The 70,922-nt window shown below is 32.2% G+C and overlaps 7 protein-coding genes across 17 annotated transcripts in view; 6 read left to right on the top strand and 1 right to left on the bottom strand.

Moving 5' to 3' along the window:
* Nucleotides 1–3,328, top strand: part of LOC110641248 (60S ribosomal protein L7-1) — a 3,558-nt gene extending 230 nt beyond the window's left edge. The window contains exons 2-6 of one of the 2 annotated variants that reach the window (XM_021792903.2): nucleotides 127–354; nucleotides 1,957–2,054; nucleotides 2,151–2,288; nucleotides 2,796–2,898; nucleotides 2,980–3,328. In XM_021792903.2, the coding sequence (XP_021648595.2) occupies nucleotides 127–354; nucleotides 1,957–2,054; nucleotides 2,151–2,288; nucleotides 2,796–2,898; nucleotides 2,980–3,195 (783 nt within the window). In that variant the 3' untranslated portion in view covers nucleotides 3,196–3,328. The remainder of the gene's footprint in view (nucleotides 1–126; nucleotides 355–1,956; nucleotides 2,055–2,150; nucleotides 2,289–2,795; nucleotides 2,899–2,979) is intronic. The other variant, XM_021792902.2, reaches the window with a different exon arrangement.
* A 1,027-nt stretch (nucleotides 3,329–4,355) lies between these two features.
* LOC110641234 (nuclear pore complex protein NUP93A) lies at nucleotides 4,356–14,188 on the top strand. Its single transcript, XM_021792879.2, has 15 exons — nucleotides 4,356–4,616; nucleotides 5,181–5,272; nucleotides 5,551–5,617; nucleotides 6,051–6,110; nucleotides 7,471–7,560; nucleotides 7,955–8,224; nucleotides 9,231–9,326; nucleotides 9,441–9,575; nucleotides 9,797–9,850; nucleotides 9,953–10,036; nucleotides 10,820–10,906; nucleotides 10,982–11,884; nucleotides 12,298–12,479; nucleotides 12,972–13,263; nucleotides 13,928–14,188. Exons 1-15 carry the CDS (start codon nucleotides 4,515–4,517, stop codon nucleotides 14,003–14,005), a joined length of 2,592 nt encoding a protein of 863 aa, XP_021648571.2. The 5' UTR covers nucleotides 4,356–4,514; the 3' UTR covers nucleotides 14,006–14,188.
* Nucleotides 14,189–15,468: 1,280 nt separating this feature from the next.
* LOC110641249 (uncharacterized) lies at nucleotides 15,469–18,677 on the top strand. Of its 8 annotated transcripts, none has more exons than XM_058148747.1 (3): nucleotides 15,469–16,109; nucleotides 17,042–17,110; nucleotides 18,089–18,677. In XM_058148747.1, exon 1 carries the CDS (start codon nucleotides 15,570–15,572, stop codon nucleotides 15,912–15,914), a length of 345 nt encoding a protein of 114 aa, XP_058004730.1. In that variant the 5' UTR covers nucleotides 15,469–15,569; the 3' UTR covers nucleotides 15,915–16,109; nucleotides 17,042–17,110; nucleotides 18,089–18,677. The 8 variants fall into 8 exon arrangements, with proteins under 8 accessions (XP_058004730.1, XP_058004731.1, XP_021648601.1 ...); XM_058148748.1 differs by having other exon boundaries at nucleotides 18,044–18,677; XM_021792909.2 differs by having other exon boundaries at nucleotides 17,037–17,110.
* Nucleotides 18,678–22,905: 4,228 nt separating this feature from the next.
* On the top strand, nucleotides 22,906–29,413 carry LOC110641232 (factor of DNA methylation 1). 3 transcript variants are annotated; one of them, XM_058148742.1, is made up of 9 exons: nucleotides 22,972–23,022; nucleotides 23,612–23,700; nucleotides 23,986–24,874; nucleotides 25,451–25,632; nucleotides 26,082–26,171; nucleotides 26,267–26,554; nucleotides 27,639–27,860; nucleotides 27,937–28,182; nucleotides 29,200–29,413. In XM_058148742.1, exons 3-8 carry the CDS (start codon nucleotides 23,986–23,988, stop codon nucleotides 28,162–28,164), a joined length of 1,899 nt encoding a protein of 632 aa, XP_058004725.1. In that variant the 5' UTR covers nucleotides 22,972–23,022; nucleotides 23,612–23,700; the 3' UTR covers nucleotides 28,165–28,182; nucleotides 29,200–29,413. The 3 variants fall into 3 exon arrangements, with proteins under 3 accessions (XP_021648568.2, XP_058004725.1, XP_058004726.1); XM_021792876.2 differs by lacking the exon at nucleotides 23,612–23,700 and having other exon boundaries at nucleotides 22,906–23,022; XM_058148743.1 differs by lacking the exon at nucleotides 22,972–23,022 and having other exon boundaries at nucleotides 23,599–23,700.
* Nucleotides 29,414–31,579: 2,166 nt separating this feature from the next.
* Nucleotides 31,580–33,322, top strand: LOC110641231 (probable CCR4-associated factor 1 homolog 7). The gene is made up of 2 exons (XM_021792874.2): nucleotides 31,580–31,967; nucleotides 32,227–33,322. The coding sequence occupies exon 2, from the start codon at nucleotides 32,358–32,360 to the stop codon at nucleotides 33,180–33,182; it is 825 nt and encodes a 274-aa protein (XP_021648566.2). The 5' UTR covers nucleotides 31,580–31,967; nucleotides 32,227–32,357; the 3' UTR covers nucleotides 33,183–33,322.
* A 524-nt stretch (nucleotides 33,323–33,846) lies between these two features.
* On the top strand, nucleotides 33,847–35,970 carry LOC110641230 (40S ribosomal protein S12). Its single transcript, XM_021792873.2, has 4 exons — nucleotides 33,847–34,004; nucleotides 34,095–34,383; nucleotides 35,520–35,585; nucleotides 35,692–35,970. Exons 1-4 carry the CDS (start codon nucleotides 33,997–33,999, stop codon nucleotides 35,749–35,751), a joined length of 423 nt encoding a protein of 140 aa, XP_021648565.1. The 5' UTR covers nucleotides 33,847–33,996; the 3' UTR covers nucleotides 35,752–35,970.
* Nucleotides 35,971–37,513: 1,543 nt separating this feature from the next.
* LOC110641229 (uncharacterized) lies at nucleotides 37,514–56,842 on the bottom strand. The gene is made up of 14 exons (XM_021792872.2): nucleotides 56,609–56,842; nucleotides 55,790–56,193; nucleotides 54,736–54,813; nucleotides 53,944–54,101; nucleotides 52,552–52,615; nucleotides 51,310–51,377; nucleotides 50,876–51,131; nucleotides 49,216–49,350; nucleotides 48,970–49,076; nucleotides 48,814–48,867; nucleotides 46,339–46,422; nucleotides 44,823–44,986; nucleotides 39,159–39,308; nucleotides 37,514–38,009 (listed from the first exon to the last, which is right to left on the bottom strand). The coding sequence occupies exons 2-13, from the start codon at nucleotides 56,088–56,090 to the stop codon at nucleotides 39,161–39,163; spliced, it is 1,617 nt and encodes a 538-aa protein (XP_021648564.2). The 5' UTR covers nucleotides 56,091–56,193; nucleotides 56,609–56,842; the 3' UTR covers nucleotides 37,514–38,009; nucleotides 39,159–39,160.
* Nucleotides 56,843–70,922: the final 14,080 nt, after the last annotated feature.

Here is a 70,922-nt window from a genome sequence, read left to right as displayed (position 1 = left end):
GGCGGCGACCAAATAGAGCTTTATTCCATAATTTAATGAATGATTTTTCTGCGTTTTCTTGGTAACCGAACTAGAATCAATGTTCTGTTGGTTTCAATTTTTTCACTGGGAAACGCTGAAGTGCAGATTTTCATTCTGGGTGGCCAGGGAGAGAAGAGAATAGTAATGGCGGAAGGGGAGACAAAGGCGATGGCTTATATACCGGAGGTTATTTTGAAGAAAAGAAAACACAAGGAAGAATCACTAGCACTTACAAGGAAAACCCAGTTGGAGTTTGGCAAATATGGAGGGAAGAAGAGGAAGGTGGAGGATATCAAAAGGCCTGAGCAGTTTATCAAGGAGTTCAGAGACAAGGTAAATTCTCAATTGGGTATAGTGTTTTTTTGCTGGTATTTTGTGCTCATTCCCTGTGTTTTTTATGAACTTTTTGTTTGATGCATATTGAAAGTGAAGATTGAAATACTCTCACATTTCAGCAATTTGTTTATTGTTTTAGAAAACAATACACATGGAGAGAACAGAAATAAAGCTGATTCCTCATCCCATTTAGGTCATTTATTGGTTGTCCTATTTACTTTTGAAATGAAATTTGGCTCATATCTAGGATTCTTCTTATATCTCTATTGACTTTAGTGTGATGATAAACTTTACTGTGCATGCACTCTTTTTGTTCTTGGAGTTGGAAACCAGACTTGTTGCAATCCTGTTACATTAATTTATGTTATAACAAGCACGCAAATCTAAGAAGCATATACAAATTGCACAATCAAGAGAATAGAATAAGAATAACACACAAGATTTAATGTGGTTCAACCGTAAGTAAGGTCTGCCTAAACGGGCAAAATAAAATAAGAGAAAAATGTTCACTGTGATGGAAAGAGTAGGATACAATCCCTTAGAACTCACGTACCCTAACCTATACTCAGTGTGTTTTTCGAATATCTCACGGCTCTACCGCAAAGGACAACTCTACCGCAAAGGGTAGAATATTCGCCACCACTACAAATTTCACTTTTTATGCCAGTCGTTTCGCAACGCGAAACTTTCGGATCGGGTCCATGAAAAATATATTCAAAATTCAAACCACAAAAAATAACAATTTACCATATGATTAGGGGAATTTAGGGTTGCATGCATGTATCCTCCCTTGTTTAACACAACTATTTTGGGGTTTCTACCATTTAGCCCCAAATCATCACTATGCATTCATGATCCTGTATGGAATGTTCTAAAGCCTCGAGGGAGCATCTAATATTTACTTAAATCCGTTAGACCCATCCTATCCTAGAGTTGCATCCATAATGATTGAAAGCCCTTTGGAACTTATATAATCTCAGTAATGCTCATCAATCTAATCATAAATTTTTAACATGTGATGCTAAATATTCCACGAGTGAGTGCATTTTCTAGTCTGCATTGCATATAATATTCTCTTGTCTCTGTAACAACTCTACTACAAAGGGTAGAATATTCGCCACCACTACAAATTTCAATTTTATGAACTTCGGATCGGGTCCATGAAAAATATATTCAAAATTCAAACCATAAAAAATAACAATTTACCATATGATTAGGGGAATTTAGGGTTGCATGCATTTATCCTCCCTTGTTTAACACAACTATTTTGGGGTTTCTACCATGTAGCCCCAAATCATCACTATGCATTCATGATCCTGTATGGAATGTTCTAAAGCCTCGAGGGAGCATCTAATATTTACTTAAATCCGTTAGACCCATCCTATCCTAGAGTTGCATCCATAATGATTGAAAGCCCTTTGGAACTTATATAATCTCAGTAATGCTCATCAATCTAATCATAAATTTTTAACATGTGATGCTAAATATTCCATGAGTGAGTGCATTTTCTAGTCTGCATTGCATATAATATTCTCTTGTCTCTGTAAAAATTGGTTAGTCTATTTTTCTAATAGTTATTAACCTTCTGTTTTCACATAGGAATTGGACCTAATCCGAATGAAACAGAGGACAAAGAGGCCAAAATCAGCATCACTCACGCCAAAGTCAAAGCTTCTATTCATCATTCGCATACAAGGGTAGCATACTGTTTTTCTTTTTATTGCAACAATCCACTTCAATTTCTTCTTGTGGCTATTCTTCCGGTTCTGAATTCTTATACATCCATCTTTCAGCAAAAATGATATGCACCCAAAAACAAGGAAGATTTTGTACAACCTGAAACTAAGGAGGATTTTTCATGGTGTTTTCATGAAGGCAACTGCTGGCGTATTGGAAATGCTACAAAGGGTGGAGCCCTATGTTACCTTTGGGTAGGATGCTCAAACCCGTGTTCTTATATTATTTGCCAAATATAGTATCCACGTACAAGGTTTTTTTTTTTTTTTTTTTGGGGGGGTGGGGGGTGGGGGGGTGTTGGTGATATGGAAATTTAGCTGGAAGTTTTATATAAGTTCATGATCTTCCGAAGCGTACCATTTGTTACTCAAATTCAAGTTGGCTTGGACTAATCTTGCATTTCTATGGGACCAGAGATTGACATTTATCAAGTTCCACTTGTGCTCAGATGCAAAAGTGTTTTAGAGGGTTAAAATGTGAGCTCTTTTAAGTCATAAGCTCAACATGATATTAACAATTTTTACCATGGGCATGGGCTTATTATGTTGAAATTGGGAGTCTCCCTTAGCATTATCCCATTGATATTTGAAGTTTGTGAAAACCATGCCATCGTTCAGCATGAGATCCACTTGTTTGTCTGTATATCATTATAATTGTCACCAATTAATTAATTGTCCTTGTATTTTTGTTGTTTTTTCAAGATATCCAAATCCTAAGAATGTTAGTGAGCTAATTTACAAGAAGGGTTATGGAATGCTAAACAAGCAGAGAGTTCCTCTTATTGATAACACCATTATTGAACAGGTATCTAATATTCCTGCTAAGCCTTATGCTGCTTGAAGTTTTATAATGCTTATAACATTTCTTATATTTTTCGTTTGGCAGGCATTAGGGAAACATGGCATCCTGTGTTTAGAAGATATCGTACATGAAATTGCTAATGTTGGTCCACATTTTAAGGAGATAACAAATTTTTTGGGGCCTTTTGCACTCAGCAAGCCGAAGGGAGGATTGCAGGGCAAGAGGGCATCTTACAAGGACGGAGGAGACACTGGAAATCGTGAAGATGAAATAAATGATTTAATTGATAAAATGAATTGACATGGAGCAATTGTACTTCACCTGAGATTTCCTAGAGGCATGTATCACAGTTTAAAGTTATTGTGTGTTGGATTTTGCTACTACTAGTACTACTTACGTAGTTCATTGGTTTAGTTCAATTTTTGTTTTTCAATCCCTTGGGTTAGATTCATTTTCTATGATAAATTACGCTGATATAAAATAAATTATATTATAAAATTCATATCTCATAGTCTTTAAAAGTGATTTTACTCAGTTTTTTTTTTTTTACAAAAAAAGAGTTTAATGTAAAAAATACAAATCCATGAACTTTTAAAATAAAATAGGAAAAGTTTAAGGGTCCCAAAGTGGTTTATTTCTAAAAATTTAATAATCTAAGCATTATTAATTGCAAGGATGAGCAGTATTCCATATACTTAAGTTTATTAATTCAATTTTAAATTTTAAATAATTTAATTAAATTATTTAAGATATATTTTTATTTAAAATTAAAAATTCAAACTAGGGGTCCACTTGTTTATAATTTCCGATAAAATATTTTTAGTATTATTAAGAAAAAAAATAACTTAATAAAAAATATTTTGTTAATTAAAAAATTAAATCATTTTCAAAAATAATAATTTAAACTTAAAAAAAGTGATTTTAAAATTTTAATAAATTTATTAAAATATACAAATTTATAAATTCATAATATAACCATATACTTGCTAATCATTTTTAATCACCAACCGTTATCAAATTCCACCAATTGTGATTATTTTATAATAGTTGTCATCGTATAGTAATTTTATGTATTTTTTAAATTTAATAATAAAAAATAAAAAATTAACTTTTTGTTTTAAATTTTTAACATTACAATTCAATATCAAAAACGATATTATTTTTTTTTAAGAGAGAATGGACAAAGAAAAATTAAATTATTTTTAAGAAAATTATTTTAAATTTTGATAATATTTTTAAAATATAAAAATATTTATAAATATATAATATAATTATATATTATTAATTTAATAGTATAATTAAATAATAAAAAATATTTTAAAAAATAAATTCCATAAAAAATATGTACAAATCATTTTTTGCAAAACTAAAAGTCTTTTCCTCAAAAAGAAAAAAAGCTTGAACAAAATTACCATAACATTTGGGCATAGATAATTCAGTTTATATGGTAAAAATGCTTGCCTGTTTCAGCGTTGGTCTATCACATATTTATGCAAAACGAATATCCAGTGTTCGCTGCACTGAAATCTAAAACCCTAACACCTTTCCCTCTCTCACAACGGGAAACAAGAGACAGACAGAGATTATAGAGCCATTTCGCAGCTTAGAGCAAAACGCTAATGGCTAATGAACAAGATATGAGTAGCTGGACCGATCTCCTCCACTCCTCCTCGAAGCTTCTCGAACAAGCTGCTCCTTCTGCTCAGTTCCCTCCTCTCCAGGTCCACCACTGTCCTCATTTTCTTTTTCACTTTCCGCTTTCCGTTTGTTTTCCGAGAAAATCTCCGAGACTGCGAACTATTATTAAGATAGAATTAAGGTGCTAATGCTCACTTACATTGCGACTGAAAATGTAAAGATATGCTTTTCTATATATTTTTTTTGTTAATTAGCATTTTTCCTCTGGCAAATTGGGAAAGCAAAAGAAAATTAGAAAGGCTAAGTGCTATATTTTTCATTATGTGATAAGAGAAAATGACAAATATTTTCACTCTGGATTTGCTTTACCATTTGCTGTTTAAGTTTCTGAGACAAGTCAACAGCAACATATAGAAGTTAAAATGTTATGTTAATAATTGTTATTGCTTGGGAGTTGGGATTGGGGAATACATTTTTTTGACTGATGCTTGTTTAACCATGATTTTCTGAAAATTGTGGGAAAGAGAAGAAACAATAGCATTTTTGTTTGGATTTACAAACTTTCTTGAAGTCTGGTGGCTATTTGTCTTTTCCAATAATCAAATTGATTGTTCTTTGCATTGAGTTTATATCTGTGAATGTTTCAGAGGAACTTAGATCAGTTAGAAGCATTATCAAAGAAGCTCAAGGCAAAAACTTTAAGAACTGAAGCCCCTTCTCAATCCATTGCTGCAACAAGGTGCCTTAGTGATCTTGCTTCTCATTCTTGTGGTGACTCATTACTGCTTAATTTACCGTTAACTTCATTTTGCTTCTCATTTGCGAAGGAATTGTAGCAAAATTAGTAAAAAAAAAAAGGGAATCTCATGGTAATTTTGAAATTAAAGTAGCTATTGAAAAGATACGAATTTTATTTTATATGTTTCTTGTTTACTAACATATCATGAATAAAATTTTGGGAGTTATAATAATTGGTGTTTAACTTTCAACTTGTTATTTGTCTTGGTGCATTCATAGGCTTCTTGCACGTGAAGGAATAAATGCTGAGCAGCTTGCAAGGGATCTTAAATCTTTTGAATTGAAGGTAAAACTTCTTTTGCATGTAACCTAGCCTCATTAGCTGTAGGCTTGTAAACTGTACCAAACATTCATGACATGATTCCCCTTTAATGTGTTTCCCTTAATCTTAACTGACCATGATAGACAGTGAATGTTTTGATTGGATGTTAGAATCTCCATAAGCACAATATTTTCCTAATCTCTTTTTATTTTGTTGAATGAATAAAGTTTACTGTATTAATTACGCCATACCCTCTCTCTTCATTTTTAACGTGCTGTGATTACCATTTTGATTCATTCATAAGTCTTGGGTAGCAGAGTAATTTGTTGCATTCAGGCTTCCATTTCTTTTGCTTTGATGGTTTTTTTGGTTTCTTCTCTTCATATTTATGTTCAAACATTAAATGTTAATCACATCTATTACTATTACTCACTTTTTTCTCCCATTTCTTTTGAAGACAACATTTGAAGATGTATTCCCTGCTGAGGCTACAAGCGTTGAAGAATACTTGCAACAGGTAGTTTCCTGCCTTTACGTTGTGAACTAAACTATGGATTAGATGTATCATCATCGCTACTACAACAAAAACTTTTTCTCATTATTTCTCTAGTTCTTTAATCATTTAAATCTCGGATTACTTTTCATCATTGCAGAGAATATTTCCACATTGTTATTCTGTTCAATTTGTTTTACAAAGGAACTAGTAACTACAACAATACAAGGTTTAAGATTGTTATGTTCTTCATTGCTTGAGACAGAATGCTCTACATTGAAACTAAAAGGATCTTGAATATAAACTTTAGGTGAAGGAACATATCAAAAGAAATTATTGGTTGTGAAGTCAAGTTTGATCAAATCCATTGGGGCACTGTGGATTGGGTGAAGAAAAATATGCAAATTTGCTAGCCATGAAACCCAAGAAGAAAAAATGGAGGCTGAGAGTGAGGTAGAGAAGCATGAGAAAGGGATTGATAGAATAGCAAGGGGGTGAGAGAGAGAGAGAGAGAGAGAGAGAGAGAGAGAGCATGTATGAGAGAAACAAAAATGAAAGTGGGAAAGCAGTGTGAAGTGTGAATCAAAACCAGAAGAAAGAAAGTGTTGTTAAAGAAATTGTTGTTATGTGGTTTTCATGGTACTTTTTTTTGAAAACTTAGGACAAGATAAGTTATAAATACACAAAAATACTCCTGCAAGCAAACATGTTTTTGGTTTCTTTTATGTGGGAAAAAATGGGAAACTTCAACATTCTCAATTGGGCACGTCACTCAACTTTATGTATCTGTAGTTAATAAATACCAAAAACATGCTCCTGCAACCAAACATGTTTTTGGTTTCTCTATGTGGAAAAAAAATGGGAAACTTTGACGTTCTCAATTGGGCACTTCACTCAACTTTATGTATCTGTAGTTACCTACTCCAATCTCATCTGAAATTCTGACAATGCTTGGTTTTGTTCTCCATATCTATTTGTTTTACTTTCAACTCTTCTTATGAAACTTCAATAACAACAGGTAATGTTTTACCTTCTTTCTTGAATTGCTCATTTTAATGCATAGATGGACGGTCATTATATATGTAATTGTTCGTGCTGTTATGTATATGTTCCTAAATTAGTTAGGATTGTGTTGCTATTTAGGGCATAATTATAGAAGTTAGATTCCTAGTTAGAATGCGCAATTGTAGTATATGTATTGTGTTGATCTAATTATGCAATATACATAGATTTTACCATTCAAACTTTACAATTTCTGATCTGATTGTGCAACTCTGTTATGTTTTATGTAGGTTATCTCTAATGACTAAGATACATTCGCTTTTTAATTTTTATTTTTATTGCCAGTATCTGATGTTTACATTCATGCAATTTTTTGGTTTAGGTTCATGAAATGGCAATGGTTTCGGCCATACAGGAAGCTCAGAAGGATAACCTAAGAAGCTTTAATGATTACATGATGAAAGTTTTGGAGGTTAGAGAAATACAGAATGTACATGGAATTTAGTATTTTTTTTTCAACATTTTTTGAATATAAACAGTTTAGTAATCCTAGTTCAGCACTCTAATTTTTAGACTTTCTTTCTCTATGTTTAGCAAGAAATTCTGTAGTTAAATCTTGGAAAAGCAAGTGAGCATCCTAGGCAAGATTTTTTGAGTTTAATGGTCCTTGATGATGAATTTATGTTCATTATCTTCCTTTCCTTTTTTTTTACAAGACTCTAGTGTGTGCATTACATATGACAAATGTGTGTGTTGTTTGTGTGTGTTAAGTATATTTTTTTATCATTCTTTTTATTTGTTTCTTGTCTTTTCTAGAAGAGTTTAGGATTTATTTTATTTGGTTGATAGAACTTAATATACTGCAGGAAGATTGGCAAAAAGAGAAACGTGACTTTCTTCAGAGCTTGAGCCGGATTTCAGCATTGCCCAGGACTAATGCAGTTAATACAAGTACTGGTGCTATTCGTTCAGGTCAAATAGCATCTGTGGCTTCCAGCCCTCAGGTTTCGTCTGGTCCGTCTGGCATGGAGCTTGCAACTACAGCTAACAAGCCTATCCTGGAGAGAAAAGCTTCAGCCTATGCCGAAGTAGTGAAAAGTCTGAACAATGCGAGAGAACGTGGCTTGCAATTTAAAGTAAGTCTGGTATTCTTGGTTTCTAATAAAATAATTTTTCTGTCATGTTGATGAGACACTTTACTCTTTTGAGTGGTCATGTAAATATTACTAACAATTTTCACTAATTAACTAGTTCTGTTTGAATGGCACGTATGCTGTCATCTTGAAATGCCTAATTGTCAAGCTGGCAGCTATATTGACTGGACCTGAGGTGCATGCTGGTGCTGAAAATGTTTTTCCATCTCCTCTCATAATAGTTACCTATTTATTTGCAATAATGCCCTCTTATGTTCTGATCTGAGGTAGCATAATATTAACCCAGATACCAAAAATTGTTGCAGCAGATTTTGGTTTTGTTCAAAACTTAAGAAACAGATAGGTAGCTCAACAGGTAATTTGGGAGTGGAGAATAAGAGTAGCGAGTTGTATTTTGAAGATAGCTATCTGAAACATGAGAATAAAAGAATATGCTTGCCAAAGATAGATAAGTAACCCAGCATCCCATATTCCTGTTGGGCTTGCTAAGAATAGAAAACTAGGATGCTTAGGTGTTTTACCTTACTGGGGATGTATTATGTATATCACATTTAATGGACATGAATCTGACCACATTCACACTGGACTTTCTTCCTTCCTTCAAATCGCTCTTCAGAATAAACATTATAGCCCTCTACCTATTGGCGTCTTAAGTTCATTACTTGCCAATGAAGTACTTCATAGCTAAGTTGTTGAAGATAGTGACTGGCAAGCACCTAGCTCACAGGCACACAGCTCATATTCAGCTAAGTTTCTTCAGGGAAAATTTTCAACGATCAAAAAGACTACTGTGTAAGAAGCTGTATTTCTAACAGAATTCAAACTGTGAATTTGTACCTAATAGTTAATTGGTTGTTTCTTAAGCTGTTATCTGAATCCTGCATCCAAATCAAATGAAGCCATTCATTCATTTTTAAAAGGTTTTCATGTCTATTTAAGCTTATTGCTTCTTCTTCTTCTTCTTTTTTTTTTTTGGTTTTTTTGGTAGCCTGCAACAGCCTTCAAGAGTGCTTATGAAAGTTTGGGTATTGAAGCTTCCAGTGGAAAATCAGTTAACATGCAGAAGATATGGCATCTTGTTCAGGTGTGATTCTTAATTGCTTGCCTAGTTTGTCCTTAAATAGTATCTTTGAATTGCATTTCTTATGTTTCTTTCTGTCATATAACTGTTGAATTGACAAGTTCAGTAATTTTACAGACATTGATGGGTGAGAATTCTACCATTCATCAGAATCTTTCTAGAAAAATGTCATTAGTGATTGGTGCAAGGCGCCATCTAGAATGGGGACATGAAAAGTATATTATGGATACAATACAAAGTCATCCAGCACAGGTAAAGAATTCTTTTGAGTATTAGTATTACATCCTTTTATGGTAAGAGATTTTTTTTTTTTTTTTTAAGAACTGAATTCATTAACATATTTTAATATTTTTTTTGGTTGCTGTTGCTACTTGTTTCTTGTGCTCTAAATGATTGCTTGGTCCATTTTTTATTATATGAAACCCTGATATGAAGTTTTAATTTTGTTATTATTTTTTTCCATCTCATTTTAGGCTGCCCTTGGTGGAGCTGTTGGGAATTTACAAAGAATTCGTGCGTTTCTTCGGGTTTGTCTGAATAGTGCCAGTTGAATTAGCGTTGCACTCTATGACTTGTTTCATAATGCTTGGATTTTGAAATATATTTCTACTTTTCATTCTTCTGTGCAGATTCGTTTAAGGGATTATGGAGTTCTAGATTTTGATGCAGGAGATACACGTAGGCAACCTCCAGTTGATACTACTTGGCAGCAGGTCATGGATAAATTCATATATATATATATATATATATATATATATATATATATTTTACATGCAACAAAAGTTCATTGGCTTTATGTTTTTCTTTTTTTGTTTGTGATTTGTTACTGTATTTTGAATGTTGGATGCTACTCCCATGTTCTGAGCTATGCATTTTCAATTGATAACTAAAAATGCTTTCCTGTTCAGATTACTAAATACTCACTTAGTGTAAAGGATTATGAGGAGTAAAGGGGCCCTTGTAATTTGCATCATACAGCTTAGATAGCTAACAGCCTAAAACCAAATTTGTCCTTGAGTATTTTTATTTTCCTGCCTCCCATGTTTGCAAATAAACATTTTTAGCTGCTTTTCTTTTCCCTGTGAAAGTTTCAGTTGAATTTATGAGACATCTCTTTTTGAAATTATTAAGACTAATCCTTGAGACTGTCTAATATTGCATGAGTTGAGGGATTAATTGAGTTACATGGAGTAGGCTTTTTGGTTGTTGAGTTCCATTATATAATCAGGTTTTCTTTAGTCTTTTGCTACTACTTCTGTGGAGCCTTGTTACCTAAAGCTTTAATATGTTTGTAGTCTCTCATTGCTTGTAAAGTTGTAGAACAGAGTAGCATTATTTGAGAAAGACTATGGAGTATGAACCACAATTTGTCACTATCTTGTGTGTTTATTTTGCTGTTCTGGAGAATATTAAATTTATTTCATCATGTCAAACTTATCATATGCTTTAATAAATAACTGTGTTTCATAATAAATCCTATTTTCTGTAACTGCCAGATTTATTTTTGCTTGAGAACTGGGTATTATGATGAAGCAAGAAACGTTGCCCTCACGTCCCGTGCTTCACAGCAATTTGCTTCTCTGGTATTGCTAAATCTCTGCTTAAGTTACACAACACTTTTATAATAATCCTAGTCATTAGCTTTTTCCTTTTAACAGCTTACAGAGTGGATTAACGCTGGAGGAATGGTGCCTGCGGAAATTGCTGCTGTTGCTTCAGAAGAATGTGAAAAAATGTTAAGAATGGTTGATCGGGTGGGTCGAGCTGCATATGACAAGAAAAAGTTGTTACTCTATGCTATAGTATCTGGTTCTAGGAGGCAAATTGACCGCCTGCTGAGAGATCTACCAACACTTTTCAATACTATAGAGGATTTTTTGTGGTTCAAGTTATCAGCTGTACGAGACTTCCATGGCGAAACCTCATCTGTGGTCCTGAATGAAGGTTCAGTACCATACAGTTTGGATGATTTACAGGCTTATCTAAATAAATTTGAGCCATCATATTATACCAAAAATGGGAAGGACCCTCTGGTTTACCCATATGTGTTGCTTTTAAGCATCCAGTTGTTAAAAGCTGTCTTACATTTGTCTAAGGAAGTTGCAAATGAAGGATATGATATTGATGCTGTCCACATATCAATTGTGCTAGCAGACCATGGGGTTCTTTCTGAAGTTGCTGGGGCTGGACAAAAACTAGGGGTCATGGATGCTTATGCTGAAATCTCTAGCATTATTAGGCAGTATGGTTCTGCATATTTGCGTCATGGCAATCTGCCGGTGACATTGGAATATTATGCGCAAGCTGCTGCTGCAGTAGGGGGTGGAGAGTTGTCATGGACTGGGAGAGGCAATGTGGATCAGCGGAGACAGAGAAGTTTGATGCTGAAGCAACTCCTTACTGAGCTATTGTTACGAGATGGTGGTATTTATCTTTTACTTGGTCCACGTGGTATTGGAGAAGAAGGTGAATTGGTGCGGTTTTTGAATGATATCAATGTAAGACAACAATTTCTGCTTGAAGCTGCTCGCCAGTGTCAGGAAACTGGACTCTATGATAAAGTAAATTTTCTTTCCTTGGCTTGCAAATTCTTGGTTTTGGTGGGAGCCTTTTATATTAGCTTTTAATTCCATTGCGCATGTAGCTATCTGTTCTCTTCAAATTCATCTCTTTGGCGATGGATAATATAATGTTCCTGCCGCAAAAGTTGACATTATTATTTTGGGGATGGGGCCATTACTTATTGCTTGAGGAAACTTTTGGACTCCTTTTGTTTTATTTTATTCTACTCTGTCTCTTTCTCCCTCTATATATAAACACACACACAGTTATGTTTATCTTTCTGGCTTGAGATGTTCATCTTCTTTTTGCAGTTATTTTGCTTCAGCTTTTATTTTGTTTTCTATTATACTGATTTTGTTACATTATAATTTTTTTTTCCTTTTGTTGCTTTGCTTTTGTTATCAAAACCCAGTCCATAGAAATTCAGAAGAGGATTGGAGCATTCTCTGTGGCTCTAGATACAATTAATAAGTGCCTGTCTGAGGCAATCTGTGCCCTGTCACGCAGTAAATTGGATGGTGAGAGTCGGACTACTGGTCTCATTCATTCTGGCAATGAGATTTTGGAGACTTACAAGTACTATCCTGAAGTCAGGTAGTTCATTTCTTCATGCCTTGAATTTCCTTAATTCCTTAAGTAAGGTAGTATTAAATTAAATTATCTTTGAGATTTCTTAATTTTTTGAAAGTGATGATAAATGTTTCTTTGACCCTTATTTTTGCACAGCTTGCACATAATTTCAAACTTTATTTATTAATCATGCAGCATTATTGGTGAATTATCTCAGTGGTGGTGGCTCTGACAACATCTTGATTCTTAGCCATCAATCCAAATTTGAAAATTTTCCATGGGATTAATAAAGTTGGATATATTGGGATTGTTAAACTTTTACAAGTTTATTAAAAAATTTGCAGAATATGAATTTCAGAGATATTTTGTTTTGTTGATTGATTCCTAGGTCTGTTCTTTCGAATTTTTAACTAATTTCCTTTCTTTATATCTTCAACAACTTATTAGGTATCTTTTTCTTTTTTTAATGTGTACGTTTTTTCTGACCATAAAAGATTACTTTGCTGTGATGTCCAGTCTTCAAGAGAGAGAGCATGTTTTAGAGCAAGAAACTGTGTTGAGACAACTTGAAGCGATTTTGTCTGTTCACAAACTGGCAAGACTGGGTCATTATCTTGATGCTTTAAGGGAGGTTGCTAAAATTCCCTTTCTTCCATTAGATCCACGAGTGCCAGATGTCACTCTAGATGCATTTCAGAATTTGTCTCCTCATGTCCAAGCTTGTGTACCTGACTTTCTGAAGGTTGCTCTTACATGTCTTGACAATGTGACGGATTCTGATGGATCACTTCGTGCCATGAGAGCAAAGGTAAGTCAGAAACACTGCCATATTGTTTCATGTTTCTGCTGTTTGATATTGTTGCTCCTTTGCAAATGCTCTTTTGCTTATAGTCCTTTACAATGCTGCCCAAAAATTGAAAGTTAATTTGTGTCCTTTATCATTCCATGAATTGTAAAAACAGATGCATGCCCATAAATATCCAAACACATAATCCATGCAAATTTTCCTCTCATCAAGAAGCCTATATCAAATTAAAGCTGATGGAAACTCCATCACATTTCTGCTTTTTCCTCTTTTTATATACTGGGTATTAGTTGAACTCTGAACATGATATTATATTTCATCACTTCTTCATTCATGCGTTGTGCATTACTCAAACATACGTCCAAGGTTAACCTGAAGTTTGCAGAATCACATGTTTTGCCTTCATAGTACTTGTTACTTGATGGCTATGTTCCACATTTCTTTTTTGTCAATGGGCATTTTGTAGTTATAGTTACAAATAATTTTTGGTGTAATATCCGTGGCTATCAAACTGATTTATTTTATTTCTGTGATTTATTGTTGGGTCAGGATTTCTTAGGATTTGGGCTAGTAATAGTGGTTGATACCTTCCGCTGGTGTAATTGATGTTGTGACTGGTTTTATCAACTGTTTTGCTTCTTGATGGATGTTCTGTTGACCTTTGCAGATTGCGCAGTTTCTTGCTAACAATATGAATAGAAATTGGCCTCGCGATTTGTATGAAAAGGTTGCCCGAAGTCTGTGAAGGAGTTTCGGATGCCCCTCTCTGGTGGCCAAGCAAATTTTCTAGATGTTTAGTTGAGATTATCATACCTCTGATTTTATAAAGAAACAAATCCAAATTATTCAACTGAAACGTGATGACTGACTCCTTGTTAAGCAAGCATCTTTGGTTTTGGAATGAATTTTTGGTAACTTTGTCCTCCAACTTTCAAGGTGCTGTCAGTAGTAAAGCCTCTCGTTCTCTCTCTATCTCTCTCCTGTAATGTTAGTTTGCAATTCTTATTTTCATCCTCCTGGGGTGGCTATCCAGGGTGTGGATTATGGCTCAAGGTCAAAATTGCGATCGTAATTTGTTGCCTGATGACAGCTTTGTAATCCCATAGTTGCTCCCCTTGTTACCATTTTTCTACCAAGACCTTGTGTTATGCTGAAAGAATTAACCCTGTCCCTGTAGATTCCTTCTGTTCTTTCATCTCTACGGCTGCAACAAATCAATAACTCTGTTCCCAAACATGCTTCATCCCTTTCACAACCCATCAATGTTTAGTTTGGTAGCGTCAATCCATCCATCTCTGTAAACCTTGCTATGAAATGGATCTTATTTAAGAATACAAATATTAGAAGTGACTGTTAATTTTTAGGCCACAACAATTGTTGCTCTACAATTTACAACGCCATTGATATTAGAATACCGTCAAGGATTTCACATTTAAAAATTACAAAAAATTTAAGAGGGGAGTGAAGGATTAATTATTTAATTAATTAGTTTTTCGAGTAATAGTGTCATTTTGTAATGATGATTATAATGGGTATCAAAAAATTTTGAGGTTGTGTTTAACATTTATTTTAAAAGAAAAAACATATGCCATTAAAATAATAATTTGATAAAATTTATTTTATTATTTTAATTTTCTTTCAACGCCATATTTAAAGTAATGTGAAATCGATAACATGTTTATTTGTGAAAAGCATTTTTTGTTATTTATTTTCTAATTTTTAAAAAAATTCTACTTTTCATCAAAATGAGAAAAAAATAATAAACATATTTATTTATTAATAATAGGATTTTTCTGGTTAAAAAATTGAAATAAATATATTCTTAAATAATTATTTAATTTTAAAAATATTATATAATTTGATTATTTTTATTTAAAAATAAAATTTTTGTTATGAAGTAAAATAATAGTATATTCAAATTTTAATTAATTTTAAAAACTTGAAAAATTAGTATTTATAAATTCAAAATTTTATTTTTTATTTTTTATATAAATTTTTTTAAAAAAGTTACTCAATTAATCATCATACTTTTTAATACTCTATAATATTCTATATTTAATTTAACTTAATTTAATGACTAAAATAATGCCACTCAATTTTTTTTTTAATTTCCTTATTAGAAAAAAAAAAACATGTGAATACTAAACTTAATTTCAATTAAAAAAAAAACTGAATTTTCTAATTTTTTTTTCAAAAACTTTTCATACAAGGTGACGCGCAAAATTGCTCATCTCTGCTTATCAAACGAGCACTGAGCCGCTCAATTACAGTCTTACAGAAGCAAACGAAGACCTGACCTCCTGCCCACAATGTTCAGCATCGATGGGGACCCATGGCTGGCCCCGGATAAGCTCTACCACGTCCTCTTTTGTCTCTTCCTAACCGTCTTCTTCTCCAAACTAGCATCCCTCGCACGTTACTCCTTTCTCCGTCGCCATTCGGTTCCTGTAGGTTCTATCCTCTCCCTTGCCGCCGGCGCTGCGAAGGAAGCGGCTGATCAATTTGGCTTTTTCCCTTCTGCCGGTGCATCGGCCAAGGATGCGGCCGCTGATCTTCTGGGTGTCTTGATAGCTGCATTCGCACTATCCATAAGTAAAACCCCGGATGGATCTGACTCAGGCCAGGGTCAAACCCGACGGGTTTTGCCAGTTTGAGTGGACTATTAAGGCTGAATTCTTTTTCAGATCTGATGTTTTGGAAGCGGAATTTGTATTAGAGGAGTTAATTTGAGGCTTTGGAGGAAAAGTTTGGTGTTTGGTTGCTGAGAAAGTAAAGGAAAAGAATGTGAAGTTTGGGGATTCGGATATAGTGTTGTTTGTGTCGTGGAGAAAGCAAAAGAATTAGACGAGGTTAGTTCTTTACTCCTGACAACTGAATTGTATTATTACATCCCAAATATTTATATAAATGTACTATGGAAATTTGCATTGAATAGTACTGGAAATTTTGTTTTTATTGTTGTGCATTGTATTTTATGGTGTTCCTGGCAAGATATGAGAAGCAAAAGAGGCTTTTTTTGTTTTTTTTTGAACAAACCTTAATGTCAAACTTTCAATAGAGTGATGCTTCATGCGTGCCTTGCTAGATTGTTTTGCAAATATTAGTATTATCTCTGGAAATTCTTGTTCCTTTTTATTGAAAAAGGGCCTAAATCTGAACTGATAATAGAGTGTTAGATAGTTGCCTGAAAATAAAAACATATATATTTTCACAAATGGAAGAACAAGGACTAAGCAATGAAGAAAATTAATTGCATAAAGGATGGGGTAAAAGTATAATAATAGTTTCCAATAAGGTGTAAATCTTGGAGTTTAGAGGTTAATTTTGTTCTGCATCTGGTAGTTCTGAATATGCATCTTCTGGTTTTAGTTGATCAGAAAGGAAATTTTTTTTTAATCAAAAGAATGGGAAATGGAGATCTGTCTCATGTGAAATTTGAAGTGTGAGCAGACTAGGTGCTCATCTCAAGTCGCTGGGCCAAGAGACTGGATGCTGGTCTCAACTAGTGTGCTTATCGTTTAATTTTAGCTATCCAGAAAACAGGTTTCCTCTTGAATTTGATTTTCACTCTTGGTCCTGTTAGTCCTCAAGGTTTTCCCTTCTCAAATGTAATTCGGATGGATGTAGAACATGGTTTTGTTAATTTCTTCATTGTTAAATCCCATGCTTCACAATTTGTGAGGCTTTTGATGGATGTTGATTACAGACATTTTCACAAAAACCAAAGCTGTTGAAAAAAATGGCCATCTCAAATCCTTTTTCCTATCTCTGTTTAGTGCAGGAGAAAGTTGTGGGACAAATGAATGTCTCAATAATTTGAGAGTCCTGGAAGCTAAAAGAAGAAATTTGTGTAAGTCTGAATGATGGGGTGGTTTCTTGAAGCAACTTGTCCAAAATGCAAACTAACTTGAGGTCCACACAGTTGAATGATTACGATCTTGTCCATTATGAGCAATCAAGACAATTTGAGATTAGTTCATTTAACAATGTTAGCACTTATAAATGAAAATAACACTCAAAAGCTGTTAAAAGTACAACTTATAATCTTTGTTGTTTCTGTTTTTGCTTACAGCATTGCTTACCACTATTTGCTCTCTTGTTCCTTTTTAACTTTACGAAAATCCTCAGCTTGATGGGTTGTAAACTCAAACATTTATATCTGTATCCATTTATCAATTTGAAAGGATGCAGATATTAATGGAGAAAAGGCTTATGGCTTTTTGCAAGCCTTAATGGTTGTCATCAACTTGGGGGCAAAAGTTCTGTTGAGAGAAAATCTTGAATCTGAAAATGAAAACGTGCATTTTATAGGACAGTCATGGCAAAGTGGTAGCTCTTGTAACATACATTTAAGAGGCATATATCCCTTGTTGTGTGTCTCGCTAAAACTAATATTTGCTTGAGGCACCTGCTTACATGCTGTGAATCATGTCAACTGTTTTCACAATGGGTTATGCTGCATAATGCTAACAGATAATATTGAAGGGGTTTAGATTGCAATATTGTACCCTGTTATTATGGTACTGGAAGAAACTAGAAAGTAGAAAGGGAAAGACAAGAATAGGAGGAAGAAGTAATCGACAATTGTTCTGGGGCACTGAAACTGCCTTTCTTGGACCACCTTGTTATAGAAGTTCATTATACACACCACATAATGATAAAAGTACTGTTCATATGTGATAGAATCACATAGTCAATCTATACATGTTCTCTCTCATGCATGTATATATAACTACAGAACTCAATGTGCAGTAGTTTGATATATTTTTTTTTCCTGATGTAGAATCATATGCACTTTTATCTGACAGTTTCCGGATTACTTATATAGATTTGTTGGTATTCACCTTCTGAAGCTCCTTGTTGCCAAAGTCTTTTCGAAAGTGTCACCTTATTCCTCCGGCGGTTTGACAGCAGATAAGTTCCTGCTCCACATAGTGCCCCAAGGATTGGAGCAGTGATGTAGATCCATATGCCCTTATAGTTGTTTGCAGCTATGGCCGGCCCTAACATTCTCATAGGTTATGTCATATCCTCAAGTTCAGGAGGCATGTGTAACCATTAATTACTCTGAAGACTCGTATTTTTTCTGGTACAAGGAGTTGTAAATTGCATCACTTTTCCAACTCATAAAATCCCCATTTCATTATCGGAAGGAGGATTTGTATATAAAAAGAAGAAAAGAAGGGCAACGACTCATCCGCAACAGAAGTATGTTAAGCATGAAAGTGTCTTTCGCTGCGATTTCCACCAACTCCCCACTTGCTTCTGTTCATAAATTTAGTCATAGCTGCCAGGTTTTACGATTTTTGTACCTTTATTGAAATTATTCTTATGTATATGACAGTTGCATGCACTGATTGTACTTGGTTATCTCTTCATTTGGAATAAATAGTTTGTAAAAAAATAATTCAATTAAATTTTTACAAAATTATATTTATTTTTATTTTTTGGAAAATAATAAATTTTTTAAATTAAAAAAAATACCAAATGTTTTTATTTTAAATGTAAAAATTAACAACAAAATTAATTAAATTAAATTCTTGTGAAAAAAGGTTATAAAATTATCTTACACTTTTTATCTTGTAAGATACCTACTCTACAATTTCCCATAGAAAATTACCATTGAATCCGCTTAATTTAATAAAATTTAAAAAATTACATTAATTGAAACAAATTTATCAATTTCAATCTCATTACTTTAAGAAAATAATAATATAATTTCTTTTTTATAAAATAAATTAGGGAATTGTTCATAGCAATGCACATTGCCATTAGTAATTTTAATTTATATATTTTATTTTAATTTTAATATATAAAAGCAATGTAATGTTTATATTTTTTATTAGTTATTTTAAATTTTATTTTTATTTACTTTTTATTCATTAAACTTTTTAATAAAAGTTCACAATAAAAATAATTAAAAGCTATCTATATATAATATAAATATAAATATATTTAATTAATATATGTTAATCTATTTCAAATTATTTTATAATAATAGCTACTTGTTATAATATTAATAGGGTAACTATTAAATAATTTATAACTTATATATAATAGAGAATATTACATGATAATGCTAATGCCGCACATTAATCATATGACAATACTATAAAAAAAAATGCTACGTGTTAGACAGAAATTATCCGTGCTTTAGCATGTAGCTATTAATAATTTTAATTTATATATTTTATTTTATTTTTAGTATATAAAAATAAAAATAATGTAACGTTTTAAATTTTTTATTTATTATTTCAAATTTTACTTTTATTACTTTAATCTCTCAAATCTTTTAATAAAAATTTCATAATATAAATGATTAAAATCAATCAATATATAACATAGATATAAATATATATATATATATATATATATATATATATATATATATATATATATATTAATATATTGTAAGTTACCTTATAATAATGGTTACTTATTATTATATTAATATAGTAACTATTAAATAATATATAATTTATGTACAATATAAAATATCACATAATAATACTACGAAAGATAATGACATGTATTAGCCATGTGAAAATATTATAAAATACAATACTACATGTGAGATTATTGAAAATACTTTGAGATTATTGAAAATACTTTCATACTTTTATATATGTGTGTGTATGTATCTATGTGTTAATATATTATAAGTTATCTTATAATATCGATTCCTTATCATAGTATTAATAAGGTGGCCATTAAATAATTTATAACTTACATATAACAGAGAATGCTATGTAACAATAATATGACAAAGAATATCACGTATTAGACATGTGACAATATTATAAAAGAGAATGTCATTTGTCAAACTTGTAGAAATATATTTATTTATATATATATATGTTAATATATTGTAAGTTACCTTATACTAATAGCTACTTATTATAATATTAATAGAGTAATCTATAACTTACATATAATAGAAAATGACATGTATTAGTCACATGGCAATATTATAAAAGAACATATCATGTATCAGACTTTTGAGAATAAAATATAATCTAATGATAAAATTTATAAAACAAAGAAAAAAAAAATCTCTCTATATATATTACATTTAAATAATAATTATTAAATAAATTATTAAAATCGAATCTAATGATAAAATCTAGAAAATAAAGAAAAAATTAGTTAAAATCAAATTACTATAAAAAGACACCATGATATGAAACTAATCATCTTACTTTTATATATCTTGAAATTTTAATAAAATTTTTTTATGTTTTCCATCATTTTATAACAAATTCCTATTTACTTTATAATAGCAATGAGATTGTTAATAGTATTTTAAAATACAAGTTTTGCTGAAAGATAACTATTACTAAAGCTTTATAATGAAATTTGAGTTTAATCAATTAACATAAATTAAATTTAATTATTTCATTAATTAAAAAATTAAATTTTAAAATAAAAAATACATATTTTCACATTTAATTTAGTATATAACAAAACATAAAATTAATTACAATTATATATTTATTATTTATATTAATTTTAAAATTTCTATAAATTTAAAATTTTTAATTTTAGAGTTTATGTAAATTTAAAATACTTAATTTTACTTATATTTAATTTTAATTAAATATAAAATTTTATAAAAAATAATTATTTAAAATAATTAATTAATAAATAAAAAATATAATTGGATTGTACTACAGTATTAAGTAAAATATTTTATTAGTATCTAATTTTTTAAATTTATATTTACAATAAATTATTTATTATATACATTTAAAAATATTTTATTAGTTACATATTATTTTTTTAGTTAATTTGAATCTAATTTTTTTATTGCAATGAAACAATATATTAATATTTATAAAATTATGAATATTAATTGAAATTGAATATTTTAATGACCATAATCTATAAAATTGAAAATAAAATTAATATAAATAATTCAAATATTATTATTAATTTTAAATTGTTAAATGAACAACTTAAAAGGAATTTTATTTAATTTTAATTAAAGATTAATACTAATAAAAAAATCATTAAAGACAATTAAATTTAAATCCTAATTAATTTATTTCTATGTATATCTATATTATTATAAGTATGATTTCTTAAAAATTATTATTATAGAAATAGCATTATACCACTTATAAAATATTATTTCTTGAATTAATAATAAATAAATGAGTAATATTAATAATATATTATTTAATTAGATTTATATTTATTTTATTATATTATTAACGTTTTTTTTATTTTTATTCTATTTAGCATTGAAAATAGTAGTATTAACTGTTCTTATTCTTTTGAATGATAAAAAAAGAATTAAAATAAAAAAATATTATAAGAACCAAATTATATTAGACTAATTTTATTTTATTATGTTAATACAGTTCTAATTTTCTCTTAATTAATAATTGAATAAAGAATCATACTATACTTATTCATACCGAATATCAAAAAAAAAAAAAATTGAAACTGAAATTAATTTTATAAAAATATTTTTTATTATTTTTTTAGAAATATAATATAATTTTAATATAATCAAAATTTAAACATGTTTAGTGCATTTATAATAACAAACTGCATGTTTAGTGCATATATATATATATATATATATAAAGTTTTATAAAAATAATTTTTAAAAAATAACATTTATATAACAAAAAATGTAAATTTATATTATTAATATCTATAAGAATATTTTTATTATTGAAAAAAAAAATATATATATATATATATATATATATATATATATATATATTACACTTATAAATTTAATTTTAATTACAACATTTATGATTAAATTTATATTTATATTTCAATTAATAAGGTATTTATAACATATGTAATATAATTTATAATTTAAAAATAAAAATACTTGTTAAATATATTAAATAATTAATATATTAAAAAAATTTTAAAATTTTTTGCATAAAATGATATGACAATATAAAATTTTAAGATGTTAATATAATAAAAATAAAAATTTTATAATGATAATGGACTAAATTAATAAAAATTTATTTTAAAAATTATTATATTTTTAATTTTATAAATAATTTTCTTTCATATTAGAAATGTAATTTTATTATGCAAGTTAATATTATTTTAAATTATAAAAAATTAAAATAAAATATATACAAATCAAAATTTTTCAAAGAAGTATAAAATAAAAGAGTTTAAATAAATTAATTTTAATAAATTAATTTGTATTATTATTAATTTATTTTAATTTTAAAATATTTTATATATTTATGTTGAAAACTTATTATTTTATTATTTTATTATATTATATTTAATTTTATAATTAATTTAATATTATTTATTAATAATATAACACATAATACAATAAAAAATTTAAATTTTAAATTGATAAATATTTTTATAGATATTATTAAAATTTTATAATGAAATTTAAGCGTAAATTGATTAACATAAATTAAATTTAATCCATTAATTTATTAAATAAAAAAAGGTCTCAATCCAATCATTTAGCTCAAAAAAATGCCTCATAAACCTATTAAAGCTTATCTATCTTATTCCTTGTGCTCGCGCACACGCCAACTCAAATACATATTCAAATCATTTTAGTCTAAATTCTTAAAATCAAAAGTCAAACATTCTTTATCCCAACAGAAATCTGACGCGTGTTCTCGTGAGATAAATATAAGCGCAGCTGATTTTTCCCGTAAGGAAATATACACTGGGCTCAACTCGGAGGACTGAACTCTATTATTTTCTCACAAAGCACAGAAAGAAGCAACAGAGAAATACAGCTCAGGTTCACAGGTAAGAGTACGACTCTCTGTCGGAGTTCTGTCTCTTTAAAATCGCTGTTTCTCTCTTCACAATGTGCTTTGTTTGGTAACTGGATGAGGCAACGATCGGCGTGATTAAGGGTTTTAGCGAATGAGTTAGGGTTAGAGTTCTTGTACTAGTTGTAAGATTCGTGAACAAAGCTTAAAATGAATATCAATTTCTACTCTCTATTGTGTGTTTTTAGGAGTTTATTTGGGAAATGAGCTTGTTTGTTAACTAGGTTTAAGTCATATCAAGTTTGATTATGGCTTGTACGGTATATTTTGCATGCAGAGCATCGATTGAAATATGAATTTGAAGGTTGTTTTAGATGCTTTTTAGTGGAAGAGATATTGTTTGGGGAGAAAATTGGGGCTTTTTAGATAATTTAGGTAATCCAAACGTGGAATTTGAGTTTTATTTTGTAAATTTCACTCTTTTCTTTTTCTTTTTTTTTGTTTAATCTGTGGGCGTTGTTGTTATATAGAATGGTGTCTGCATACGTTGCATGTGCATGAGGTATGACAGGAATGTAACCTTTGTCGCATTAGTCCCCTAATCCTTTCCATTCTCCTTGGAGGTTTCTGTGTCTTATAGCGTGGGAAGCTTGCAAATTTTGATTTGCACAATGTCATCATCCATGATGCTGTAGGGCGAATAAGCAATCTGGTAAATTTAAAAATCTATATGTTCATTGGTGTTTAAAATTTCTCTTTGAATGGGAATTTTAAAATTTCTCTTTGCATGGGAATATGAAATAGTAAGTCTAGTATTGTTCTGGTGTTTGCATTAGTTTTTATGCTTAAATGTTTATTAGAGTTATTTTTTACTCTATGCAAGGATTTGTTCCCTGGATTGTGCATATGGCTTTTCCCGTTTTAGTTTATTGCTTGATATGTTTACATCTTTGGTAATAATACATGTTCATCAACATCATGTTGTTGTATTGGTCAGATGGATCACAGTTCTGAAGAAGAATCTGACATTAGTGAATCAGAGATCAATGACTACAAGGACAAGCCATATGAAGATTTGAAGACTGGAAAATACAAAGTAAAGGTAAATGGCACCTTAAGATGTCCATTCTGTGCTGGGAAAAAGAAGCAGGATTACAAGTACAAGGATTTGCTTCAACATGCATCAGGAGTGGCTAAGGGTTCTGCCAACAGGAGTGGAAAACAAAAGGCAAACCATCTTGCCCTAGCAATGTATTTGGAAAATGACCTAGTAAATGAAGCAGATCAAATTCAACGTCCAGTTTTGCCCCAACCTGTCAATCAAACACCAGAGCAACTAGATGTCTTTGTATGGCCTTGGATGGGAATAATAGTTAACATTGTGACTAATGATAATGCCTTATGTGAGAGTGGATATTGGTTGAAAAAGTTTGCTCAGTATAAACCTTTGGAAGTTTATACTTTCTGGAGTGAACAAGAGCAAACTGGACAGGCTGTGGTGAAATTTAACAATGATTGGAATGGCTTTGTTAATGCAACTCAATTTGAAAAATCATTTGAAACTTTGCATCATGGTAAAAAGGATTGGAAAGCACAAAAGACACATCCTGGGTCAAGTATATATGGGTGGTGTGCTCGTGCTGATGATCATGATTCTGAGGGGCCAATAGGAGAGTATCTTCGTAGGGAAGGGAAGTTGAGAACAATTTCTGGCATTGTCCAAGAAGCAACTGAAAGCAGAAATACTGTTGTGGCACACCTAGCGAATAAAATTGATCAGACAAATGAAAATTTGGGTGAACTCGAATACAAATACAATGAAAAGACCATGTCCTTGAGTCGGATGCTTGAAGAGAAAGACAAACTGCACTATGCTTTCCTTGAAGGTATGTCCTGTACGTGTGTGTGTTGCTTGTCTAAATTCTAAACAGTTATGCTTGGGACATAGGGTTTTTGCAACTACTAATTAGCAAAAGCATCCCCTTGGCCACTTTGGCTAACAAACTGCTTCTTATGTGTGCCTTTTGGGATGCTTTGACTATGAGTGTCCAAGGAGATGCTTTTGCAAACAGTAGTTCTGAAAGCAGTGCCAGATTGGTCTTTAGCCAAGCTTCGGTAAAGATATTTGTTTCCAAGGCATTTGGTACTATTTGATACTTTTTTTAAAAAACATTTTTTTTACCCACCAAAGAAAGGCTATAGCATTTGTATTTGTTTCTATGGGATTTTAGTATTAGTTGACAATTGGAACAAACTATGCATTGAAACCAAAATGGTAAAAGTCATATTAAAAAAAAGAAAATCAAGGCTGTCTTTTGGTCTTGAAACTTGTTTATGGGTTCAGGAAGCCTTAAGAGATGATAAAACAATCATTGTGCCATTGGTTTGAGTTTATTGTTAAAAAATTCTTATTGATGAGATGAGTGAGGTTTCATATATGACTCCTTCTGATTGTTCATCAGAAAGAAGGAAGATGCAGCGGCTTCAACGTGATAATCTTCACAGAATCATGGAAGAGGCAGAAAATCTGAATGATGAACTAGAGGCTAAGAAGAGGAAACTTGATTGCTGGAGCAAAGAATTGAACAAACGTGAAGCACTAACTGAGCGTGAGAGACAAAAACTTGATGAAGAGAAGAAAATGGTAAAAGTTGTCTTGCAACAATTCTGAATTAAGAAGTTTCAACCTTTCAAGCTCACTTGATATTAAGCTATTTGTGTAATCTGCAGCCATCCTGTTTCCAGCTCATTTTCCTATTAATCTGAATTCAGAGTTCTTGTTGTTTTTTTTTTTTTTGCTAGCGTTATCATGTGTTACATTTTGTGTCAATGGGTGACTCACTTTATTTGGTTATCTTGTTGAATTTACAGTTTTTTTCCTGAAGACAATAAATGTTGCAAGTCTTGACATATTGGACCAATTACTAGAAGTTTTCAGTTTCAAAGGATCAAAAAGCTATATCAGTGACACTTGTGAAATAATTACATGATAATTTGGCACGAGTTAGAATGTTTTAGAGAAAATGCTGATGAGTTGCTTATGTTTGATGATGTTTTGTGCTCACCAGTGACCATATCTTTTTATCTTTCTAGAATGATGTGAGAAACAATTCACTTCATTTGGCATCTATGGAGCAGAAGAAGGCTGATGAGAATGTCTTAAGGCTGGTTGAAGAGCAAAAGGTGCTTTTCTTATTGTAGTTCACGCCGTAATTTGCACTGCTTTGTCATGATAGGATTTCTGTTGCTTTTTCTAATGGAAATTTATATATTTTCAGAGGGAGAAAGAAGAGGCTCTAAATAAGATACTTCTGTTGGAAAAACAGTTAGATGCCAAACAAAAGTTGGAACTTGAAATTGAAGAGCTAAAAGGGAAACTTCAGGTGATGAAGCATCTTGGTGATCAAGATGATACAGCCGTTCAAAAGAAGATGAAGGAGATGAATGATGAGCTGGAGCAGAAAGTAGAGGATTTGGCTGATGTTGAATCTCTGAATCAAACTCTTATTGTAAAAGAGCGCCAGAGCAATGATGAGCTTCAAGAGGCACGTAAAGAATTAATTCAGGTATATTCTTTTCCCTTTTCCAGGTGAAGATGCCAAATTAGCTCAATTTTTATTTCAAATAGGGAATGCAGCCCTATACTTAAATTTCCTGCTTAATTAATTGGAAAAAACCTATCTACCCATTATTGTTCTATTTCGACCTATTATTTTTTGTTGGGATGGAACCTTGTTCTCTAATCAACCAAAGTATAGATGCCCACATCATGGATTGTATGTATTTACATAGAACAAGGGATGGTATTTATACGCAGAAATAAAATGCCATGTTGGGGTGCTTAATTTTATCTACTTGCATCTGTGCATGCGAATATAAGCACATTGCATGTTGGAAAAAATTGTGTTTATTAGTTACTAAAATAAAAAGTTAGGGTGCAATAGATTGAAAATAAAAGGTCAAGGATAAGACCTAGGCTTCAGTAGTCTTTTTTTTTTATTAATTCAGGAGCAAATTCATTATTCATATGTCAGGCTTGAATTAAACTTGATCAATCCACCTCGGTAAGTCACGTTGCAAAGTTAATGGCTGCTTGTGGGTAATAAACAATTGGAACCTAATACCTATTGCAAAATGTAGTAGCTAATGACCAAATTGACAATATAAGAAGAACGCAGCTGAATTGCATATTTGAGAAAGGTATAGGAACAAAATTGACCGACTCTTTCCCTCTCCTTCTCTCTCCCCCCCAACCCCATCTTGACTCTCTTTTCTTCCTATCTCTCTTTGAATTCATGCACGTAACTGAATTAGTCTAAATTTGCTTTTAAATTTGGAGTTTCACAAAAAACATTTTATCTGAGTTGAAGTTGTGGTCTTTATACGCTGAGGAGTTGGTAACTAGCATAGAATGACTATGGCATCCAATTGTCACTTACAATCTTTTCCAGGATGTTTTATCTGATCAATTGAATGATGCAAACTAATGATTTTGTTGCACCTAATTCTCTGGTCTGTGAAACCAATCAGTAATATTTATTGTGAATATTCTCTTCCTAAAATTTATATCAAGGGACCTGGATTGATGATTAATTTTCTCTTTTTGTTATAAGTGAATACTATAAACTTCTTCCTTTTTGTCTCTTTTAGGGTTTGAAAGATACATTGTCCTCAGTTGTTAGGACTAATATTGGAATAAAAAGAATGGGAGAAATTGATGAAAAGGCATTCCTAAATACATGCGAGCAAAGATTTCCAAAAGAGGAAGCTCAGGTTCAGGCCACTACTTTATGCAGCTTGTGGCAGGAGAATTTGAAGAATCCAGACTGGCATCCCTTTAAAATCATCAATCATGTTGAAGGGAATCATCAGGTAAAACTTCGTTTTCATCCTCCCTAGGGGAGACACTGAATTTTTAGTCTAATTGCATGGATGGTACCTGATTCAGGAAATAGTAGATGAAGAAGATGAGAAGCTGCAAAATCTCAAGCAGGAGTGGGGGGATGAGATATACAGGGCAGTTGTTACTGCTTTGATAGAATTAAATGAGTATAATCCGAGTGGGAGATACGTGATTCCTGAGCTTTGGAACTTTAAAGAAGGAAGGAAAGCCACGTTGAAGGAGGTGATTGGTTATATTGTGAAGAATATCAAGACCCTTAAGCGTAAGAGATGAAGAGACCTTGATGCTAAGGTTAGAACAACCGATGCTCTTAATTGTTTTGTGGGATAATCTAGCATTAGCATCTTGCCTTGTTAGGTTACTGACGTGCTTAGTAATATTGTTATTTTTCTCTCTTAAATTATTGAGTGCAACTGATGCACTAGAACATAATGCACTTAATACATTGCCTACTACTTCCAAATTATGTGAGGACCACTTAAAGATATGGAGAGTGAATCCCATATAAATGTGAGTGAGGTTGCACTATTTTCTAATGCACCATAGTGTAATAAATAATCAGTCTTTTTCTCTGGGGATTTTATTAATAATACAAGGGAATTTTGCTATTTGATATATGAAATTAACTATTGAATCTATTGGAATTGAAATTATCATTTGAAACAAGACATGAATGCTGTCAGTAGAGCTGGCCATGGTCTGGTTTGGAACTGGATTGGCCCAACCCGGAATCAAAAATGGGCCAAAACAGATCAAGACCTGTTCTATTTCAACCAGCCTTGAATTGGCGGGTTTGGTGGGCTCAAAATCAGAATTCTTTTTTTTTTTTTTTTCATTTTAAAAAATAAGAAAAGAAAACTATATATATAACTTATGTGGTTTCACATTTTGATACACAAGGACGTGTTTTAATTTTTATGATACTCTGTGTCATGCTTTATAAGTAAATGTGGTTTAAATCGTTATTTATTGTTAAGTGGTCTCAGTGTCACATCAGTGACACATTAACATCAGTGTCACTTAACGGTAAATGGCATATTTGCTAAGTGTATCAAATTAACAAAAATTATAGTCTCTTATGTATTAAAGTGAGAAATCATAGAGATTTTTTTTTGTACTTTTCCCAATAAGAAAAAGGAAAAAAGTAGTTGGCTTGATCAAAGTTGGAATAGAATCGTCGCCCAGTAACTATCCCTAGCTGTGAGTATTTACCTACCCCTAGCTGTGAGTATTTACATTCATGTGCATCGGCATTTCATTTTGTTTAAAGTTATTCTACTGGTGAATAATCTTGAATCTGTATGCTAGGTGTCTCTGGAAGAAATGGAAGGTCTTCAACAAGAGGTTTGCTGAAAGTGCAACCAATGAAACCTGAAGCTGGGACCATGATTCGTCAGAGTTAATTTTATGTCAAGTAGCTCCGTCAAGGTGTATCTTGAATTGTGAACTTAATTTCTAGTACAAAATCCTCTTTAAACTCCTGAATCTCTTTCAAATTGCGAAGTTCCCTGGTTCGTTACTACTAGTGTTTTTTTTTATGTAAGTGGAATTGTTTTTACATTATTGGAAGATCAACTATCATTTCGGTTTGGACCCGCAAATAAATTGGACCGGTTGATAGTTCCATGGCTTCAAACCGACCTGAAATCAGGACCGTCCTCCCATTGAACTTGAATCGGACTCTAGCTCATGAAATGATAAATATTCAAAAGTTGGGGTTTTGCTCCCAGTCTACGCCCTCCGATGTATGAGGAAAGGCCCTCAAAATGGATGTTGGGATGTTTTGGGCTCGCTTACTCATGGCTTAGCCGAAAGTTGTTCAAGGCATGAGAGGGCCATTGAGGGGGAGACAAGGATAATGGGGACAATGATAATTTACCGGCTTAACGGTCCTTTTCTAATTGATTACAAGTACGGACAAATTCTTATTTATTTGATGGAGATTTTTTTCCAATTCTCTCCATTTGTAATTGATTGAAAAGGAATCATAAAAAAATAATTTTGAGATTTTTCTTTCGGTTTGAAAAGAGAGTGAGTGGAGAGTGATTTAATTATTTAACATAAAAGATAAAGTGGGAGAATGATAAGAAAGCAGATGAGGAAGATTAGATGGATAATAAAAAAAGAGAGAGAGCTTGAGGGGAGAAGGAGAGTGATATGCATTTTATGTGCTATTTTTTTAAAATTTTTTTTATTGTATACTATAATACTGCTATGTATAAGAGGCAGAAGTGTAATAATTTAAAAGTTAAGGGACAAACGGAGAATGAAAGTGTAACAATTTCAATAGTTAAGAGGCTAATAAAAATTAGTCAAAGATTTCAATTATTATTATTGTTATTATTATTATTATTTATTTTATCCAATAACCTTATGTGTTATTCTACAACATCTAAAATCAAATTCTATCAATTTATTAACAAACTTGACACATAATTTGACCAAATAATCTGACCAAATCAGGACTCGAGCATCATATTTGGGTTTTAAACCCATTGACCAGTCACCCATTTAAATTTAGGAATAACCAGAATTTAATTGAGTAAAAAGTTCAATCGGACCAATTCAATTTAAAAATTCAGTTTAATTTGATTAAGGTGTATTTTCAAATCAAATCAAACCCTGATTTTAGATCCTTATATATAAAAGTTCATCTGAAAAAAAAAAAAATCCATAGTTGTTACCCCTTCATCCTTCGAATCCTCTCCTTAGTTATTACCATCATCTCTTCCTCATCACCTCAACTTTAGCCATGCCAAAAGCCCAAATTGGTTTGAATTAAAGCTTATGGTTGTTTAGGCATACAGAACACAGATTCTGTGACTGTGAATGGCCAAGAACCAAAATAAGTATTTAAAGAAGAACTGATCATTCGAAATGAACCAATTTTATTTTAGTTTTGCTTCAATTTGATTTTATTTTTTAAAAAAATTTAATTTTTAATTTTTCAATTTAACTTGAACTGAAAAGACCATTTACACATCCCTATTCCAACTTGGCTTGAAATCACCACCTTTAGCCAATCTCGATCTCTCCTTCTGTAAATCGTGAATAAGATCAAACTAAAAACCAACAATTCGACTCGACAATCCAATGCAATATGACCTCGCACGCTCGCGCGTGCACACACAAGGAAGACTCTGCCTCCCTCTCACCCATTGATTAGCCTAATTAAAAAATAATAATAATAAATTTTATTTAAAAATTAACAATTTAATATTTTATATTATTTTTTTATTTAAAAAAATGGTGATCTTATCCTTTATTTTTTTTAATGTTAGTTTCATATTTAAAAATGCATAATTAATTAAAAAATATTTAGTTTCATATTTAAAAATGCTCAATTAATTAAAAAATATTATTTAATTTTATTAGATAAAAATTTAATTTATTATTAATTTAAAATTAAATAGGAAAATCAAAATTAAATTAAACCTGGATTCTGGACTAATTTAAAACTGAATTTAAATATAATAATTAATAAAATATTTATATTCTATTAATAAAAATAATAAAAATAAATAAAAAATAGTTCTCCCGAAACAAACGATAGTTGTTTAAGCCTATTTTTCTCATAAAGAGTAGAAGAGAAATGGACTCTCTTCTCATGTTGATGAGGAGGTGAGAAAGGGGAAAAGGCCTTCAATAGCGCGTTTTCCCTCTAAGCTTTCTCTCTTTTTACCAGGAGAAAGAACTTAATAGGCTTTTTCTAGGAAAATTTTTTGTTTTTACGTGCAAACAAACAAGAGTTACAATACCAATAGCTAAAAATTCAAAAAAAATAAAAAATGAAAATTCAAACAAAATCAGAAAAATGAAACAGGAAAACCCATCATTATTTTTGACCTTATAAAAATTTAAAATATCTCTATCGCTTTCGCCATCTCCACCTGTTGCTGCTTTTTATAATACCATTGAACAAGGGAAACCTAGTAGACCCTCATCCTCTTCCTGTTCGTCCTTTCCAATCCTCTTGTTTTGCCCCTTTTTTGGCTGCTATATAAATGTTCGTGTCTCTGTCTAGAATCTGCACGTTAAGATCTGCAATCAGATGCTTTAAATCTTTCTGATTACAGGTCAGATTTCCCATTTATATGTTCAAATATTATTTGTTGTGTTTATTTCTTTTTCTCTTTTTGGGTTAATCATGATTTTGTGTAGATCTTTATTCATTTCATTTTTTGTTTTTGTATGGGTTTGATTTGATTGCTGTTTTCAACTATAGTTTTTACATCTATGTATGCGTTAAGATTTGAGCCCTTCTTTGCCCTTTTCTTTATTGATTAAGGAGTTATTAGTGTTTCTGGCTGAATCATTTAAAAATCTTTCTTGCAGATATTGTGATATCAACTGATTTGGCAATAGATTTTGGTAGGGTTTGAATTCTTAATTTGATTAAAGACCTGGGATTGAGCAATTTTGTTTTTTATTTGTCGTGCTTTGGTTCTGGTTCTTGAGTCCAAGGAATGTCGCTGTTGCTAAAAGGCGATTCTGTCCAGATTCGAGAGGTGTGGAATGACAATCTTGAAGAAGAATTTGCTCTTATCCGTGAGATTGTTGATGATTTTCCATATATAGCTATGGACACGGAGTTCCCAGGCATTGTGTTGCGCCCTGTGGGCAATTTTAAGAATAGCAATGACTATCATTATCAAACCTTGAAGGATAATGTCGATTTGTTGAAGCTAATTCAATTGGGTCTTACGTTTTCAGATGAGCAAGGGAATTTACCCACATGTGGAACTGACAAGTATTGCATATGGCAGTTCAATTTTCGTGAATTCAATGTGAACGAGGATGTTTTTGCAAATGATTCAATCGAACTTTTGCGCCAAAGTGGGATTGATTTTAAGAAGAATAATGAGAAGGGTATTGATGCGAAGCAATTCGGTGAGCTCTTGATGTCATCAGGGATTGTGTTGAATGATAGTGTGATCTGGGTGACTTTCCACAGTGGCTATGATTTTGGCTATTTGCTTAAGCTCTTGACATGCCAGAATTTGCCTGATACACAAGTGGGGTTCTTTAACTTGATCAACTTGTACTTCCCAACCTTATATGATATCAAGCATTTGATGAAGTTTAGCAATAACCTTCATGGAGGATTGAACAAGCTCGCCGAGTTGTTGGAAGTAGAGAGAGTTGGGATATGCCATCAAGCGGGTTCAGATAGTTTGCTCACAGCTTGTACATTCAGGAAATTAAAGGAGAATTTCTTTAGCGGCTCCTTGGAAAAGTATGCCGGTGTGTTGTATGGTTTAGGTGTTGAGAATGGACAGAATACTCATTGATTATGAAAAATTATAAAAAAAAAAAAAATTAAAATTAGAAAGATGCTCATTCAAATGTATATGTATGCTGAACATCAACAACTTATGTACACTTTTGTCATCAAGTTTTCTTAATTATGAATGTTTTCATATTTTAAATATTTTCTTGCATTTGGTGCACAACTGTTGGTCTCTGTGGTATGATACTCATATCTTAGTTTCTTTCAGTTGTCAATTAATCCATGTAATCTCAACTTTCTTGGCGAACATAATGGTACAGCCTTCATGGTTGTCTTCTTTGTTATTTGAGTAGAAGTGTAATTATAGAAAACATTTGCAGATCGGATTCGTAAAAGGACTATAAAACTCATCTTAATAATATATATAACGACACATGCACCCAATCTCAACAATTTCTTAAAAAGATCTTAAGATTCAACTTAAAAGAGAAGAATCAATCGATTTGTTTACTAACAATTCAGCAAATTTGGAAACTATTAGACATAAATTTTTAAAGTCCATCTTAATTTTTGACTCGAGATTTTTTAATAGGAAAAGGGATGAAAGTGTTAATAAAAGTAAAAATAAGAGATTGTTTTTTAATAATGATAAAATATAGAGGTTAAATAATAAATTATCCTATATTATCATTGGGCCTTTTGTTGAGTGAGGCTCATCTGAAGTTCTAACCCGCAAGGCCCATCTACAGAGCACCATTAAAAGCAAGAGGCAACATGCAAACCCTAATTTTACAAGTAAAACCTAGAAGACGCAGCCACCTCCTCTTCCTCATCCTCTCCACCCTTTAATTCTCTATTTTTCCAGGACTAAAATAATGTCAGGGTAAGCTTTCTTCTGGTTTTTTATGTTCATCTTGATATAGTTTTTATGGAGATCTTCTGGTTTAATGATTTGAATCTGTCACTTGAACAGTGAGGATGGTGCCGTCGCCGTTGAGACTCCGGCTCAGCCTCTCGGCGAGGCCATGGACTTGATGACTGCATTGCAGCTAGTCCTAAGAAAATCTTTGGCTCATGGTGGGCTTGTTCGAGGTCTTCATGAAGGTGCGAAAGTGATCGAGAAGCATGCTGCCCAGCTCTGTGTATTGGCCGAGGACTGCAACCAGCCTGACTATATCAAGCTCGTTAAAGGGCTTTGTGCTGACCATGGGGTTGGCCTCTTAACAGTTCCCAGTGCTAAGACTCTTGGCGAGTGGGTTGGAGTGAGTATTACACATTTCTAGTTTTGTTATTTATGCTTTATTTTCCTTCTTCAGATTATTTCAAGTACTATCAATTGAAATCTATTTTGATATTGTTTTAATTTTATGCTATGAATGTCATATATGTTATAATGATAAAAAATAAAATACTAGGGAAGTAAAATTCTTGAGAAATGTGTTAATGATTTGTTTATTAGAGATGTAGTTGTAAGAGTCACAATTATAAGCACAAGATGGGAGAATCCATTGCAGATGCTGTACTAAAGATTGATTTTCTTTTTTTTTTTTTTTAATTCCTTTTTAAAAAAAAAAATCCTTTTGGCTTTATAATTTGAAAATATAGGAGTGGAATGAAAGATCTCTGAAAGAAGAACAGAAAATTCAGGCATTATCGCTGGGTTAATCAGTAGCATTATAAAAATGTGTTAGTCTCAAAGCTTGTCTGTTACTAGAGGTGTTGCTGTGAGATCCATGGATGTAAACATGAGATGGGAACTCAATTGTAGATGCTGGGTGCAACATATTTATGATTTGGCGTTCTTTATATCTTGGAAATAGAGATTTGTTTTCATATTTCTCTTTGGCCTTGTAATTTGAAAAGATTTGAGTTTGGTAAAAGACCAGTGAAAGAAGAGTTGAAAATGCGGCAAGTAGTGCTATTAGTTATGATTTTTTTGTACTACACCACAAGTAGTCATTATAATTTCTTGATATAAGATTGTTTACATGTGCTCATGCTTAGAGATGTGTTGTTCTAATTGGCTTTTTTGAGTGTCATGATTTCAACTGCTCAAAATGGTGGCTTCCCTACTGTGATTTTTATTTTATGGGTAAACTCCCTAGTAGCTGCGTGCTACTTTACATAACTCTGAATGAAACAAATTGTCTGGAAGAGTCAATCATGACTATTACTTGAGATGGTTATACTGTTTCAGCTATCTAATTTGTTTTCTCAGTCATGCATTTCCTCTAATTATGAATTATTTAATAGTTCTTGTGATGTTTGTATGTTGCACTACATATCACTTATTTTTCTATCTCTGAACTTGAAATTTTTTCACTTCTTTTGTTTTAGTTAGGGTTTGCAAAATGTTTTTGAATACCATCTGATGACTTTTCTTCGGTGATTACTGCAGTTGTGCAAGATTGATTCTGAGGGCAAGGCTAGGAAGGTAGTTGGTTGTTCTTGCGCTGTAGTTCAGGTGTGAGTTTATTCCTGATATTTTATGTTTGTACCGGTCGATAATCTCTCATTTCTTTCTTTTTGTGCTAAAAGGTTTATCAAACATTGTCGTGATTGTTTTGTAGGATTATGGCGAGGAGAGTGAAGGTCTTAATGTTGTCCAGCAACATGTCAAGTCTCACTGAATAGCAGTGGATTTGTTCTATTGGGCTGAGTTAAAAATTTATATGTAGAGACGTTTTATTGTTTCATATACCCTCGTCTTTTGGGGTTTTGGGTGTTTGCTAGCTGCAGTTACTAGCAACTGAGTTGTTTCTTACTATTGTGGTGGAACTTTTATTAATGTGACTTGCTGAATTAGCACCATTTTGGGTTTGAAATTAAAGCTTATGGTTGACTGTTTAGATGATAGAATGGTAAGAATTGGATGGTTATGATCTTAGTGATTGATTTGCATTTTTATGTTGACCTGGAATCTCCATTTGGCCTATATAGAACCTTTATTAGGTTATTCCATCTTATTTATATCTCATATAAATAACTTGGGAACAAACATGAATACAATCTTTCTGGATAATTCATGTCCTTATTATGAAGTATCATCGATTGTGAACCTATTAATGATAATTTGTATTAGAAATACTGTCGCTCATATTCTTGACAACTTAAGAATAGAATTTTTAACAAAATATAAATGGATCTTTTTTATTATACATAAATATCTTATGTAAATGAAAAAGTGAAAATACCTTTTATTAATAAAAACATGTACAAGATACATACTAAATGATATGTACTAGAGCATATTACTAACATGTGTGTCCATCCCTATAATTTTGGCAGATGCAACATATATTTCTATCAATTATTGAATTATTCAGAGCAACACATTATAATTCTGAATAATTTCCTCAAAATTTAGAAATTACTTTTGCTCAGAATTATGGGGTTTCGTAGTAGTGTTGAGCAAAGCAGGTTTAACCGTTTTTATTTTCACTATGCTGGGTATTAAGTTGTAATTTCGAAAACTATGATATCTTTGTCAAGTTCAAGCCAAAAACAAATCATAGATAACATAAAGAAGAAATTGTCTATTTTAGCCCTTAAAAATATACCTTTAATTAAGCCTTCAATATTTAAAAAATAAAATAAATTTTAAAATTTTTAAAAATAAGAAAAAAACTCTTAATGACAAATAAATTTAAAATTAGATGAAAAAAATTAAATTATAATTAGACTTTAATATAAGTCTAATTAAGATTGTACACGAAAATTTTTTAAATTATATATATCTAATATCAATATAAATTTACTGTATTTTAAAATAAATTAATAAATTACTATTTATTAAATAATTTAAAAACTTATTTACAGAAGCTATTACAAAAATATTACGTTTTTGAATTGTTTCGTCTTGCTCACCTCTCTCACCTAGTCATCCATCCTTCGCATTTTCTTATCTTTCCTTGTCCTACTCTCTCTATCTCAAACCGGCTATGGGCTGATTTCAAAACGGTCTTTAAGGACTACTTCAATTTCGATTTTTCTTTTTCAAATTTTCATTTTTTATTTTTTTAAAAAAATCTAGTTTTATTTAGCCTTAGGAAGACTTGTCTACTTCTATTTCTTGGAATTAAAATTCGAGTTTGATCGGTGATTGTAACGAGAAGTTTAGTTCTGGACTTTTAGAGGTAATGTCATGACCAGCGACCACCTTGATTCCATGGAACCGGTAAGGTTCACTTGGTCATAAGTATTCAAGTATTCTAAATTTTGAGAATCCTCTAAAATAGTTGAAATTGCTATAGTTTTCATCTCGTGGAAGATACTAGTCATATGAGAACTTGGATATCCAATTGAGATGAGAACATAATGTCTCTGTTCAAAAAAAAAAAAAAAAAAAATCTAACGTCTTAGATCCGGTAATCAACCATGAACATCAACCAATGTGCACAAACACGAGATCTAATTCCATCCATTGAAAAACGAGGCAGCACCTGACTGTAACTTAATCCTCCAATAAAAGTTGTCGATACATCTTTAGAAATAACTTCTAATGGAATCATCATGATTTATGACTATTAATTCAGTAGTGATTATCAATTTTACTGATTACATTTTCTGCTGCATATCTTACCAGTCATACTTGCATAGCTCAAGTGCTAAAAGATCATTTGTGCTTAGGCCGATTTACTCCCAATATTAGGTGACAAAATTTAAAGTTGGGTCAGCACTTCTTGCAGTTTTAAGACCCAATATGGGGAGACATCCCTTTTTTCCTCAGCATTTGCACATCTTCTTTAGATGACTTTGCTTAAGCTAATAAGGCAAGATTACCTTTAAATGGAAATGAAGCTAAGCCAGCTACTCTTGGCTCCTCTTCATAAGCCATAAAACCCCAAGATGGATTCCATTCATTTTGCTTTACGATCAGTTCCTAAACCTATATTACATTAAACAGCCGATTTAAACAACATTTATAAAAATACAATAAACAAAAAATAAGTATAAGAACCGAGTCAGTCAATGAATTTATGTCAAAAGTTTCTCCCAACATTTAACCTACATACAACTAGATCAACATCTAGTCCAAAATTAGTTGATGAATAGGTACTTTTGACTCTTGAAGCAGGTTTTCATCAATTTTATCACTGTAAATGCTGAACAGAACTATGAAAAAAAATGGACAAGTAATTCATTTTAATTTCAAATGAATTTTATATAGAATGAAGAAATAAACATTGGGATGAAGATTGTTGGCTTAGAATCTGAATAATTTATATTTGGAGAGAGAGAGAGAGAGAGAGAGAGAGAGAGAGAGAGAGTTCACAAGAGAAAAAGAGCATGCACAAATGAAGGGAGAGATTTACAAGAAGAAGAGTGGCATTTCATTTGATCGAATTTGTTCAGAGAACAATGAATTCTATAAAAATAAATAATTAAGAGTTTCAAATGAATAACTTGTTTTCAAACATGACAAGACACGAAAGATAAATAAATTCTATAAAATTTTATATTCCAAACATGAAAAGTGTAGAATCATAAATGAATTCCATAAAATTTTATGGAATTCATTTAGTCAAAACACCATGTTGACTAAGACATTCCATTAAATTCCTGCAAAATGATGTTTGCATGCTATAAAACTGCACATTCATTGCGAGAGAACTTTGCATATGTGTAGGCATGAAGAGAGATTTTGGCCAGTGTTATCATTCGTGGTTCATGCTTGTTAGCTTTAACAACAAAATGATAAACTAAACAGAAAAGTAACATATATTTCTTTTGAAGCTATAAATGACCTAGTCTCAACCTTATTAGAAACAAATTTGGGCACTTCACTAGTCAAGAATTTCCAGTTGATGATATGAAAAATATAGTTCATCCTCTAACAATCCAAAAAGGTAGAATTTAAAAGATAGAAACAATTTCCACTACAAAATTTGTTAGAAGCTAATTAATTTCCCAAAAACAGATTTAAAAAAAAAATTGAGCTGCAAACAATAACTCTTTAAATTTACTCATTCTGTTAAGACCGAAGAGCATAATGGTTTCTATGATAAATGAGCTAAATAACAAATGAGACTTGTACCTTCAAGTACGAACCCACAAAGGTTCCAAAGAGAAATGCTTCTCATCTCGGGTATGCGCTCCTAGAGTACCAGGCGGAGGTGCATGCACAGTTATGGGGAGAACCCAGTCACTCTTGTCTCTACCCTCTACCAGAAGAGGATGCTCATATCTGAATTTGGAAGATCAAAGAGACTTTTAATACAAAAGACATGGTTGAAACATTTAACTACTGCTGAGAAGCATGTAGCCATAACAAACTGAGTATATATTTACTAAGTTACAAAATTTTTCCAGTATTACTAACAAAAGAAAAACAACAATTTGAGTACACCGTCACATCTACAACTATATCAACGCACGTTTGCATGAGGATGTGTAATTGTTTTCGTCACTGACAATGAATGAAAAATGAAATGAATTAAAATAAAGTCAGTTTGAAAGAGGGGGGAGAGAGAGAGGATGGAAACCCAGCAAAGTACCAAGAAGTGGCTAACACAGTTAACATGCAACAGATTGCTGAAGACAGGAGATAGCAAGTTCACTCACCCACCTGAATAATGCAAAGAGGGATTGCAAGACCACTAGATACTCAACCTTTAACCATAAAAAACTCAATGCCACATGGCGGAGAACACAGATCTTTTGTACAAAAGATCCTCTCGACTATCAGTTTTGATATCTTTTCTGATTGCATATATTTCTACTACTGCTGGCTCAAACTTCCATTCACTTAAACTTAATTATTTATACAAAAGTTGATTTCATAATGTTATGGAAAGTCAATCACTATGTTATGGAAAGTCAATCACTATATTATTTCTCTGTATATTCTGTATTCTGTATTCCTATTTAGGATTTCTTATTTAGGATTTCTTCCTAATTAGTAGAACACAATTATAGGAATCAATTGTATATATATACCTATGTACAGATTAATTGAAATTAATGAGAATCATCTCTTTCTACATGGTATCAGAGCAGGTCATCAATCTAGGGTGACTATTTGTTCTCACTACCCAGCTCAGGAGAGACCTTGGCCGCCGACCGGCAGTTTCAACCCTGATCAACATTGCCGGCGTCGGCTCAACCCCTCATTCCACCACTGTGTGCTGTTGCCTGATCCAGTATACCATTAAAGGACTTCTGAGGTTTGGCTCTCAGATCCTATTTCGGTATTTGCTTGATTTGTGATTTTGGGTTATTTTGTTGCTATAAGCACTTTGGATTAGCGTTTCGGTTAGTTTTCTTTGTCTCAACAAATGGCAGACAATAAGAATGTTATTTCTAATGTGATTCCGGTGATGACTAAGATCACGAAACACAAGCTTAATAGTTCAAATTACCTAGAATGGAGTAAGAATGTTAGGGTCTAGTTGTGTAGCATTGATAAGGATGATCACCTTACTAAAGATCCACCCACTGATGATACACGACAAACTTGGCTAAGGGAGGATGCTCGGTTGTTTTTGCAGCTTCGGAACTCGATTCATAGTGAGGTAATTAGTTTAATTAATCACTGTGAATTTGTTAAGGAATTGATGGATTAGTAAAGGAAATATCTCCCGTATTTATGATGTTTGTAAGTCATTCTACCGTGCTGAGAAAGAAGATAAGTCTCTCACGGCTTATTTTATGGATTTTAAACGGGTATATGAGGAACTTAATGTATTGTTGCCTTTTAGTCCTGATGTGAAAGTTCAGCAGGCCCAATGGGAGCAATTATGAGTTTTCTTGCGTGCCTTCTTTGAGTATGAGATGCTAAATCTCGATTCTCTCGATTCGAGATTTCCTCTTTGCATGAAACGTTCACACGGGTCCTTCAGCAGAGAGTACTCAATCTTCATAGCTGTAGTACTCTTATTAGCCGTAATCCAAATGGACAACGGTAATAGAAGAGGAAGTAGAGGAGGAATTACAGCAATTGAAGTAATGGAGAGGCTAGTTCTAATCAGACTCAAGAGGAGTCATTTGTTATTATTGCCATGAGCACAGCCATACAATATATAATTGTCCGAAACTTAAGAGGAAAAATCAGCGATCACAGATGGCAAATATGGCGTGAGAATTCTACGATATCTTCCTCTGAAAACTATTTTGGTATCTGCAGAAGATTTTTGCAATTTTCCCGATGTCGAGCATCTCTAAAGCCTACCGGTTCCCTCACTGCGATCACGAGTCGTAAATCCACTACATGCCTTGTGTCTTCTTCATCCAAATGGGTTATTGATTACAGTGCGACGGATCACATGAGTAATTCTAGTCTTCTATCCGCTTTTCGTCTAATCTCACTTTCTCTCATTACTTTAGCTGATAGTTCTACTTCTTGTGTCATGGGTTCTGGAACTGCGAACCCGACTTCGTCAATTTCTTTGTCTTCTGTTTTGTGTCTACCAAAATTCTCTTTTAATCTACTTTCTGTTAGTAAACTTACTCGTACCTTAAATTGTTTTGTTTTCTTTTTTTCTGATCAGTGTTTGTTTCAGGATCTTACGACGAAGCAGATTATTGGTAGAGTACGCGAGTCAGGTGGTCTCTACATTCTGAAAAATCATGTACCGCGGTCGCTTGTTTGCTCCAGTACCTTAACACCTCTTGAAGCTCATTGTAGATTGGGTCATCCTTCTTTGTCTACCATGAAGAAGCTGTGTCCTCAATTTCAGTCTTTATCAGCACTAGAATGTGAGTCGTGTCAGTTTGCAAAACATCATCGTTTGCCTTCTGTGTCTAGAGTTAATTAACGGGCTTCATCCCCTTTTGAGTTAGTTCATTCTGATGTTTGGGGTCCTTGTCCTGTTACATCTAAAACTGAATTTCGTTATTTTGTTATTTTTGTTGATGATTACTCTCGTGTTACTTGGTTATATTTAATAAAGAATCGGTCTTAGTTGTTTTCTATCTTTTGTGCCTTTTGTAATGAAATCAAAACTCAATTTAATATTTCTGTGCGCATATTAAGAAGTGACAATGCCAAAGAATACTTTTCAGCACAATTTCAGCCTTATATGACACAAAATGACATTCTTCATCAGTTTTCCTGTGTAGATACCCCATCCCAAAATGGCGTGACCGAAAGAAAAAATCGTCATCTTCTTGAGGTAACTCGTGCTCTTCTTTTTCAAATGAAAGTACCTAAACACTTTTGGGCGAATGCAGTTTCTACGGCATGTTTTTTGATCAATCGTATGCCGTCTTCTGTCCTTAATGGGGATATTCCTTATACTACTTTGTTTCCTACAAAATCTTTGTTCCCTATTGAACCCCGTATTTTTTGTTGTACCTGTTTTGTGCATGATGTTCGTCCACAGGTTACTAAATTGGATCCAAAATCTCTCAAATGTGTCTTCCTTGGGTACTTCGACTCCAAAAAGGGTACCGTTGTTTCTCTCCTACTCTTAATCGTTATCTTGTTTCTGCAGATATCACATTTTTTGAGTCCACTCCATTTTTTCCTCCATCCTCTGTGTGTGAGAGTCAGGGGGAGGAGGATGATCTCTTAATAAATACTGTCCAACCAATGTCTAGTCCTCTCCCACAGCCTGTTCCTTCTGTTTCTAGACCTACTCGACCCCCCGTTGTTCATGTTTATTCCAGGAGATTGGAGATTCCTGACTCAGATCCTCCACCAGCTACTTCGTTGGGAGATCCTGTACCTCATACTGACCATGATTCTGATCTAGACTTACCCATTGCTCTTCGTAAAGGTAAACGTTCATGTACTTACCCTATCTCTTCTTTTGTTTCTTATAATCAATTGTCTTCTTGTTCTCGGTGTTTTGTTACTTCTTTAGACTCTGTTCCTATCCCTAATACTGTTGATGAGACACTGTCTCATCCTGGCTGGTGTGATGCTATGAAAGAGGAAATAGAGGCTTTAGATGCTAATGTAGGCTTCGGAAGTCTCTTTATGGCTTGAAACAAAGTCCTAGGGCATGGTTTGGGAGATTCAGTGAAGCATTACAGGAATTTGATATGCAAAAGAGTAAGTGTGATCACTCATTATTTTATAGGCAATCTGAGGCTGATCTAATTCTCTTGGTAGTCTATGTGGATGACATTGTCATCACTGGGAGTGACTCTGCAGGTATTTCATTTCTTAAAACCTTCCTCCAAACTCAATTTCAGACCAAAGACTTGGGATTGTTAAAGTATTTCTTGGGTATCGAAGTTATGAGAAGTAAGAAGGGTATTTTCTTGTCTCAAAGAAAATATGTCCTCGATCTATTGACAGAGACAGGAAAATTAGGTGTTAAGCCTTGTAGCGTACCAATGACTCCAACTTTACAAATCGGATAGTGAGTTGTTTGAAGATCCAGAGAGATACAGGAGATTGGTAGGAAAATTGAACTACCTTACAGTCACTCGTCCTGACATTGCTTATGCCGTTAGTGTGGTAAGTCAGTTTATATCTTCCCTAACTGTTGCTCATTGGGAAGCCTTGGAACAAATCTTGTGTTATCTGAAGGGCGCTCCAGGAAGAGGTTTGTTATATGGTAATCATAGGCATTTGAATGTTGAATGTTTTTCAGATGCCGACTGGGCTGGATCTAAGGTTGACAGGAGGTCAACTACTGGATATTGCGTTTTTATTGGAGGAAATTTGATATCTTGGAGAAGCAAGAAGCAGAGTGTAGTTTCTCGATCTAGTGTTGAATCCGAATACAGAGTCATGGCACAATCAGTATGTGAGGTAATGTGGATACTTCAATTACTAGATGAAACAGGTTTTAAGACCTCCCTGCCTGCAAAATTGTGGTGTAATAATCAAGCTGCTCTTCATATTGTTTCTAATCCGGTGTTTCATGAGCGGACCAAACATATTGAGATTGATTGTCACTTTATTCGTGAAAAGATTCAACAACAGATCATCTCAATAGGACACATTAAAACTGGAGAGCAGTTAGGAGATATTTTCACAAAAGCTCTGAATGGAGCTAGGATTGACTACATTTGTAACAAGTTGGGCATGATTAACATCTATGCTCCAACTTGAGGGGGAGTATTATGGAAAGTCAATCACTATGTTATGGAAAGTCAATCACTATATTATTTCTCTGTATATTATGTATTCTGTATTCCTATTTAGGATTTCTTATTTAGGATTTCTTCCTAATTAGTAGAACACAATTATAGGAATCAATTGTATATATATATACCCATGTACAAATTAATTGAAATTAATGAGAATCATCTCTTTCTACACACAAATTGTTTTTGGTCATTTAAAGAGGAATGAGATGCTTATAGCTAACCATGGAGGGCAAATAGCAGCACACAAAATATTCCTCAAGGATAGAAAGCTCTCATAAAATGATTACTATTTGCCTATATTTTGGTGGACTCCCTTAGAAATCCTAATTCTCCAAACAAAAGTAATGTTCCTATAGTTGGCATTTCAGGAACTCTTCCTGTCTTACGCTTAAACATGTATTCTATTGTGGATTCAACTTGTCACCTCAACTTAGCAACCAAGAGTAAGTAAAAAATGGGCTGAGTCATAACACATTTTTGTTTTTAAAGAAAATGAGTAGCAGAACTGCAGAACAGATATAATCCTACAGTCTCTGCCAGCAGCAGCGGCACACCATATGACAATAATTTCCAACTGGGAGCAAAATTTATGTTTAAAGATCAAAAGAACCTTTGCAGCAAAATCTTCATGTAATAACATGTGGAAAGGAAATACCTTGTCCAGTCCACATTCTTTGGTGTGGTAAAAAATTCGAATCGTAGAACCCATTGCACAGAGACATGTGGAGTAGAAAAGGACATGGGCCCATCCGTGGGTACAGAAAAAAGAAAGCTGGTCTGCACCAAATCTGCAACAACCTCATGATGATCACTCTGAACCTACAAGGATGATGTGGCATACATTTTATGAAATGAAATTTTAAGAATATTAATAGGCAGATAAAGATTAAAGAATTCTAAGTTCAGACGCTAAATGCCTGAAGTTCATGACACTAGATTAGCCAGCAGAAAAAGGAGAGGAAAATGGTTCTTTTTTTTTTTTCCTTTGGGTGAGGGGGTTAGTTTGGTGAAGGAGCTCACAGCAATCACTTTTAGTGTCTCAAAGGAACTGTTTGGCTCTGCTACTTCAAGTTCATGTATCAGATCAGTTATTTCAAGACGTATTAAGTTTGACATTCTACTTTTTTATTGATAGGAAAAAGAAAAAGATTTGATTGAAAATATATGAAAAACATGCTTGAATAACAAAATTCCAAAAAATACATACTTTAAGACGAGAAGTTTGGTTTTTATTTGGATAAAATCAAGCACAGAAGAAAATTGATTTTATGAACATTTGTAGAAGTTCTACATGATATGTAACACTCCAAAAGAGAACAAAATAAGATAACAGTTGCATTTTTTTAAGCCACAGTATATACTGCCACACAAGAAATTTAGCTCTCTGCTACTTCAGTCATTAGATATTATGAAAGGACAATTAATTAGATAGAAAAGGGCAATAGTCATTCTAATTGCTGGAACTGATTACTGCCATTCAAGCACAGGATACTGCCAAACAAGATATTTAGCTCTCTGCTACCTTGGTCTTTAGATGTTATGAAAGTATTTGATTAGATAGTGAAGATAAAGATCACTCCCATTGCCTGAACTGATTGCTGTCACTTAAGTATAGGCTTTCACTGTCATTCCCTCTAACCACATGGACTATTCTAAACGGTCTGAAATAAAGAACTTGAATTAAATATTAACATTTGATGGTAAGCTGTGAAAATACATTTAAGTTAGACACCCAGTATCAGATATGAATGAACTAGACCTATCTATTATATTGATTGCAATAACCAAAAAACAGAAATTGCTACTACTTTTATACACTGCCAGCTTCTTAGGATTTCAAGATATTGAATTTGGACACACAATAAGCTGGCATCTGAATTGAAAGGAGATCAAATTGACTTCATAATACTTTCTTTCTTATGAATTAAAACTTCCCATACTTTCTAGTCAACATGTTGACATGTAAACACATACAATATGAATATATACGTAATAGAGCATACTTATAGTGAAATAGATGTCAATGAAAACAAAAAGTTATGAACTTATGATTATCCCACAACAATTCAGATAAATCATGAAAGTTATTTTTTTTTTTTAAATAGAACTTGTATGTTACAGCATCCATAAATAAATCAATGAGCAAAACTGCATATGCCCAGGCATCATACCCTTGTGATTGTTGGGGAATTCCTGCGAGAAGGATGAACAAAACGCCTATTTATGGTCTCTGAAGTTTCCAGTGTTATTGAGACCTACAAGATGCCATCTTTCCAGTCAACTTCAATACTATAATGCAGTCAAGGAAGACTAGATTTAGGAACTATATTGATTCAATTTTTAATTATGAAATTTGATCTTTCATTCTTTATAATTAGGAAGTTTAGATTTCTATTATTTAAGAATTCTATTATTATTTACGAATATTTAAAAAGTTCTATTAGGTTTAGTATTTTCACAGTTAGTATTGGTTTAGTGTTTTCCTATTTTAGGATTCCTAATCCTAGCAATAGTAGGATTAGTTATTAGACTATAAATACCTATGTAATCTAGGTATTTTGGTAGAGAGCTTATTCTGATTATTATGGATAATTAATAAAATTTGAGAGTTTATTTCTTTTTCCCTTAGAGTGTTCTGTTGGTTCTACATCAATTTGGCACCAAAGAAAATTCAACCGAGATTTCTTAATCTCTTCCTCGACCATGTAGCCTTTTTCAATCCACCAAACGCATTTGGCTAGTTAAGTTTCGTTGATTTATTGGAGTCCAACATCACGATTTTACAGCCAAAAGTTAACATGATTTGCAATTTGCAAGGAAATAACTTTTGTAGTCAAATGCAGTTACTTTGCAACTAAAAGACAACACTAAAACTTTCCTAGCGGGATTCAATCACCACACTTAAGACAATCCTGCAGCCAACTTAAAGTGAATCTTAAGTTGGGCAGCCATCTTCTAACAAGGAAAAAAAAAAGAACTTTTGTAGGAATGAGAAATACAAGGACAAATTCAACTAGTACTGGATTTCCTCTCTCATAGCACCGGAATTTGCAAGCAGCAACAGCAGATTTTATTTCCCACTTCGCCTGAATTTGCAAGCAGCGACAAATTCTCTTTCCCACTATGCCACAAAAAAAAAAAAAATGGTGCTACCCCTATTCTTTGTACCTTTGAAGATTACATCTTTTCCTTAACAACTAGATTCCATATGGGCCAATATTCAAAGACTAAAAGCTGAAATTGATTTTTACAAAGTATAATTAGATGAGATATATTATTTGAGAGATTCATATGGCGGCGTTGAATATTGTCTTCTTAACTTATTTTATGAATTTCAAACCATCAGACAACGTTTATGAGTTAGGAAGAGAGAACTTGAAGTATGGAAGAAGGAATATATATTCAACAAGTATATTGGAAAACTTCTTTTATTTAGCCACAAATAAGATCTAACTATTTGGCTTATGATACGTGCTCAAATTTTCAATTTCAAGAAAAAAAAAAACTCAAGGAAAAAGGCGAGCAGAAATTTGAAGAAACTTTGGAGAGGATGAAAGCAAAGTTGGAAATGCTATCAAGAATTCTTGAGGATATAATTACAACTCATAAGGATGCAAGGCAAGAATTTCATAATGAAGAGCACGAAGTGTAACTTTAAAATCCAAAGTTTTTATTGTTAAGACTTCACATCTAGAAATCCAAGATGATAAGGCTGAATTGGAAAATTTTGAAGAACCTATTCTAGAGAAAGAAGCTGAAATAATGAGCCAGAAAAGTTTGAAGAAGCTATCATAGGGAAAGAAGAAAAACAACCCATGAAGAATACAATGGAAACTGAAAATTTATCCAATTCTCTTATTCATGCTGAAGCATCGAGTCTTTCAACTGTAGTTGTGACTACAAATGTACTTGAAGATGAAGAAAAGAATGAAGTTCTTATTTCACTCTTATTGCTACCATCCAAGAAGATAGAGTTGCTTGTTCTCTAAATTCAGTTCTTGATTCTTCAACACTACAAAACTCAATGATGAGTTTCCTCCAATCATAGGAGAATGATACAGTCAAGGAAGACTAGATTTAGAAATTATTTTGATTTAATTTTTAGTTGTGACGCTAGATCTTTCATTCTATTATAATTAGGGAGTTTAAATTTCTATTATTTAGGAAATCTATTATTATTTAGGAATATTTAAAAAGTTCTATTAGCTTTAGTATTTTCCGAATTAGTACTGGTTTAGTGTTTTCCTATTTTGAGATTCCTAATCCTAGTAGTAGTAGAATTAGTTATTAGACTATAAACACCTATGCAATCTAGGTATTTTAGTTATTAGAATTTGTTCCTAGCTGGGCGGGAGGAAGAGTGAAAACGGCATCATGTGTTTGGTATTCTGCACAAAACCGATGAACCGAACTGAACTATTTTGGTTCGGTTCAATTTGGTTCCTCTATCATTTCAGTTCAGTTTTTATTTTACATGATTTTAGTACTTTGGTTTTTCTGGTTTGGTTCAATTCGGAACTGAACCGACTGATTGCACACTCCCCACTCTAGAGGGATTAAGCTTTCTCTAGATATATATTTCCAGTTTCACAATTTGTTTACATATTGTGGTTAATTGTTTTTAATTGCCTGTCATTTATGGTTACCTCAAGGCATCTCCTTGATCCTTCTTCATGGAAAAAAGTAAGAGTTCCGCCAATCTGTCATTAACACAGTTTAGTAAAACAAGAGGGGGAAAAAGATGTCATGAATGTTAAATTCTGAGAAACAGACCTAAGAATTAATAAAAAAACTGCCATTACCATGTCACTGAAGTAATAAGTAGAGTCAGAATTCTTTGGGGAAAATCTCAACAGAACTTGATCATCCATCCTGATGTTGTAAGACTTTCCTCGAATAAAGCCTTCTGCTGCAGAAAATGTTTGCAACAAATAAGCTTACCAGTTTTGTATATAAACAAATTAGAGTAGATTTTAAATATATGATAAGTATTTATGATCTTCAAAAAGGAAAAAAGAAAGAAAGAAAAAAGCCGTTTGATAATTTACATGTTGCTGGTTCGCTGATTCCTACGCCACGTGGAGAGGGTTCCCCAACAATACTATCTTCAGAATGAGGTTTCACAATCTTTTGCTGCTGGCTTGAAGAGATGATAGATGCTGACTTGTCAGGTGATGAAACATCTGTTTTAAAAGACAATCTATTGTTCAGAAAGCTGTTTCTTCAACAAAACAGATCCAGTAGTCAAATTGTCAATCCAATAAAGGACTTTCAATAGTACAAGGATCTCCTAACACAAATCATTCTTCACCTTGGCTTTTAGCAGTCCCAGTTCTAATTCCTATTACTAACCATATTTGAAAAATTAAGGATTTTTACTCGTAGAAAATACGTTTTGGTTTTTTTTTCATTTCCAGTTTTTTCTCATTGAAAAATAGAAAATAATTCATTTCCCTCCTTGTTCTCTAATACTTTTTACTGCTCAATATAGATTGCATTTATTATGGGATTAGTTAAATAAAAGTAAAAGATTGTAGAAGTAATATTTAAAGGTATAAAAATTGGAGGAAATAATTGTTTCTTCAAATAGGGCACAGTGGTCATAGTAAGATGCTAATGGTGGGTGGAGATGACAATGGCAGCAGCTGAATTACTCCTTTCAATATGAGTAAAGATGGTGATAAATAGGTTGATGGTGGGCAGCAATGAAAATTGTGGTGGTTGTCAGGCTGTTAGCATTTGCAAAAGTACAGTTTCATTAGTGGTGGCAGTGTATGTTTTGGGGGCAGGGGGGCCCATATGCAGTGATGTGTTTGTAGCAGTGCTGGTAATAGCATGGGAAACAAGTAAAAAAGCTTTATAAAAGAATATGACAGAAAATAAATTTCAGTTGTTTTCTAATATTGGTATAAACTTTTTTTTTAAAAAAAAAAAGAGAAAAATTCATTTCAGCTTTCTAGAAAACCTGAAAATTATTAGATTCCAATAGAAAACCTTAGTCTTCTGTTTGTGTGGAAACGTTGTCTTGAACATAAACCCTTTTTCCATAACTAAAGAGACCCTGAGATTCCCTCTAAGATAAGGAATTATATTCAGTCCGTGGTTATAGGATTAACACCAACAATTTCTTGCAGGTTCATTGGACAAATAATCATCAATTAGTCCGTATGTTATGTGCTCTCATAACGGTGAGAAGAACAGCCATCCTTTTTTTTTTTTGGTGCATTGTTCATTCACACTGAGTATACAGAATAGGCTTTTCAGCATACTTAATGAACAATGGGCTTACCCTAATGCATGGAGGGCTCATTAGTGACTGGTTTGAAAGGGATGAAAAACAAAAAGTTATTTCAAGTGCATAAAATTTGCAGTGGATTAGTGTTTAGCCAGACTGGAATCCTAAAATTTCAAAGATGATTATTTCCCTTTGCAGCATATGTGAGATAGAATTGCTTTCCCTGACATCAATTCATGGTCTTCTGATTTAGATATTTCTAGAGGGGCTGTATTGGTTGATTCATCAAGATTGGAGAGAGTTCTTCTATACTAACATCTTTGTTTCTTTTCTATTTTTGTAAGAAAGGAACTTGTTCCACCATTTGTTGCCACAATTTCCACCTATCTTAATTCACTATCTTCTTTAATCTTAAAAAGATAATAAATAAATAAATGTTAGAGTAGATGTAGTCATTGATTCCACTGACTTACCTGCACCAGAAGCATATAGAACCTCAGCCACAGATAGCCGAGGAGGTGCTAGAATTGATAAACTTGTACGTCCTCCTTCAATATGTGAAGCATCCACATTTGAAGACCTAGCTCCAAATGATTGCAAGGACAAGGAACTTCCAAAGGTCTTGTGTATGCTTTCTTTAGTAGGATTGTAGGAAGAAACAGATGAGATTTCATCTCTGGAACTGTCATAACCTTCCTCAACTCCATTGTCTATATAGTTTGCTCTAGCCTGTGTCCGAAGACCAATTGAATAACTCAAACTTTATAATTTCAAATAGCTAGCAGAAGGCATTGCATGAAAATAATGTTAAATGACCCCAAAATGAACACTCCTGCACATGCATTCAGGCTTTATATGTCATGAAGTATACATCCATTCAGAATAGATTACATGATAAACTACCTACCCATTCAGAATCTCCATCCATTGCTTTCCAGTATACATCCAGTTGGAGGGTTGTAGCAGGAACAATCCCTGACAGCATTGAAGAAATCAATAGTACTGATGTTAATCGTTTAAGGGATATAAAAAGAAATTAGATCTAATATCTCTTAATACAAATGCTTTGTTACATGCTATGTGTCTGATATAATAACAAAACATAATTAGGACACATCATCAAATTCAACTCATAATCATGTGCAGGGAGTGTAAAAAGAACAAGCAAATGACAAAAAAAACTCAGGAAAACTGCATAATAAGTATTTTTGAAATTTGTGAATTGTGCAAATCATGGATATAATTGAACTAAAGGTCAGAAGGGTCAAAAATTATGACCACAGTCGCAGCAAAGAATTGTCAAGAAAGGAAGAACTTGAAGTGCAAAGAAAGAAAACAGAATTTAAGAAAACCAGATGACACAGAATATCCTGCATAAACCATTGATTGTAATTTAAAGTTTTAGTGATTGGGAAAAAGTAGATATATCAGTATTTCTAGCCCACAAGCAATGAAAGGATAATGCCATCTTTCCTACTTAAACAACCGTATGGCTAACATGCCTACATTTTAGATTTCAAGGCCAAGATTTCCCCAGCCATTAGAATGTGAATCATGATACTAAATACAATTGATCTGAGAGTGGAATCAACTTGGAGCAGCTGGATGTTCTCAGGAAAGTTTTATAGCATAGCCTAAATCTCCAGCAAGAGAAGACTCTTCAAGTATCTGGCAATGCAACGTTGTAATATTATGCCAACAGATTTTTTCTTCTATAGCTAGTCAGCTGAGTTAAGGACAGTGTACATGAATCCCAAATGTCTGGTCTTTACTTGTCTGCGGATTAAATGTCTCAAGTCCTAGAAGTATAAAGATTCTCAAGAAGTGATTACCAGAAAATCGTCCCCCGGAAACCAATTGATGCAACGATAGCAATTCTATCTCCAAACAACACCCCCCCCCCCCCTCCTCCTCCTCCTCCTCTTCCTTTCACAATTCCTTGTGATTTAATTGATAGCAACAGATTCAAAGCCTTAATTTTCACCAACTCCCTGATTCCCGCAAACCCCTCCGATGCCCAATAGTGCCAATTAGCAATTCACCAAATACAAATCAATACTTGCATATTTACCACATTAGTAAACATTCAATGCACAAATTCAGGGCTCAAAGCAAATGAGACTCAAAAACTACTCATCATCACTCTGACCTTCTTCCATTAGCAGGCCATTGCTCTTTTGAGTTGCCCATACTTGCAATGGAACACGAGCTTCCTACCAGAAATAAACCTCAATATGAAATCGTGTAGTAAAAATATTGCAAGATAAGTGACTTATAAAAAGAACACGAGTGGTTTCAGCAAATTCTATATATAAATGCATAACTGTTAATGAGAACATGAGTAGTTGCTAATGAATAGAATGAGAGCATGAGTAGTAGCCAAAGCAACATCAAAAATTGCACGTCTGTATCTGACATGAAGAAGCACAAAATTGCCCTCACTATTCAGTCAAAATCTAGCCACCGAATAAACAATGTAACTTGATAACAAAGGCATATGCCATAAATAAAAGCATTCAGGGAGTCATTGAAAACGAGTGAACTGCAGAGCTCCACAGTGGATGGTTATTGTCACCAACAAGGAAACAGGTTCCATTAGTGTGATTCTTTTAAGATATAAGACAACAAAAGAGACTGAAAAATGGTCGTGAAGGCAAAAGGAAACAGTTCAAAGGAAAATTTTCCCATGCATAAAGCCAAATCTCAAGTTCTAAACATTTTTTTAGGCTAATTACTTTCAGAGAGGAAAGAAGGAAATACTTACTTCTTTTTTTCTTTTTAAAATTACACCTCTTACTACTTTTTAGAAAGTTTGAAGGGACTACAACAGGAGGGCAGTTGGGGATAAGGAAAGATCTCCTTTGCTCTTACTGATATTTTAGGACTCTCAAACTTTGATGAGAAATATCGTTGCTTGAGAATTTTATGCTATAGACTTAGTTGCAGCCCCATGAAGCCCTTTACTGTTTTTTTTACTCATCCAGGAAAAATAGGGGAGAGGCTAAAAAAATAAAAATAATGGGAAAAGCCCAATCTTAAATAGACACCACAAAGAGAATGTATTATATGGTACAATATATAAGCTAATTTACCAATTAATCATAGCATAAATATCATGTGAATTATCCAAATACCTGGCATTGCACTTGCCATTACTTTAAATAGTTGTATTTCTTAGACAACAGATTAGGCATTTTATTGAGACAATGATAAAAATCAATTTATGAAAATGACTAATTAATGTCGCCTGCCATCACTACATGAACAACAGGAAAGAGTATGATCATTTGAAGCTCATAAACCAAGAAAGACTAATGCACGATCCAAAATGTAAGACATTAAACTAAGTAAACTTACATTTATCAACTGTAAAGTGGGATGAAGTACAAATAATTTTGATGGCATAACAGCAGGGGATGGTGCAAGAATGATCTTCATGGATGTCAGAGAGAGAGAGAGAGAGAGAGAGAGAGAGAGAAGGCAAGAGAAATAGAATTATTCATGAACCATCAAAGGAACTAAGATAATTAGGCAAACAGACCAGTTCAATGACATCTTTTGATGACTCAGTGTGAGAGTGGCCATTCTCCAATATAAGCCATCGTCCAGATAATGTACCCTTAAAATAGTAAAGATACCGAATGGTAGCACCACGATAAGATGGTGGTATAATGCTAGGCAGCACAGTTCGCAACACATCTGTAGATTGCATCAAGTAATCAAATCAATCAATTGATTATAATTAACCTACCAGCATCAAATAACTTGGAAAAGGTAAAATATGATATATGATTCACTGCTTAGATTAAACACCAATTCATGAAACCAGAAACTAACCACAGGCACATGGAGTGAGGACTATTTACTGTACAACAATTATCAAGGCATGTGTAAAAGCTAGGAGCAGCTTGTTAACTGCCTTTTACCCACACTGGCATGCACAAAACAAGCATAATGAATGTGGGAACAAATAAAACAATTTCAAGCAGGAAGGGCATAGCCACTTCATTTACAGGCAATGTGGTATCAAAGCAAATTCACTAAGGTAAACCAGATGGCTTGGATAATTGAATTCAGCATTCACCAAGTCAAGTAGAATGGATACCATACTAATACATAGATTCAATATTGAAAAATTGTAACTACAATAATGAAGACAATCAACACAAAAAATCGATTTTTATCTGCCCAAAATATATTTTTCAGTACAGAGATTATAAAAACAAAAGAATGGACAACTAAATAACTAACACCACAATGCAACAAATGAAAAAGCACACAAGCATTCGCATGTAGTTAATAATAATAAAATAATGCTAGAATCTGAGCTTACATGTTTTTGTGGCCCCAGAGGACAAAATCTGATTAGAAACCATTGATGATGTTGAGCAGTCCATAAAAACATGTTCACCTGAAAATGTAACAAAGGAACATAACCACTACTTTATGGGAAAAAAATAAAAAGCTTAAAAGACTTCTTTTTCATTTTTCTTTTTGCAAATAAAACTTCTAATGATGTCACAAATCTGAAATGTTAAAAAATCCTTAATTAATCACTACTCTCATTAGTGCTACTTGATTGGATGGAGAAGAGGCCAAAATGACTCCAAAAGGGCCGCTCAAACAGCTGTGTCAGATTTTTACTATGTCTGAAAGGGTGAAAGATAGAAAAAAAAAGGGGAAGAACATTAGAGGAAATATTCTACTTTCTATTGCATAGGGGAAGGGGAAAATGAAGGGGAAAAATGAGAGTGGAAAGTAGTATGAGATAACCAAAACTTCTCTCTCCAAATTGAGAGAACGAGAACGGAAAATGATGAATATTTATACAACTCTATAAAAAAAATTTCCTATAAGGTAGCGGAGTATGTAACCATAATTTTATAATTCATAAGCAACTTTTCCTACATTTTTTTACCCCCCACATTTTCCCTCCAATCCAAATAAGAGGAAAAATAATAACTTTCTCAGCCTCAACTTTGTTTCCTGACTTTTTTCAACCACATTGTTTCACCCTATAATACAGCATTAAAAAATTATTTTAATCTACTCCACCCTTTCCTGAAATATCATGCATCAAGGAAGTAAACCTACATATTAGAAAGCATGCTTGCTGTTGGATGAGGGTTAAAAGAAAAAAGGGACCCAAGAAGTACAATCCTAGAGAATATTCCATTTTGGCCTTCTTTCCTTAAAAGCCTATCCTTAATAATTTTTGGCAATTCCTTTCCTGGATAAATCAAATTGTCTTCTCAGCTTAAGGCAACATAAGATAAATATTCAGCAAAATAAATTTTAGAATGCTAAGTCCTTTGTTTTTGAAATAAATTAGAATAAATAGGTGATTGTAAAATAGACTACCAAGAACTTCGACAAATTTTACAAACCTCTCCGCTGTCTAGATCCAGGCAACGGCTTCTGAGTAGAAAACCACTGAGGATCCAATTTCTCAATACCTTTAATCTCAAACCCAAGCTTTTCAATTAAGAGTGAACATAGACCACTCTCTGAGGTGCCATTACTGGGGTTGGTTATCTCAATAGTAACAAAAAAGGAATCACCAGGCCTATAAACATCTTTATCTGTTTGTAGTTTGATTGTTGGTGCAAGTTCGCTTTTTTCCTCTGACGAATTCTTAACCTTGTTTGAACCCCCAATACCAAAAAATGACAATCCAGGTGTCAACATATTGCCAACTAATGTTGCTGAATTATTTTTATTCTCCTACAAGTTCTAAATTAATTAGTTGGAAAGAACACAAACAGGTTCAAATAACAACCACAACATTATCCTGCAAAAAGCAAAGCAGATGCACATCAGAAATTGAAGGAGAAAAAGATCTGTAGGAAGCAACAAAACTGCTACGCCTACAGAACTACACAAGTAACATGGTTGAAATGAGCTATACATGTAAGGGAAAATCAATCATTCACAAGCTCAAATGCACGCAATAAAGGATAAGAAAGCATAAAATATTGCGTTCCAATGCCCAATACTATCAAATTTTCTCGAAACCAAACAGAAAAACAAAGAAAACAAAGGATTACAACAGTCCTATAAAGCTGTGCACACTAAAGATCCGCCATTCTGAACACATTGGGCAACCCAAATTAAACTTGAAATTGAAAGATTTAGATCTCCACCGATTCAGATCTTGAAACTATATGCAAGTGTGTAAGAATAACGCTGAGATAATGGAATTTTACCTTGTCCAGGGATTGAATTAGATGATGGTTTCGTCGAAATTGGGTTGCTTTTTTCAGTTGAAGGGTTTCCATCTACTCTATTCATTACCCGATTAGGAAATGAAACTAGTTATGGTTCTCTGCGATGAGAAGAAAACTCTTTTTTTTCTTCTGAATCTGCTCAAAGACTGTAGCCAACGACAGTCGAGTAAAAACAGGTTCGTTTTCTGTTTTTCTTTTTTTCCTTCAAGACTAATAAAGCCAAACTATTTGTTTATTTTCCTTTTGGTGAATTATTGTGAAGTTTATTTTGGTATTGTTTGGTATAAAGAAATTTAAAAAAATAATTGGTTTAAATGAGATATTTTTTAAAATTTTTAATAATTAATTTATTATAATTAAATTAAATTTTATTAAAATATATTTAATATAAATTAAAATTTACGGAATTCTTTTACAAAATTTATTTATAAACATAAAATCTTAGTATTTAATTTAAATAAAAATTTATTTAAAATTTTTAATAATTAATTATATAAAATTTATTATAATTAAATTAAATTTTATTAAAATTAATAAAATTTACATATAAAGTTCAAGCTTAAAATGAAGTTGTAAAATTGTCTTCTTATGCATCATTTTATTTTATTTTATTTATTTTAAATATAAAATTTATTTTATTTAAAATAAATTTTATATTTAATATAAAATATATTCATTTATAAATAAATTCTACAGTAAAATACATTTATAAATAAAATAAATTTTAAAATGAAATTAAATCAAATATAGTCTAAAATTAATAAAATTTATAAATAAATTTCAAACTTCTAATTATTGTATATTTTATAATTATTTGCTTGGTAAAAGTAAAATTAATTTGTTATAATAAAATAAGATGATTTAATAAAATTTTTCAATTCATTTCATGTGATTTTTATAAAATAATTTTTTTTTCAAAAAATTATTAATTATAAAAAAATTATCAATTTAATGAAAAATAAGTAAAGTTTCTTAATGTTAAAAAAACACATATAATACTTTTTCAAAATCTAATGGATAAATTATATGTAATAAATTTTATTAAAAGATTATAAAAATAAATTTCTCATTTATTATAATAAATTATATTAAACTAAAATAATTAATTATCATATAATATTCATAATAATTATTTTTTTATTATAAATTTTGATTGAATCATACAATTAGATTGTTACGTTTATGAATTTTAATTTAGTTAATTAAATATTTTTTTATACATTTATATGCTAATTATAAATAAAATACTAAAATATCTTTCTTACCAATGCACTCGCTCCTTCTCACCTTCTTCGTGTCCTCATTCCTCTCCCTCGCTTCATGAGCTTAGAAATCAAAAGAGACTTTGCCCGCTATTGCTCGATTATTTTTAGGCATCTAAGATGAGTTTGGGTAATTTATAACTAAATTTGAAATGAATTTAAATTTAAATTTACTTATATAAATAAATAATTAAATACAAATATTATATTTTTACAATAATGTTTACAAAATTAATATTATATTTTAAATAATTAGATTTTAAATATTTTTCTAAAATTATTAATAAATTTTTTATATAAATTATTAATTAAAATTATTAAATTAGATGGATTTGAGTAATATTCATATAATGATAATAGTTTGAAATGGATACAAATAGTTTATGATGAATTTTAATTAATTTTTGAGACTAAGTGATTTTCACCGGTAATTTTTATGTTTTATCGTTAAATTTTATCTCGTATTTTACTTTTATTTCTTAACTTTAATTTGTTACTAAAAAATTCTTAAACTAAATTTGTATAACAAAAAATCATTTCAACCTATAATAGTTAGTTTTCTTATTAAAAAAATCTCTCTAAACTACAGTGCGACGTTTATAATGTAATTTTAACACTTCCTAATTAAGAATAAATCCTCCTCCATTCTAGTTAGCAGATCACTGTAATGTCATTGATATTTTTATGATAAGAATAAATAGTAGTTGAAATAGTCAATTTTTTTAGTGTGAGAGGTAATTTAATTGTTTTTTTTAACTTGAAATGTGATAAAGCTGGTTATAAGAATTTTTGTGAAATAAAATTAAAGCTCATAGATTTTTTAAAAATAATTTAAAATTAAAAGACAAAAGTAAAATACAAACAAAATTCAAGGATGGATTAAAAAAATACACTAATTTTCAAGGTAACTTAAGATGTTATCATCACCCTCACCTTCGTCATGTTATTGTCCAACTTCCATAAATCAACTAAGCCTTTGCCCCCTCCCTTTTAGGGTACATTTGGATGAGGGTGAAGAACTGATAAATAAAGATAAGGAAGGGTAGGTAAGTTATGTACCCCTGTATGAAAAATGAGTAAATTAATGGAGGGTAAGGATAAATAAGATAAGCCTTATTCTTCCTTACTCCTCAAATCTCAATTTTTCATTATAACTATTTTTATTTCTATACCCTTTAAATTTACTCTTCCTTCACATTTTTCTAAACATAAAGAATATATATTACCTCTCTTTATCTTTTCATTAATTCATCTATTTCCAAACATGAAAATTTTCTTATTATAATCCTCTTTACTCTTCCACTTTCTTACTTTTCCATTGCTTACCCTTTCCTCATCCTATCCAAACAGACCCTTATTGTCATGAGCCACCCATATTCACCATAAACATCCCCTCCATCTACCTTTTCCTTCTTGCTCCCTCACTTGACGAACCCAAGAACTGCTCCCTTACTCCCCTCCCCCTTTTGTCATAAACTGCTCACACCTAGGAACCCCACCTTTATCTATGTAGCGAGTTGTAGTTAGCTACCCCAAGTCCTTTTCCCTTCACGACAACACCTTCACCCTCTATTGTAGTTATAGGCTCCTTATTCGTTTTCCCACTTACTCAACTTTCTTCTTCTTCTGTCTTTTGTGTGACGCATTTCCTCCATTGATGCTATGTTATCACTCTCCTCCCTCATTGATTTGTCATCCCAAGACTTCCAATCTTCATTTGATTTTTGCTGCTGCATATTATGAGATAGTGAATTATTTTAGATTTGTTATTTTGAATTATTTTTTCATATTTGAATCTGCTATATTTCAGTTTTATTGATTTTGAAATGAGATTTTAGAATTGTTTGTTTTAATTTTATTTTTATTTTAGCATATTATGAATTTGTTGAGGATTTTGATTTATTATTTTTATTGGGTTAATTTTTTGTTATTGGATTTATTATTGAATTTAGTTTTGCTCTGGAGAGAGAGAGAAATGAAAGACATAAAAATAAAGAGAGGGAGAGAGAAAATCAACAAGAGAGAACAAAATTGAAGAGAGAGAAAGAGAGGAAGAGATGGCAAGGGTATTATACAAAAAATTTATTTCATTAAACTACTTTTTTCATTTAAAAGTGGATAAACTTTTAAAATAAATTATTTAGTTGATAAAATTTAAACTTTAAAGACATAGCAATATAATTATTAAAATAAAAAATAAAAATAATGCAATATCTAAAAACTTTATAGTAATTTAACAATTTTCTTTTTTAATTGAGAGGATTACTATTTCGACTTTAGCATAACATTTCAAAAAGTAAGTTGATCTAACTATGATTCAGTTATTCGTTTGGATCAAAAAGATATACCCATCTTTCCCTCGCCAGGAGATCTCTTTCTCTTTTTCCTTTGGATATCGAGAGCTCGTCTCTCTCACTTGCTGGACTAGGTGACTATCCCTTACCCCTTTCAGGTGGGGAACTGCTCTCCTCTTCTCCTTCTGGATGTAAGCCGTATCTCCTCACCTCTAGGCAAGGCCTGTGGATAAATAAAGCTTGGTTTTTGCTTTGTTGTGGTTTGCTTTTGCAAATAGTTTTTATTGAGAGGGTTGCATGCTGCCTCTGTTTCATTCTTACCCACAATCATGGCTGTGGAGAATGATGATGAGATGGGTGGAGTTTCTATTATGGGTTTGTAGATTTGGTTCTTTGGGTTGCTTTTAGGGTATGGTACTTTCGAGAGACGTTACCATATTCAGTCCCTAAAATGGTGAAGGCTTGGAAGCATGGATTTAAGGGCATTAGAGCATTAAATTTTAAAATTTTCTTCTAGGGTTACATGCAACATTCAAATGAGTTATGTACCTAGCCATTTTCTAATGCCCATAAGCATACCAAAACACATTTTAGCATGCCTTAAAGATTCATTTGCCATCAAGAATTGAAGTTTAGAATTTGATTTCATTAAACCCTAACTAAAAGAGGGATTATTGATTTCTAACCTCTAAGGCGCAAAATCAATCAATCTTACTCCCTTAGGGTGCTCCTAGGACTCCAAATATTGTCCCTCTAGCTTGTCCATCACAAGCCCACCAATGACAACCCAAATGTATCTTTAAAGCCTTACCAACCACTTAAACTTTGGGGTTTATGCTTTAATGAGGGTATGTGAATGTATATGGGACTAGAAACTTTTTATAACAATTTTAATTCAAAGGAAATCAAGGTTTTCCTTTTGAATTAATGAAGAAAACAAGAAGGAGAGATGGCCATTGATGCCATCCAAGAAGGAGAGAAGAGGAAGAAGATAGTTTTCTTCTTCTTTCTTCATTTATATACATAAGACAAATTTACTTAAATGTTTGTTACATGTCATGCTAAGATTAAATCTTACTTTTAGAAGACTTAATCACATTAAGCCACTTGTCAAAGCTAGATTTAATATTCAATTAATCATCTTTTATGAGTTGAAGACAAGTGGCAAGCTTGTATGGTGCCACGTGTCACCATCTCATTGTGCCACGTGTCACCATGTGAAAAGTCCAATTTGCCCTTTTGTATATCCTTGAGTTCTCAACCCAAAATTATTATTTCTCCCTCAAATTAATTTATATCAAATATAAATTAATTGATTAATTAATTTTCATTAATTATTCTCATAATTAAACCTTTTAAATATAAATTTAATTTATATTATACATCCAATAACTTAGGTATGATTTCAAGTCATGCTAAAAACTTGTAATTTAATACAAACTAAACCTATTTAATTAATTAATTAAACTATTTAATTAATCAATTAAATCATAATATATTTGGTGAATTGCTTGTGCAGATATGTGACTTACTAGGCTCATTACTAATTGACAATGAGAAATGATATTAACTCTTAATATCATTAGAGCTATTACTTACCGTAAATGATTTCTCTAAATCATTTTAGGCATTTCATAGATCATGGTTGACACCTAGCATAGCATACCATGACCACCCAATCAGTAACAAGAAATACCTTAAATGAACCTTTAATCATATGTTATTATGCACTAAGATTTCTTCGTTACAAAATTTCAATTCTAGCTGGAGTCATGGTTAATGTCAAACTCCATTTGCTATGAATGTTATGTTCTCTTTTAATTTCAATTCTTGATTATTCAGACTTTCTTGTCAGAAACTCTTTTCTGACTAAGTCTATCTATCATGGCCAGGAACTTGAATCATCAAGAACAATTAAATGAACATAGGATTTTATCCCTATTTATTTAGGGTAACAGATCCCATCTTAATCAACACCTATCTCCATATATAACTAGTAAGAGCCAACACATGCCCATATACCCATACACAGTATGAGTGTAAAAGCAGTATCAAACTTAAACCGCCTATATACAAGATAACTGTGTTATCTCAGGTCTAAAGATCATATGCACTGATATGATATATGATAATGCATTGACTAGAGTAAACTCCACGTGCTTGTCATAAGTGTCACTAGTTCGGCCTACTTATCATATATAAGTGCCTATCATGTTTGTTATGTGGCATGAAACTTACCACTCCAACTTATTAATATCTCATTTTAATACTTTGGGAACAAACATGATTACAATCTTTCTGGATAATTTATGTCCTTTTGTGAAGTATCCTCAATTGTGAACTAATTTATGATAATTTGTACAAGAAATACTGTCACTCATATTCTTAATAACTTAAGCATAGAATTTCTAACAAAATATCAATGGACCATTTCAATTACACATAAATAGATTATGTAAATAGAAATTTGTAATTGCCTTTTATTAATTAAAATATGTACAAGATATATACAAAATGATATGCTCTAGGACATACTACTAATAATCTCCCACTAGCACTAGAGTCATTCATTACAGTATCTTAGACCCATCTTCTCAAGATGTCGATCTAACTGAATTTGTGACATAGCGTTCGTGAATGGATCAGCAGGATTTTCGGCTGATGCTATTTTTTGCATGGTTACATCGCCTCTCCCAACTATCTCTCTGATAATGTGGTAGCGCCTTTCTATGTTTTTGGATTTCTGGTGAGACCGGGGTTCCTTAGCCTGAATGACCACTCCATTGTTGTCACAGTAGGAAGGAACTGCTGACTCAATAGAAGGAACTACTGCAAGTTCTGTCACGAACTTTTTTATTCAAACAGCTTCTTTTGCAGCATCTGATGTAGCAATATACTCGACCTCTGTAGTGTAGTCAGCAGTTGTGCTCTGTTTAGAACTCTTCCAACTAACTGCACCTCCATTACAAATGAACACAAAGCTAGAGATAGACTTTCTATCATCAATATCTGATTGAAAATCAAAATCAGTATAACCATCCAATTGTAGGTCGCCACCTCCATAGATCAAGAATAAATTTTTAGTTCTTCTCAAATACTTAAGAATATTATTGACAGCTATCCAGTGTTCCAAACTTGGATTGGATTGAAACCTGCTAGTCAAACTAACAACATACGCTATATCCGGCCTAGTACACAACATTGCATACATTAAACTTCCAATAGCCGAAGCATACAGAATCCTAGCCATCTTGTCTCTTTCTTCAGGTGTCGTCGGAGACATCTGCTTAGAAAGATGAATACCATGTCTTAATGATAACAATCCTCTCTTGGAATTAAGCATGTTAAACCTTTTTAACACCTCTTCCAAGTATTAGACCTTGGGATAAATCAATCATTCTTTTTGCTCTATCTCTATAGATGCGAATTCTAAGAATATAGGTTGCTTCCCCTAAGTCTTTCATGGAGAATGTATTTGACAACCATACCTTGACAGTTGTTAACATACCTATGTCATTGCCTATTAATAAAATATCATCTACATATAAGACAAGAAAAGTGACAACACTCCCACTAACCTTCTTATAAACACATGGCTCATCCATATTTTTTATAAAACTAAATAATTTAATGGCTTCAGCAAAATGGATGTTTCAGCTCCTCGAAACTTATTTTAACCCATAAATGGATCGTTTTAGCTTGCACACCTTGGAACGATCTTAGGATTCAAAACCCCTAGGTTATTTCATGAAAATATTTTCATCAATGTTTCCATTGAGAAAAGTTGTTTTGACATCTATCTGCCAAATTTCATAATCATAGTATACAGCTATTGCTAATAAAATCCTAATAGATTTAGGCATGGCAACAGGCGAGAAGGTCTCCTCATAGTCGATTCCTTGCCTTTGACGAAACCCCTTCGCAACCAGCCTTGCTTTATAAGTCTCTACCTTTCCATCAGAATCGATTTTCTTCTTGAAAATTCATTTATTACCTATAGGTACAATACCTTCAAGTGGGTCAATAAGACCCCAAACTTGGTTCTTATACATGGAATCCATTTCGGATTTCATAGCTTCAATCCATTTAGAAAAATCTATATCTGATATAGCTTTTTCATAGATTAAAGAATCATCTCCATGATCTGTTTCTTTATGAGCAAACGACTCTTGTTCATCTTCATGAAGAAAACCATATCTCTCTGGTGGGTGAGATATTCTGGTTGATCTGCGAGGAATTATTGTAGATGTTTCATCAATAGACATAGGTTGACTAGATGGATCTATATCCATTTGATTTGTTGGTTGGTCAGAATTCTCTAATTCTAACTTTATTTGCCTTCCTTTGCCATCTTCTTGAAAAAACTGTTGTTCAAGAAATATGGTATCTCTGCTTACCACAACCTTTTGTGATGTAGACAAATAAAAATAATATCAAAAACTTTCTTTTGAATATCCAACAAATCGATATTTTTCTAATTTGGTTTTCAATTTATCAGTCTTCAGCTTTTTAATATAAGTTGGACAATCCCAAATCTTAATATGCTTAAGACTTGATTTTCTTCTATGCCATATCTCATAAGGTATGGAAGAGACCGACTTTGATAGAATCCTATTAAGAATATGCAAAGCTAATTCTAGTGCAAATCCCCAAAAGGAGATTGGCATGTCAGTATAGCTCATCATGCTACATACCATATATAATAGAGTACGGTTTCTCTTTTCAGATACACTATTTTATTGTGGCGTTCCTGGAGGAGTTAGCTGGAAAATAATGCCATGCTCCTTCAAGTATTCATCAAATTTAGTACTTAAGTATTCACCTCCATGATCTGATCAAAGAGTTTTAACACTTTTCCCCGTTTGATTTTCTACTTCAGATTTAAATTCTTTGAACTTTTCAAAGGATTCATGTTTGTATTTCATCAAATTCAAATACCCAAACATTAATTTGTCATCAGTAAAGGTAATAAAGTAATGAAAACCGCCTCTAGTCATTTTCTTAAATAGATCATATACATCATTATGTATTAGTTCCAAAATATTTTCAGTTCTTAAACCTTTTCCAATAAAAGGCAATCTAGTCATTTTGCCTTGGAGGCAGGATTCACAAGTTGGAGTAGGTTCAGAACCCAATGAAGATAAAATCCCCATTTTTCTCTAGCTTTGTATTCCTATCTTCTGCAATGTGATCTAATCTTAAGTGTCAAAGATGTTTTAGACTGGAGTTGATATTCATTATGGCATTACATTCATTTAGATTGCTTGCATTCAATTTGTATTTATCATTATTATCCAAATAATAAAGTCCATCATGCATATAACCCGAGCCAACATATTCATTTCTAAAATAAATATTACAAACATCATTGTGAATTGAAATTCATAATCATATTAGTCAAACTAGATACAGAAATGATGTTCTTAAAAGTATCAGATACATACAAAATGTTATTTAAATACAAACATGTCCATACATATACAAAGATTTAGATCTTATGGCTAAAGCTTCAACAGTTGGGCCATTGCTAATCCAGAGTCTAACATCTTGTGCTTACAAGCTGCTACTGCTTGCCAGTTATTGCATATCAAAAGAAATGTAAGAACTCACACCAGTATCTAAAACCCAAGCTGTAGATAAACTATAAGCATCATCAGAATCTAAATAACAAGATATAGACATACCTTCTGAAGGTTTATCTTTCTTGTCCTTCAGAGACGCAAGATACTCTGGGCAGTTCTTTTTTTAGTGGCCATCCTTCTGACAGTAGAAATACTTGCCTTTGCCTTTGGCAACTTCGGTCTTGCCTTTCTGTTTGGCTATTTTCTTAGAAGGTCTAGGAACTTGAGGTTTCTTTTTCTTATTGCCCTTCTTCTTCTTGGACTTTCCAATAGAATAAGAAGATGTAACCAAAGCTACCTCTTTTCCTTTATTGCCCGGCATATTCTTTTGGGCAATAACCAGTATGTTAAGCAAGCCAGCCAGAGTGCATTCTTGCTTAGTCATATGAAAATTTGTCACAAAATTTCCAAAACACTCTGGTAGGGACTGGAGGATCAAATCTGTCTACAGTTGAAAATTCAGGTGAAAATCAAGATGTTCCAGCTGCTCTATAAGCCAAATCATCTTGTGGACATGATCTCCTACATTCTGTGCCTTTGACATCTTCATTTGGAATAACTGTCTAGATATCTCATACCTAGCATTCCTACTATGTTCACCATATAACTCTTGCAGATGAAGAATGATCTCATTTGCACTCTGCATATTTTTATACTGCTTCTATAACTCATTAGTCATAGAAGTAAGCATATAACATCTGGCTCTCATATCATGCTCCTTCCACTTGTCCAAAGTTTTTAATTCCTCTGGAGTGGCCGCTGGAGGTAAGGGACCAGGAATTTTTGAATCTAGAACATATCCAATATGCTCTAAATTCAAGACAAGTTTTAAATTTCTAAGTCAATCAGAAAGATTAGGTCCTGTCAACCTATTATGATCAAGTATGCCCGTAAGAATATTGGATGGAGGTGGTTGTTATGTGCTCATTTTTATCAGAATATAAACTGCAGAAAATAATAAGATTAATTAGTAAATGTATCAAGTAATTAACCAAAATGATTATGGTCTTTTAATCAAATTGGTCTTCCCACTAACTTGGCGAATCCTACACTTCCAAAGTAGGAAACATAAATCCTAGTTGGATGGATTTCTAGTGGGTGATTAAATTCTTATAGTCTTATTGATCATCCTCAGGCACATCCATTATTGGAATCACAATAAACTATAAATGAGCAACTCCTTGCCCATCACACCTCATGTGAGGTTCAATCATTTATTTGGCCCCTAATGTTCAAAACCTTAGGCACATCCATTATTGGTTTATCTTGCATTAGTTAAGTTGATCCCATTGAGCTAGTACGCATGCAAATAACTTTAATGACCTCAGGCACATCCATTATTGACCACCAAGCATTCACATATTGACAACATCTTATACTTAATAATTATTCTTAAGAAAGTCTCTTAAACAAATGCATCATTCCCATGTTTTTCATAGCTACTAATGCAAGTGTTTAAAATTTCTTAAAATAATTGCCTCAATGGAGGGCCATGATATAATTACCATAATTATACCATTACTAACTTAATCATTTTTTGGAAGATTTTGTGGTCAGCTTAATTACTATTATAGTCTCACTTTGCACATTATCCAGTTGGCATGCATATATCACATATTTGCAAACATTCATACACATCTTATGCATACATGGATAAACAAACAATACGGTATGATCATGGACTTTCTAAGGGATTTAATTCTGAACCACTAAGAATTGAATTAGGGCATTTATAGGTGTATTTCATCTATATTATTTACAAGAATTGCTAAAGGAGTACATAATCAATATCTTGATCTTGATCTCCTCCCACTGGTCTCACTAATATTCTTGACCTCCTTGTTTTTCTTGCAATCCAATTACATTGTAATCCTTGGCATACCAAGGTGAATATACAAGAATATGGACTTTAATATCCTTAAATAAATGAAATTACTTCCTAACTTATCATAACATTTATGATATATGCCACTAAAATAAAATTAATTATTTTACATCCCAAAGAAAAATAAAAGAAATAAATCCAATCACATTGGTATTTTATTGTCCATGATCATCCATCATGCATATTAAAATTTAACAATTAAATAAAATATATATGTTAAAATTAAATTGAATATCACATATTCAATTATGATTGAATTTGAATCTTATTCAAAATAATCTTTAAATTTAGAAACTTTTTCAAATTTAATTTTATGAAAATAATTTTCAAAATTATTTGTGTGATTGGAAATCCTAATTAAACTATTTAATTTGGTTTAGGCTTAATTCTGGGTCCAAAATTATACAACAATTGCATAAAAAAACTAAAAACTAAGCCAAACATGCCCCTTTTGGAAAAACACGGCCCGTGTAACAATTACACTGCCTGAGGTGCGCTCGAACATGAGCTGGGCCGTGTAAACACTACCCGACATAGGCTGGGGCGGGAGAAGAGACACGGGCCGTGTCGTTCAATGACAAGTCCCTAGGCGCGCGTCAACATGGCCGTGTACTATGAAAATAAGCCCTAGGCCATGTAAAAACCCAAAACATAGTCTAGGCCGTGTTTCTTGTGGTGGTTTGACATTTCTTAGGGTTTTTTATGTGAACCAACTTCAAATCAACCCAAACTTCATCTAATCACACAATTGAGCTTCAAAATCAATCCTAATGGCAAATATAGTGGCTCTGATATCAATTGAAGGCTTGAAAGTATGGATTTAAGGGCATTAGAGCATTGAATTTTAAAATTTTCTTCTAGGGTTACATGTAACATTCAAATGAGTTATGTACCTAATCATTTTCTAATGCCCAAAAGCAAACCAAAACACATTTTAATATGCCTTAAAGGTTCATTTGCCATCAAGAATTGAAGTTTAGAATTTGATTTCATTAAACCCTAACTAAAAGAGAAATTATTGATTTCTAACCACCAAGGCACAGAATCAATCAATCTTACTCCCTTAGGGTACTCCTAGGACTCCAAATATTGTCCCTCTAGCTTGTCCACCACAAGCTCACCAATGGCATGCCAAACGTGTCTTTAAAGCCTTACCAACCACTTAAACTTTGGGGTTTATGCTTTAATGAGGGTATGTGAATGTATATGGGACTAGAAACTTTTTATAGCAATTTTAATTCAAAGGAAATCAAGGTTTTCCTTTTGAATTAATGAAGAAAACAAGAAGAGTGAGAGATGGCCAATGTTGCCGTCCAAGAAGGAGAGAAGAGGAAGAAGATAGTTTTCTTCTTCTTTCTTCATTTATATATATAAGACAAATTTACTTAAATGTTTGTCACATGTCATGTTAGGATTAAATCTTACTTTTAGAAGACTTAATCTCATTAAGCTACTTGTCAAAGCTATATTTAATCTTTATTTAATCATCTTTTATGAGTGAAAGACAAGTGGCAAGCTTATATGGTACCACATGTTACCATCTTATGGTATCACGTGTCACCATGTGAAAAGTCCAATTTGCCCTTATGAATATCCTTGAGTTCTTAATCCAAAATAATTATTTGTCCCTCAAATTAATTTATATCAAATATAAATTAATTGATTAATTAATTTTCATTAATTAATCTCATAATTAAATTCATATTTAAACCTTTTAAATATAAATTTAATTTATATTATACATCCAATAACCTAGGTATGATTTCAAGTCATGCTAGGAACTTTACAATTTAATACAAACCAAACCTATTTAATTAATTAATTAAACTCTTTAATTAATCAATTAAATCATAATATATTTGGTGAATTGCTTGTGTAGATGTGTGACTTACTAGGCTCATTACTAATTGACAATGAGAAATGATATTAACTCTTAATATCATTAGAACTATTACTTACCGTAAATGATTTCTCTAAATCATTTTAGGCATCTCATAGACCATGGTTGATACCTAGCATAACATGCCATAGCCACCCAATCAGTAACAAGGAATACCTTGAATGAACCTTTAATTATATATTACCATGCACTAAGATCTTTCCGTTACAAAATCTCAATTCTAGTTGGAGTCATAATTAATGTCAAACTCCATTTGCTATGAATATTATGTTCTCTTTTAATTCTAATTCTTGATTAATCAAACTTTCTTGTCAGAAACTCTTTTCTGACCAAGTCTATCTGTCATGGCCAGAAACTTGAATCATCAAGAACAATTAAATGAACATAGGATTTTATTCCTATTTATTTAGGGTAACGGATCCTATTTTGATCAACACCTATCTCCATATATAACTAGTAGGAGCCAACACATACCCATATACCCACACACAGTATGAGTATGAAAGCAGTATCAAACTCAAACCACCTATATAGAAGATAACTGTGTTATCTCAGGTTTAAATATTATATGCGCTAATATGATATAGGACAATGCATTGACCAGAGTAAACTCCACGTGCTTGTCATAAGTGTCACTGGTTCAGCCAATTTATTATATATAAACGCTTATCATATTTGTTATATGGCATGAGACTCACCACTCTAACTTATTAATATCTCATTTTAATACTTTGGGAACAAACATGATTATAATCTTTCTGAATAAGTCATATTCTTTTGTGAAGTATCCTCGATTGTGAACCAATTTATGATAATTTATACTAGAAATACTGTCACTCATATTCTTAACAACTTAAGAATAGAATTTTGAACAAAATATCAATGGACCTTTTCAATTACACACAAATAGATTATATAAATAGACAAGTGTAATTGCTTTTTATTAATAAAAATATGTATAAGATACATACAAAATGATATACTCTAGGGCATACTACTAACAAATAGTTTATAGAGAGACCTACGGGCTCTGCCTGCCACCCAAATGAGCTTCTATCCATTGGCCCTATCTTGGCTTAAGATGCGTTTTATGTAGAGAAAAGACTCTGATGGTTCTCTAGTTTTTTCTTCTGGATGGAAGTCTCTTCTTTATTATTCTTGCTGGCATTTTTCTACATCTTAGACTACTGCTTCTACTTGGTCTTGGTTATATCCTAAAGCCCTTGATTTGCGATAAGCTGTTGTTTGTTTTTCTATGATTTGGGTTTGCAAATGGATGATTTGTTGGTTCTAGGGCTCCAATTGTGTTGGGTTGATGGTTGTTATTCCTG

The sequence above is a fragment of the Hevea brasiliensis genome, chromosome 6 (genome assembly GCF_030052815.1).
Source record: "Hevea brasiliensis isolate MT/VB/25A 57/8 chromosome 6, ASM3005281v1, whole genome shotgun sequence".
Lineage (NCBI taxonomy): Eukaryota > Viridiplantae > Streptophyta > Magnoliopsida > Malpighiales > Euphorbiaceae > Hevea > Hevea brasiliensis.
The sequence above is the reverse complement of the archived record's forward strand: the minus strand, read 5'-3'. Positions and strand labels throughout refer to the sequence as shown.

Bases quoted from the DNA above. Each gene is read 5' to 3' on its own strand.
- LOC110641234 (XM_021792879.2), top strand. From the start codon at position 4,515: ATGGCTAATGAACAAGATATGAGTAGCTGGACCGATCTCCTCCACTCC. The intron at 5,273-5,550 runs GTGCCTTAGTGA...GTGCATTCATAG, and splicing joins CAATCCATTGCTGCAACAAG to GCTTCTTGCACGTGAAGGAA. The intron at 7,561-7,954 runs GTTAGAGAAATA...AATATACTGCAG, and splicing joins ACATGATGAAAGTTTTGGAG to GAAGATTGGCAAAAAGAGAA.
- LOC110641249 (XM_021792910.2), top strand. From the start codon at position 15,570: ATGTTCAGCATCGATGGGGACCCATGGCTGGCCCCGGATAAGCTCTAC.
- LOC110641232 (XM_021792876.2), top strand. From the start codon at position 23,986: ATGGATCACAGTTCTGAAGAAGAATCTGACATTAGTGAATCAGAGATC. The intron at 24,875-25,450 runs GTATGTCCTGTA...ATTGTTCATCAG, and splicing joins GCACTATGCTTTCCTTGAAG to AAAGAAGGAAGATGCAGCGG. The intron at 27,861-27,936 runs GTAAAACTTCGT...TACCTGATTCAG, and splicing joins ATGTTGAAGGGAATCATCAG to GAAATAGTAGATGAAGAAGA.
- LOC110641231 (XM_021792874.2), top strand. From the start codon at position 32,358: ATGTCGCTGTTGCTAAAAGGCGATTCTGTCCAGATTCGAGAGGTGTGG.
- LOC110641230 (XM_021792873.2), top strand. The intron at 34,384-35,519 runs GTGAGTATTACA...TGATTACTGCAG, and splicing joins CTCTTGGCGAGTGGGTTGGA to TTGTGCAAGATTGATTCTGA. The intron at 35,586-35,691 runs GTGTGAGTTTAT...ATTGTTTTGTAG, and splicing joins GTTCTTGCGCTGTAGTTCAG to GATTATGGCGAGGAGAGTGA.
- LOC110641229 (XM_021792872.2), bottom strand. From the start codon at position 56,090: ATGTTGACACCTGGATTGTCATTTTTTGGTATTGGGGGTTCAAACAAG. The intron at 51,378-52,551 runs GTCAGAGTGATG...CAATGCTGTCAG, and splicing joins TGGCCTGCTAATGGAAGAAG to GGATTGTTCCTGCTACAACC. The intron at 48,868-48,969 runs GTAATGGCAGTT...TGTTAATGACAG, and splicing joins CTTATTACTTCAGTGACATG to ATTGGCGGAACTCTTACTTT.